Source organism: Oenanthe melanoleuca, chromosome 3 (assembly GCF_029582105.1).
Source record: "Oenanthe melanoleuca isolate GR-GAL-2019-014 chromosome 3, OMel1.0, whole genome shotgun sequence".
NCBI classification, from domain to species: domain Eukaryota; kingdom Metazoa; phylum Chordata; class Aves; order Passeriformes; family Muscicapidae; genus Oenanthe; species Oenanthe melanoleuca.
The window spans coordinates 8903505-8974387 of record NC_079336.1 but is presented as its reverse complement, the minus strand read 5'-3'; the positions used below and the strand labels follow the sequence as shown (position 1 = coordinate 8974387).

The 70883-nt window shown below is 45.3% G+C and overlaps 2 protein-coding genes across 5 annotated transcripts; both read left to right on the top strand.

The window, feature by feature from the left end:
- Positions 1–12806: 12806 nt before the first annotated feature.
- LOC130251638 (b(0,+)-type amino acid transporter 1-like) lies at positions 12807–24497 on the top strand. 4 transcript variants are annotated; one of them, XR_008840193.1, is made up of 7 exons: positions 12807–13615; positions 15227–15360; positions 18003–18132; positions 20287–20411; positions 20836–20923; positions 22008–22369; positions 23705–23756. XR_008840193.1 is itself a non-coding variant. In XM_056488447.1 (6 exons), exons 1-6 carry the CDS (start codon positions 12854–12856, stop codon positions 23753–23755), a joined length of 1290 nt encoding a protein of 429 aa, XP_056344422.1. In that variant the 5' UTR covers positions 12807–12853; the 3' UTR covers positions 23756–24497. The 4 variants fall into 4 exon arrangements, 3 of the variants coding, with proteins under 3 accessions (XP_056344422.1, XP_056344421.1, XP_056344420.1); XM_056488447.1 differs by lacking the exon at positions 22008–22369 and having other exon boundaries at positions 23705–24497; XM_056488446.1 differs by having other exon boundaries at positions 22179–24073.
- A 20285-nt stretch (positions 24498–44782) lies between these two features.
- RHOB (ras homolog family member B) lies at positions 44783–47160 on the top strand. Its single transcript, XM_056487799.1, has one exon. It carries the CDS (start codon positions 45105–45107, stop codon positions 45693–45695), a length of 591 nt encoding a protein of 196 aa, XP_056343774.1. The 5' UTR covers positions 44783–45104; the 3' UTR covers positions 45696–47160.
- The last annotated feature ends 23723 nt before the right edge of the window (positions 47161–70883 follow it).

Genomic DNA, 70883 nt, shown 5'->3' with positions numbered 1-70883 from the left:
TGACTCCTGAGGTCCCCACACCCAGCATCACCCGTGGGATGTGCCATTTGCATTGGTGTGTTACACCAAACAAAAATGTTACTAATTTATGAGTTAACTGCTGTGGCTAATAATTATTGTCTGGTGATTTTGAGCAAAGAGCCAATTATTCCCTTCCCCTGAGAGACTTGAAGGTGGGATCACTGGCACAAGAGGCTGTTGCTGTAGGCATTGCCAGTGCTGCATCTTGATAACCTCACTCAACATGAGCATAAATTCTGCATCTTCAGCACCTTCTAAAAATCAGAGGGATCTCTGCATGTCAGTGACATTTTAAAACACGCATTTCACAAGAAAATCCCCTATTTTTCCTTTTTTCCCATTCTTCAAGAGCCTGGTTAGAGAGTGCTCTGTTGCAGGAAGCAGTGACAGATGCCATCTGCAGATCCAACCTTCAGACAAAAGCTGGCTCTCGGTGCTGTGGGCACTGCAGGTCGCTGCTGCCGACCCCTTGATGTGTGGGCAGGAGGAGTCAGGCCCTGCCTGTCACAGTGACTCCGGGCAAGCTGCACTGCAGGAATAGCACCTGTACTGGTGCTGCTGCTGGCGCAGCACTTGTGTGCATGAGATGTCTGTGACTACCAACTGTGTTCTTAAAAATAGAGATGTCTCAAAGGAGAAAATCCTCACTGTTTTTAGTATTTATAGACATGGCTAAGAACATAAAAGTTCCCAGCTCCTGATAAAGATAGAAACATTTCTGCAAGAACTGAAAATGATTTCTTGAGCCTAATACTAGTCAGCTAAATACTCAGATGTCGGCAGCCTGCTGCCATTCACGTGGCTAATCTCTGTGATCCCCAGTGTCCCATCCCACTGCCACCTGGGGCTGTCTCCAGGGAGGCTGCAGGGTTGAAAAGCCAATTCCTGTGCTTACTGGGGAGGGAAGGCATCTAAGCTACAGTCTCCAAGGCAGCCCTTCCCTTCGTGCAGACCAGCTGGGACTGAAGGAAACCCTGTTATGCTCTTGGCATCCTGAACACTTACAGCAGCTGGTCTACATTACACCAGCTCTCCAGCCCTGACCCTTCTGGGGACCCTGCTTGTCCTCAATAATTCTAATCAGTGTTTGCATAAAGCATCAAATCTGCACAAAGAACTCAACATGCATTTGGTAAGCATAAGCTTGTATGATTTCCACATCAGTGTACTTCTCAGTGTGCTTTTTCTCAGAAAAACCCAACCTGATCTGAAACAGAAAAATGTTTAAGTGCAATCGGTTTGGGATTTGATCTGATAAATACAATTATTTTATTATTTTCTGAAGTATTTTTCTAAAAAAAAAAAGAATAAAACAATTCCACTACTACACATCTCACAATTTGATAATGGCGCTAAAGTTTTTGACTCATGCTAAAATAGTTGGAAAAATGCCTTTCTCTCTTACCCTTGTTCTGAGTGGAAACTTTAAAAATACTTAATGCTTTAGATAGTTTTACTTGATATCAGTCAATTACAAAATGTTTTTCCCAGCTATTCCTCTTTTCAAGGATGTGTTAACAGCCGACGTGGCTCTGCTTACACTCCAGACGTTTCAGATAAACTCCTTTAAATTCTTTGGTTTTTCTGTGAATAAGTATCCTCAGTGAAAAATACTAAACAAATACACAGTCTACAGTTAAAGACAGTAGCCAAGGATATGGAAAGCCTGGATGCCTTTGCCTTCCTCCACATTCTTCCTCTGACACCTTGGGTAAGGCACTTAATGAGGAACACTCACAGAAACTGAAAGCTGCAACTCTGCTCAGCTAGTGCCTAATCATGAAGATGTCTGCATTCTCTAGAGCCACAATATTCAGGACCTAAAACTTTGGACATAGATAGAATTTATCCTGTGCCATGATATTCATGTCCCTCAGCAGTTTTGACAGACAGTGCTGTTGGATCTATGAGGATAGCAACCTGTATTAAAGCAAAAGTATTCCTCCATGAAAATGAAACACTAGATGTGGTAGACCATCTCTATAAAAAATGAAGGTCCCTGCAAAATCTTGCACTCTTTTAAAAGAAAGAGTGTGTGATGTCCTTCACTCCCAGGACAGGGGAGCACCCAGATTTGATTCTTTTGTTCAAGATTTACAGGCATGACTTCCTTGGAGAGAGTCCCCAAAATCAGCAGCCTACTTTGGCTGCCCTCTGCTGCAACTGGGCTGTTCTGCAGGGAGGAGGTCAATATCTTTGTCTCAGATCTTCTGTTTAATGGGGTTTGGATTGGAAGGGATTTCATGACCATGTAGTCCAAACCCAAGCCTAACTATCCTCCATCTAATCCCCAGCTGTCATTCTATAGCTTAAGAGGGGCAGTCATGGATGTGTGAACCTCTGAGTTCTCTGAAACAGCAGTTGGAGTTAACTACCTACACCTTCACTGAGGGACAGCCCTACAGCTCAGGAGCCATTGGAGTGATCTGTCCAGGGCCTTGGAATGGTGGTTTATATCCTTAGCATGCCCCTTGTGAGCTACATCTTGGTAAAATATGCTGATCTGGATGTACTTTCATGCATTTGCAGGAGCAGATCCCATCCTGAAGTTAACTCTACCACATCACCACTGCATACCACACCCAATGCATTGGGTTCTGCATTCCATTTTGTCAAGAGACTTAAAATTAATTAATAAAATCGATGAGTCTGAAATGCTACAGTCACTACACATGCTGCTAGATGCATGCTATAGGAATTTGTTTGTATTTCATATTTTAGCTGGCAGTGACCATAATACATAGGAGGGTTTACTCCAGTAAGCCAAGCCTCCCCCTTGGCTAATCTGTTCCCAGAACCTCAGAAAAAAAAGGTTTAGGAGCTGCAGACTCTTTTCACAGCGGGACTCTCCCATTCATGCATCCTTTTGCCCCACCATTGCTTCATAAGCACAGCCTTTCCCTGCCACAGCCCTTCATGTGCTAAGTCAGGGCTGATCTGTTCTATTGCTTTTGACCACTAAGCTGTTCATTAACTCAGTCTCTGCAGCTTCTCCTTGTACTGATACTGTTGTCTGAATTCCCTCAATCTTCACAGCCTGCCTGAGCCCTCTCTTCTAATATGGAAATATTTGACCCACATTATGCAACTGCATCCATTTCCAGTTTTAATGTTTAAAACTACATGTTTTAAGCTTTTTATCCTACGTGTGGGAATTACTTGGAAGAGTTACTTATCCTTCAAACTTCCCATTTAACACAAAAATGGTACAAAAAGGTCTTCCCCTAGTATTTTGTTCATAAACCCAATTGACAGCAGCCAGCCTCTCAGTATGCTGAAAAGGCCAATCTGCTCTATTCCTCAAAATTGTGGTATTATTTCCATTTGTTTCCCCCTATCTGCATGTGCAGATTTCTTCAAGGAAGAAATTTCTTCAAGGAAGGCCACGTATTCTGGGTTTTTTACGGACTAGATAGCAACTGGATAACATACTGAGCTAGTGCACATGAGTTTAGCACCAACAGAAAATTCAGAATTGTAGTAAATTTTGTCACTAATCCCATTTTTTAATGACTCATTACTATACTACTGTTCTAAAATACTGACATGCCATGTTGTTGCATAAATGGTCATTGCACCTGTAGACATTATCAGCAAGATAATAATTCTGCAAGAAAAAGAGCAAGATGTTTAAAGGAAATGCATGAGAGGAGGTGTCAGAGAGTGGAGTGTACTGCCCTGCAGCACAGATCATCATGAACTTGCCCCAAGAAAGAAATGTCCCTCCTGGAAATGCTTTTCTAAGTAAGTCTCTGCTATAATGGTGGAGGAGGTGTCAGCTGAAGACTTGTTTCTCTTGCAGGATGGCTTTGGTCCCCGAGTCATTCATCCCCTCATAATTGGCTGAGGTCCGAGCAAACTCCATAAACAATCTCAGAGTCACAGCCACCAGAGACAATGAGAGTCACTAATGGCATCACCCCTTGTACATGAATGAAAGTGAGTAGCTGTGGAGAGCAAAGCCAGGCATAACTCCAGCTGGTTTTTATATTCACATTCACTTTGCCAACAGAGTGGCATCAATGCTTATGTTTAAAAAAAAAAAAACCTGCATGTCTCAATCAAAGTGTATTTTTCTTTCCAGTGGAGAATTAAGTTCCAGGAACTCTCCATGATAGAGGCAGGCTGTGGCTCTTAGAGCTGAAGATTACATATGATACTCAGTACAAAGAAGGAAACCTCAGAGTTAGGCATCAAATTAATTGTCACTCATTAAGCGGTAATAAGTAAACATTCTAATTTCTAAAAGGGGGAAAAAAGTTCAAAGAAATATCTGAGGCAATGGAACAAGAACTCTGAATAAAAGGGATTTTTTTTTTTTGCACGCTTAGGATGATGTAATTCAGCCATATCAGAACAAGGAAAGGAGGGAAGAATGCATTTTTTTCTCTCCTAGGGCCCTAAGAACATATCCAGGGTTTGATTTTTTTTTTTTTTTTTTTTTTTTTTGCATAAAGTTTCACCAACTTGCACGAACAAGAACTTCTCTGTATCTTCAAAAATGAAAAGTTTTAGTGCAAAGATAAACTAGAAAAAGATCTGCAACAGTACTTTGACTTACATAATTTCATGTTTTAGGTTCATTGACACCTTTCTACCTCTTGCTGTATCAAATGCTGATCCTCACCATTGCCAAAGGTTCTTCTGAACCAGCAGCCTTGACACCAAGTGGACTTTGCTTAGGGTAACATTTGGACATGTGCAGTCATCTCTGCTCTTCTGGTGTAATCACTAGGCTATAATTTTTTCTTCTATCTTAACTGCACCTGAAGCTTGTCAGAATTTCCTGTTCTTATACATGTCAAGGGGGCCCAAGCACAAACAACAAGATGACTGGACACGTCATTTAAATACCAAAATGGAGCACAGCTGTATTAGCTCAGAGCCAGTTCACACCTCTGTTCTGACTCATCATTACAGCATGAAGACATACCCACTGGCCCCCATTTGCACACAGAGAACCCAAACCTCCTTCTGTGCCAGCAAGCCTTCAGAGCAGCAAGGCACAGCACACTGAGTATAGAATACCAGACACAGACTGTGGAAGGGAAATTCCTTCTTGTTTTCTGAGCATAAACAAAGCGTTTGAGCACTGCAATACTGAATAGTAGGTGCCAATGTTATGCACATATTACATAAATAATAACAGTGTATTCATACATCTGTGGGCTTACCTTTAATTATATCTGCAGGTTTTACAGACTTCTAAAGTACTTTTGTTTCTGATACATCCTTCTTCCTAGGCAGTTAGTCAAACACAGAACGAAACAAGAAATTCATTGAGCTGAAACAATGCGTTTTTAAATGCTGCAAAATTCAAGTTCTTTTTGTGAGCCAGCTCTCCTTCTCTTGCAGTACAGGACCCTTGTCTTCAGCTAATCTATTATCAGGGCCCAACAGCCGTTTGTGCATCTGCATCCCCAGTGCTGGGGTGGGGACCCAAGGGTGAGCCAGCATCTGGAGCAGAAAATGGAAAAGGCAGGGTGAGACGGAAGAGAATTGCTTTGTTTTTCTGTGGGACCTGCTGGGGGAGGAACCCACCACCCAGCCAGCTATACCTTTGCTGTCTCTGTGACACTGGGAGCAAAGAGCTTTGCAAGTGGAAAGCAGAGATTAGCTCTTCAAATGGGAATAATCAATTCCCATTTCCCTGGCACAGGAAAAGTAGGCACGAGACCACACCCTGCAGCCTGTGGCTGGCTTTGCCTACTGGCTTGAGCTGGCTCCAGACGGAAATCCAGTTGGGCTGGAAAACTTCTTCCCTTGTAATACATCCTGTTAATGGATTGCAAATCAGGAAGTTTATGTGTGTAAATAAGATTGCCTTTCCACTCATTTTGGCTAAGGACTAAGAATTAGAGGACATCATCTGTAGATGCATCCAATTTCCATTCAAGAGAACAATACTACTTAAGAGTGATTCCTGTACATCCGTGTTACATCATGCTGGCTGCATCACTGACAAAGGTGATTAAGGAGCTATGATCTCTAGACCAGGAAGAGCCCTCCAAACCTTTTAGTACAGTTCTTTTCTTCATACAATCTCAAGTGAAAATTTACCAAGTGGAATGAAAACCTGGTTCCCATCTCCCACACATACTTCCCCTGGAAGGCCAAAAAAAGTTGCCTAATCCATTTCATCCTTCCTTTTATTTATATCTATTTTTAGCTTTAACCAAAGCATACAGATGGGAGGAATTAGTCTCAACACATCACTCTCTTCCCAAGATCATTAGTTTCTCTGTTGGTAAAAATGTACAAGATGAAGCATTAGCTGGAATATGCATGTTATTTGCAACTTCATAAAGCACCAGCCAGAGATGTTAGTGCCATAACTTATGTGACTTTTCCAGGCAAACATTGTTTTTTCCTTTATATTTGACAAAGTCTAAGTGATGTTATAGTTAAAGATCATTAAAATTACCCCCTTATCCTAGCTCTGTGAGAATCTAGGCAGTAACTGGTATGGAGACTGGCTGAGCCCCCTTTACCCTGTCTAAGCTTATCCCAGGAGATCAGCTTCACAGGGCTGGAAGCATGGATGGCCCAGAGCCCATGGCACAGCTTAGAGCCACTCCACAAAGAAAGTGTTTTGGGCATGTAGGGGCAAACCCTGCTCTTGTGCTGGCCCTGACTGCGAGCTGAAGCACATCCCACTCCTGTGTGGGGAGAGCAGAGGAAGGTGATCTCTCTGACACGTGTTGACAGCAGCAGTGCCAGGCAGGGATAAGCGCCCAGCCCCACCCTGTGCTCCCGACTGTGGCCCAGGGAAGGCAAACAGGCGGAGGCAACTCACAAAACTTTCACCAGCTGCTGCAAGCAACATTACCCTGTTTTCCTTCCTGGCTGTTCTCCATGTGCTTTTCCTAGTCCCCTAGCAGTAGGGCAGGTCCTCTGCTGTGCCACACTACTAAAGCTGGTGCTGCCCTCATTTCTGTGATGAAGAAGAAGAAGAGAGGCAGGTGGGCAAACAGCCTTTCAGTCCTCATGGTTATTGGAAAGGCATTACTGGGGCAGGCTGAGGGAAGCACTGCCTTAAATGTCACTTCTGGTCCAGGGTTTCATGCAAAAATAGGGATCAGTTTTTATGAAGTTTTTAAGGAATCTAGTTTACTACCTACAGTTACTATGTCCCCTTTTCATCAGAGGAAACTAGAATTATTTGAGTCGTTATTATGATGTTTCTGACAGGAGTTGTACAGAGGGAACTATTTTATTGTAGGATGCTACCTAACATTTTTTAGGTTTTAGGATTTACAGGTTATGCTCTAAGCATGTGTTGTAAAACTTTATTTTAAACATAATTAAACTATCCTGTGTTATTGAAGGTATAATTGTGCATCTACAGAAATGTAGAAATGCATTTCAGTGATTAAATAGAATTTTGGCATGTTTAAATTCTATTTTTAATCTTTTTTGGTAGAAAGTTTTCAATAAAATGTTTAATTATATTTTGGTAATGACATTCATTTGATAATGATTCTGCAAAGCAGACTTTGTATAGGACAAGATAATCTAATCTTGAATTAAATTTAATAAATAAATGAAAACTTAATTCCAAGATTTAAAAGGCATTCTTAAGAGTACAAACAAATGCAAATAAATTATTATTAAGGCTAATTTAAAGTATTGCTAGGAAAAGAAAACAGGACAGATTGTGTGTGTGTGTGTATATATATATATACACAGACACACACACACACACATTGTATACATATATAGCTATAAACCCAGGAAGTACAGAATGAGGGAAGACATTTGCATAATTTCCCTCAGTTGCTGAAAGAAGAAGTACCAATAGCACTTGATAGATTAGCTTGACCTGTGCAAGCCACAGTGGGATCAGTACTTTTCCCAAGTTGTAATTAATTATTTTCAGCTGGTTTTATGTGGTTCTCATTTCATCAGTGTTTCATCTTACTCCATAAGTATCTTTTAGAGCAGCTAATTTAGAATCATAAAGGTTGGACCTCCAAGACCACCAAGTCCAACCTTTGGCCAAATCTCACCAATGCCAACTAAACCCTAGCACTAAGTGCCACAACCAGTTGTTTCTTAAACACCACCAGGGACAGTGACTCCACCACTTCCCTCTGCAGCTCATTCTAATGCTTAACCAGCTTTTCAAAAAAAGGGTGAAAAAATTCTTCCTGATATCAAACATGAGTCTTCTGTGGTACAGCTTGAGGCCATTTCCTCTCATCCTCCACACTCTTTATTATCTTTCATAGTGGTGGCTAGATTGAGTTCTAGCTGAGCTTTCACCTTTCTAATTTTCTCTCTGCATCACAATGACATCCTTGTATTCTTCCTGAGTTGCCTGCCCCTTCTTCCAAAGGTCATGAACTTTTTTTTTTTTTTTTTTTTTTTTTTTATCCTCCTGAGTTTCAGCAAAACCTCCCTATTCAGTCAGGCTGGTTTTCTTTCCCACTGACTCATCTTTTGGCACATAGGGACAGCCTGCTCCTGAGCCTTTGAGATTTCCTTCTACCTGGACCCCATTGTTTTTAAGGGGAGCAGTATGACACTAGCAGCTTCCTCTTGAACACAGTAAGATAACTAAACAAAATATTCAGTATCTAATTGGAAACATGGGATACCCAATACATTTTAATAAAGAATATCTACAAAACAAAAGAAAGTCTTTCAAAGTTTTGTAGTTGCAGAACCAGAATATGCTGAGCCCTTGCTGAGCAGGAACAGGGAGGCTCAAGCTGCAAGCTGTCTGCAGACCCAGACAGGGAGCACTAACTTAGCTAATGGTAAATTACTTGGTTTAAGATTCACTCTTAACCCTCCAACTTCAGATCCACTTTTGTAACATGACAGAGAAAGGCAGATACTCCAAATATAAACAAGCTCAATTTTAGTGATGATTCTTGTTGTGAAGCCTTGGGCTGTCCTGCATCCTCAGAAATGTCATTTCCACCCCACCATCCTACTCCCAGTAGCCCAAGCTGTATTTTTTGTTTTGTTATCTGCATCTCACATTGGCATTTTTAAAATCCCAGCCAGTGCTCTGCTGCACAAGGAGCCCTGTTTTTCATTCCAGGGGCACTGTTGCCTTGGGGGCAACCACACACTGCTGGCCCCTGGGCACAGCATGAAAGAAGCTGGTGGGTCCAGGCCATCTCCAGTGGGTGGAGGCCAAAGCTGCACTGTTTCCAGGCTCAGCTGTGAGAAGAGCCAGGATGCACTGGGGATGCAGAGCCTTAGAGTCAAATACATGGATGGGGCACCAGTTCCCCAGGCAGATACCTCTCAGTAAGCCCTCTTTCCTTTTCTGTTTTCACACAAGACATCTGGGCTGTGTTGTCTCTCTGCCCTGATTTTTTTCTGGGCTTGATATGTATTTCAGAGCTCCACTTTCCTGGCCTTTATTTCTTCTCTGTTTTCAGTCAGGCATCTCTACTGCCTGCAATTGCAGTTCAGATCTTGCATTTTGGAGGTGAGAGTATTCAAGCTGAATTTGTGGGTTTCCATGTTCTTAAGTAGAGAAGGCCATCAAACCCATATCTTATGTCCTGGATGAATTCTCTAATGTTTAATACCTCTCATACAATTTGATGTTTGTTATTTATTGCATTTTAAAAAAATACCTTGATCCCTGCACAATTTTGTAAGTATAATACTGGTGTCTACCTCCAAAGAAAGGTATGGGTAATGGTTTTGGCCACTCCACCCTCAGTTTACAGGTTATTTTTAATCCTATCCAGAGATTTGTAACTCTTTTCCAATCATGGGACAGGGAAACCAAGCCTATAACTATGTTCCAAATATCACTCCTGAAACCTAAAATTAAATATTGCTAAATATTTGCCCACATGTTTTGCCTAGTTTTTAACACTGACATTGACCTTTTCTTTAAATTAGTTTTCTCTTGTCCTCATAGTTACTCCAGATAAAAACAGCCATAAGGACATTAAGGAGAGTTTTCACTCACAACTGGAATATAGCCTATTTGTGCTATCTTGATGTTGAGGAAATAATAGTTACAGTAGGCTTTCTTTTCAGCCACGAGTGAAAAATACCACCCCCAAATGCAGACTGAGCCATGTGGCATTATTGCTCGGGACCAGTAGATGGCAACCATCCATTGCAGTGTCAAAGTGAGAATTGTTCAGGTAGGGGATTTATTAGGTGACAGCTTGAGCAGCAAAGCTCTGCTACTCCACACGAGGAGAAAGCAGAACTTGTATTTTTTTATTTTTTCTTATACCTCTCCCTTTTGGAAGGGAGGAGTGAGTTGCCCTTTTACCTACTCAGTTTTGACAAATTATAATTTTGTCAATTCATTTGACTAAAATATCTTATGGCAGCTCCTTACTGCTAATATCAGTCAAAAAAGGAACAAGACAATGGAAAAAAAATCCAAAGCAATCAGACTGCCTTAGCTTCCACAGGAATAGCCTCAAGTTCTTATCATTATTAATTAGATTCCTTATTACTTTAGGTGGAAGCAGTTAGAACTGAGTAACAATGAATCTGGAATCGGAAGTAGACTTCCCTCTAGGAATTGACTGAGGCTATTGACATGCCAGTTAATTAATTCTGGTTATATGAGGGGCCTTACAGAAATTTTTTTTACATGATCAAGTTTAAAGAAATTCTATTTTTTTTTTCCTACAACATTAGATTAAAAGTTATTAATTTCTAGAAGCAAGTACAGTAAAGGCTTGAAAAAATCCCCTCCAAGAACCTTGCATTTACACTTCAGAACAGAAGTTCCTTCATTAAAACAGGAGACGAGTTAAAGAAATGTACCTATAGCCTTACTAGAAGGATATTTAACTACTTGTAGTCATATGAAATTTTCCTTTAGCGTTGATTTAACCATATTTTGTGCCTTTGTTTTCAATAAGGAGTGGTATACATAATACATGTATTGATGCACACAAAAGTAGAGTGTCAGTAGTGCAGGAAAAAAAACCAGACCTTTGGACCCCTGAAGGATTCCAGCCTCACTTTACAGTGTCATTTGCAATTTAAAGAAGAATACACTACAAATAAGCCAGGCAAGAAGAGCACTGTCACTTAGTAAAAACAAACCAAAATACTCTGCATTACTGGGATGCCTCTCTCCAAGTTCTCAAGCACTTTGCAAACCATTAACTTGAAATGTGTTAATTTGCATCCTTGCAGTACAAGGTGTATGTTTACTCTCAGAACTCACACCTTTGCTGGGAAAGCTTAAAAAACCTGCTTGGCAGATAAGTTTTCACTTTTGTTACAGCTAGCCCTTGATCTGCTGTGAACTTCCATAAGGGCCTTTGAAATTAGGAGAAAAGCAGCTGGCATCCATTTCCTAGTGAATACTAGAGGGGTGATATTAGGAGTAGCTTCTGTAATCCTTTATGAAACCCATAAACTTTTCTCATTATTTCCTTAATCTAATCATAACATTTATACTCTAACCTCCACTACTTTTTAATTAAATTTGAGGGTTTTTTTTCTTCTTTATAGAATTTAAAGTCCTTCAACCTGATGATAAAATTTGAGGAACTTTATTTAGCTTAGCACGAGAAATTATGCGATTTCCAGTTACCCTGGACTCTTGTTGCAGAGAACTGCAAAGCTAGTTAGATTTATTTATTTATTTATTTATTTATTTATTTATTTTATTTATTTTTTTTTTACAAAAAGGCAAAGAAAGAGAAGTCTAAATGATTCACAAGAAATTTTTAGAGAAACAATAGAAATATTGCTCTATTCATAGTCATGCTTTTTTTAGCTCAAATGTTTGGAAAGGACAAGATAGTTTTAAAGATTCAAGGTCTGTGGCTGCCATGAAGGGCAGAGAAAGGTCTCACCTCTAGTACTTATCACAACAGAAGTTTACAAGAGACCTCCAAGGACAGTAAATCTCCAGAAAATTTTAGTTCATGTTCAACGGAATCCGTGTGGAAGTTTCTTTCCACTCAATACTTCATACACATCACAGGACACAAAATACACCCTCATGCACTGTAATAATCATATTTATAGCAGAACCTGCCTCAAGGTCTGGAATTTTATGTGTTAGATATCTAACTAAGGGTCAGGGGTGTCTTAAAAACTTGTGTTGTGTTTCTGTTATGTGTGCGTTGAAATGGGTGTACAATGAGCTGTGACAAAGAGCTCTGAAGATTGTGGTCTGGTAGGAGTGTGCACACCTTAAGTACAAGAGTAAAAACGCCTGGAAAAATTTAACTGTAGCCTTTTCATGCTTCTCCTCCTGCACTTCTTAAAACTGGAAAAAAGCCCCTATTGACCCTTACTACTGTGCAGGAAAAGAGTCTCTACATTGTTTTTAGCAAAACATTTTTGTTTCTTTGATCAAGACGCTGGAAATGTTCCTTGTTGAGCAAAGCCTTAGCATGTTGGCCAGCAGACTTGTTTGTTTGAAGATGTTATGGTGAAGAATGAAAATATGATTGAGCACTGAAGTGAGTGCTTGAACATTGACTTTTAAGCAAAGAATAAAGTACAGATTTGCATGGGTATTTTGCTTACCTGATCCTTATTTCAGATGCTGTTTAAAGCATGATTTAAAGGGGATATAACCAGGATCACAGTCCAGTAATATGCTGAGTGATTTTGAGGTGGTGCTAGATACTATCCACTATCATTGCTTGCAATGAGATTCAGGAATAATCAACTCGGTGTAATAAATTACCAAGATAAGATGGGCAATGAAAGAATGTGAAATGTGGAAGATAAGTTTGTGATTCTCAACAGTTCAGTGTGACTTTTGTAATTATTAACTGAGCCTTAAAGCCTCAGGTTGTCCTTATTCAAATGCCTTAATCCTTTTTCAGATTCTCTGCTTAGAGCATCTCCTCACATTTCCACAATGAGGGAAAGGAAGACAACAGATCCACTCCATTCGACAAATGCACTTCATTCATCCACAGGTCTGAGCCAAGGGAAGGAGAAGCTAAGACTGAAACAAGAAGTTGGTCTCATTAGCGGCGTGTCATTAATTGCAGGCACCATGATAGGCTCGGGGATCTTTATGTCCCCTGAGTGGGTACTGCATCACATGGGGAACCCTGCCAGCAGCCTGCTGCTCTGGGCAGCATGTGGTCTCCTGGCCATGTTCGGAGCCTTGTCGTACGCTGAGCTTGGAACAATAATCAAAGAGTCTGGAGGAGAATATATTTACATTTTGAGGATTTTTGGTTCTTTTCCCGCTTTCCTTTTCGCCTACACTTCTGTCATCCTGGTGAGACCAGCTGGTTTGGCAGCTGTCTGTCTGAGCTTTGCTGAGTACGCCATCGCGCCCTTCTACCCAGGATGCTCATCTCCGCAGGTAGCCATCAAATGTACAGCTGCTGCCTGCATCCTGATCTTGACTGTCATCAACTGTCTCAACGTGAGGCTGGCGACATCTGTCATGAACATTTTTACAGCTGCCAAACTCCTGGCTTTGTTTGTGATCGTGGTGGGTGGGTTGGTGCTGCTTGCCAAGGGGCAAACTCAGAGTTTCCAGAATGGTTTTCAAGGCACGACTGCAGGTATTGGAACAGTTGGAGTGGCATTTTACCAGGGACTCTGGTCCTATGATGGCTGGAACAACCTAAATTATGTAACTGAGGAGCTGAAGAAGCCTGAGGTGAGTGAATGAGTGAGCAAGCATGCTGGGTTTTACTAACTCAATCCCGCTGTTAATATGTTTGATTCTATCTGTGATTGTGTTAAGAGTGGTAATCAAGGGATTTACAGTGAGGGTGTGAGACACTGACACAAGAGATATTGTGGATGCCCCATCCCCAGAAGTGTTCAAAGCCAGGTTGTGTGGGGCTTTGAGCAGCCTGGTGTAGTGGAAGGAACCCCTGCTCATTGCATGGAGGTTAGAACTACATAATCTTTAAAGTCCCTTCCAATCCAAACCATCATGTGATCCTATGAAAGTCCTAAAATAACCCATTGGCTGGAAATAAATTATTGGGCAGCACTTGGATGCTTTGGGGATGAAGTTTTGTCTTCATGTTTACAGGATCTCACTGTAGACATCTAGATTTATTCAGAAAAGCACTCACTACTAAAATCCATAAAGGCTTCTTAACACCATGTATTTCCTTAAAGATTTGATCCATAATCTATGCTTTAGAAAATTACTTTATCTTTCCCTGTTGCATCAAGGGGAAACTTCAGAGCAAGCCAAGCCTCACTGGAAAGGGAATCTAACTCTGTGAATGATCCCTGTCTTTAAACATCATACATTTTGGCATTGTGCAGTCCATGCTATGGGCACTGAAGTAGCTCACCTGCATCTCACATCAGCCTTCTCTGTGCCATATTACCACTTTTCCCAGATCAAGCACTGCAACAGTGAACAGTGAACTCTTATTTTGCAAGGGTTGTATGAGTGCAGAATTTATAGAGTGTGCTTCTACCAGCACACAAGATCCTACAGATTAAATGAAAATACACAGTTAAATATTAACCTAAATGGCAGCAAAGATCCCAGGGCCACTCTCTCCCACATTATCATGAGCACTGATATTCAGGCCATTCCAGAGTGGTGGCACCACCATTAGGAATTGCTGTATTTTGTCCTGTGTTGAGAATGGGGAACGCAGAAATAGATAGTTCAGGTTCTTAGACACGTACAGTTGCCATTTCCTGGTATTTTCAGTTGCATAAGACACTGTTGATTTTATTGAATCTTAAAATGATCCTGTAGTGTTCTAAGACACAATCCTGCCACTAAGAAAAAAATATTTCCTTCCTACAGCAAATTCCCTTTGAGATTTTGAGATCAACCCCCTGTTTTGATTTAAACTGTGGAGTAGTTAAACGTGATGCAGCACATACTGAAACTTTGTTCATGGCAATGAGGTATTTATGGGAAGATGCAGCACACCAGGAGACATAACACACTGATAACAAATAAATAAATCAATACTAAAATAATCAAGAAATATGCAAAAGGCATCTTGGGCAGCTACAACCCAAAATCTCTTTAATGAGATTTGGTGGGTTCTTTTTATTTATTTTGTTTGGTTGGTTGTGGGGTTTTTTAGACTAACTTTGGAACTGTACAAGCCTGGTGTGAAAACTGCTATGGGAATCTGGATCTATGTCTCGTTCTGAGGAAAAGCTTAGGGAGTGGAGGAATTTGAATGAGAGATGTGGGTGGTGGCAAAAACAAAACAAACAAAAAAAGCACAGTGCATGCATAAATGTGCTGCACCTAACCCTGCTGTCGTCCCTTTTGCAGGTGACCCTTCCCAGAGCTCTGATGATTGCCATTCCTTTGGTTACATGCCTGTATTTGCTGGTGAACGTGAGCTACTTGGCAGCCATGACTCCCTCTGAGCTGCTGTCTTCAGGAGCTGTGGCTGTCACCTGGGGGTGAGCTCTGCGTGGGGCAGCACGGGCAGTGCAGCCCTGAGAAACACTGGGTCTCTGCTGGGTCTCAGGAGATTTGAATGTTATTCCCAGAGGAAATGGCAGGAGGACCTGTCAGGCTATGTTACAGAGAAGAAGAGGGTGACAAAGATGCTCAGAGGGCTTCAAGGAGACCTTGTAGCACCTTCCAGTGCCTAAAGGGGCTGCAGGAGAGCTGGAAAGGAAACTTTTATTTTTGTAGAAGTAGGACAAGCAGGAATTGCTTCAAATTGAAAGAGAGTAGGTTTAGCTTTGACATAAGTAAGAAATTCTTTACTGTGAGGGTAGTGAGGCACTGGCACAGGTTGCCCAGAGATGTGCAAGCCTCATCCCTGGAGACTTTCAGGGTTGTGTTGGAGAGGGCTTTGAGCAACCTGGTCTAGTGGATGGTGTTCCTGCCCATGGCAGGGGCTTGGAAGAGAATGTTCTTCAAGGTCTGTTCCAAACTGTTCTATCATTCTACAATTCTGTGAGGCCAGGGCTGACCAGCTCCATCTGGCCATGGAATCCAAGGTGCATCTAGGCTGCCCTTACTCCCTGTTCCCTTTATTTACACTGGGAACCTGTAGCTCCCCCCAGCTCATGTTTTACCTCATGGAAAGTGTTCATAAAGGAGAAATGAAGATCACACCAGGACCATCTGCCCACAGGCACTGGGAATGCAGTGAGAGTACATATCCAGCCTTGGGGACTGAGAAATTACCCACATTTTAGATATTTCCAGGGAAATGGACAGGGCAATGTGCTGCCCTGCAAATGCAGAAGCAGTGGGTTGGGAGTGAGACAGGAGTCAGCTGGGTGAATCCTGTCCAATTGGCACCTGGGATTTAGAGCAGACCAGAGTCTTTTGTGTCAGTTTCTCCATCTGTGAGGAAACGGAAAATGGCAAAACACCTTTGAGAGGTGTTATATGCAGGTTGGGTAGCCTTTGGTAACTGTAACTCCAATTGGCTTGTTTTTCCAGAGCTGCACAGAAACAATTCCTACCTCACATCAACATGAATATTCTGTGAGATTAAACAGTTTCTGTGCAAAACAAGGAATTTAGGAAGAGAAGGAAGGGGCCATCATGAGAGGTTTAGACACCATCAGTGATCCTCCACCAGAGCATCCAGCCTTAGTCTAAATATTCCCAAAGACACAGAATCCCTGATAGCCCTAAATGAGTTGTCTGGCAGAAATGATGAAACGGTGTATCCACAGATTATGTACTGCTCATCCTCTTCCTAAAAATTCAGCAGCAGCTTTGCTTCTGTGAGCATTTCACAAATCTCCCATTTGAAGATCTGACTGAGCTCTTGCTGGATGTGTTCTCGAATAGCCTTTCACATCATTATGAGTAGGAGCTTTTAAAGGTCTAGAGCTTTTTTTGAGCATGTCACAAAGCCTCACTAAGCTGCATTGTCATGGACTTTCCCTGCACTTCCTTTCCCATCATTCCTAATTAACAAGTTATTCGTGAGCTTCCTCCTTTGTAACACATCTCATTTTCCTGCCTGATTAACCTTTTCACCCAAGAGTGCAATTCAGGAAGAAATATTGAACTAGTGACAGGAAAGCTGGGCACTCAAAGCTGGGGAACAGGTAGGGAGCCAGTCTGAGGAGAGGGTGAAGGTTGTGGCTCACAAGCAAGAGATTGCAGCTGCTCAGGCCATTAAGAAAGAATGGGAGGAGTATAAAGAGGCCAGAGGAGGACTTGTCACATTTAAATGCATTTATTCCCTATATAAGAGGAATACTGCCGAAAGAAACATTGTTCAGTGGTAAGTGGTGCAGCCACAAAAGGAGGTCAGGAAACTCTTCCCAGCGTTTCTTTGATGACAGTGATTTAACTGCAACCACAGGTTTCAGTTTGCTTGTAAATAAAGTGGTCTAAAAAACATTTGACTTTCGGATTTTTGCCAATTAGATAAAAAGTGTTTGTGTATGTGATAATTACCCCAAACACCAGCATTTATTACTCGATTAATACTGTTAATGCTGCTTCACTTTTAGGTGAGAAAATTATCATTCCTTCCAGATATTTACCTTGAACTCTGCAACTCTGCTACTTTTTCTGTTAAGGAGAAAGCGAACCAGAAATGTCTGAACTTGTAGAACCAAACATCTGGAATTCAAGTAATTGCTTTAGCTTAAGTCTGGTTCACAGAAGAGCAGTAATAGGTGCATGTGGAATTAAAGGGTTAAAATCCTATGCTTATTCAGGAAGAGGTTGTAATGCAGAATATTTCTTCCAGTGTGATGGGAAAAGGTTTTCTGTGATTTCCAAGCTAATATTATCGATTGTGATAGCAGTATCTTCAGGTGTTTTGCCACAGCATCAGCACACAAAAAAGGTGGTTTTGCCTGTTGTGACAGCTTTGTACACCATTGCAGTGTGGACAGAATATATATAGCAGGAAGAAAAGCTGACAGACAAGACAAACTTACCAGCCACTAAATGTTACAGGAATTGCAAAGACACTTTAAATCATTAGAAAGACTTTGGAAAAAAAAAATCAGTATAATACAGAAATAACAGAGGGATGAAACCTGTCTGGTTCTACAGTGAGTATTCAATACATCTGTGAACTGCATCTGATGCTGTGAACTCTCTCCCACCTCAGGGACAAAGTCCTGGGCAGCTGGGCATGGCTCATCTCGCTGTCGGTGGCCCTGTCTACGTTTGGTTCCTCCAACGGCACGTTCTTCAGCGGCGGCCGCGTGTGCTACATCGCTGCCAGGGAGGGCCATATGGTGAGCACAGAGAAAGGGCTCTGCCTGCTTTGAGCAACTTCACCTCCCTGTGACACTGAGGCAGAGAGGAAAACACTGTGTGTGTTCAACTGGCAGAGTGATAGCCCTTCAAGGGGTTTGTTCATTGCTCAAGGACTTTAATCCCCATCTCTTTCAGCTGTAAGGTGTATGCTGTTTCTGGGCTTTCTTCTTCAGTCAGGTGCTTTCAAAAAGACACATATTTACATCTGGTCTGACTTTTAAGAACAGCTCTGAAATGAACCACTCAAATATTGCTGCACCAGACACAGGCTGTGGGGTGTCCATATATCTGCATGGGAAGGGAACCTGGCCATGCTTGTGGGTAGTCAGGCACCTTTGCTCACCCTGGGAAGGTAGCCCAGCACCAGCCAGCTGCCTTTGCATGTTATACTGACTACACAGGTTGGTCTCAGGGGTGTTCCAGCCTTCTCATGGGTAGTCCAGCTTAGATGCAGCACAGGATATCTCTGCTCTTCATAGCAATTACAAGGTGACACCAAACCTTACATCTCTCCTAGTTTGGGTTTATCATTGGCTTTGTAGGTAGGCCAACCAGTGGAGGTCAGGCTGTTGCAACTCTCTCCTCTCTGGTCCAACCACTAAGTCCAGCATGTATTCCCAGTAGCCACACACACCCAGACACAGGTAGGAAACATATTTATGTACACACATACATAGATGTAGAGCTGTATGTATACATACAGATACAGCAGGGAGCATAGAGCTGCACGTACAGACATACCTGGGGCTCACACAAACACCAGCACTAAAAACACCAAGGACCTTTCATTCCCTCTCTGGCTGATCAGGGGTCTATTAGTGAGCAATACACAGAGAAACATATGTACAGTGTGTGTCCCTCCAGCAGCTGGGCTCAGATACTCAGATGCCAGTCTCTCCAGTTGCTGGTACCTGGGCATACAAGCCCCCAAGGTTGCTACCACATCCCAGCTGCTGATACAGCCCCCCTCACTCACAGCTACACCTCCACACACACTCTCCACAAGGAGGAGAAAAAAGGCTGAGCTGCATTTGTCCTCTGTTTTCAGCAGGCCTCTTGTGTTCCTCCTGAATCTCTCTGCGTTTTTTGGTCCTTCCCACCCACAATATCTGGCATTTCTGTCCTCAGGTGTGAAGGCACTGAAACAGGTTGCATGAGAGGTTGTGGATGCCCAATTCCTCGAAGTTCAAGGCCAGGCTTGATGGGGCTCTGAGCAGCCTGATCTAGTGAAAGGTGTCCATGCCTACAGCAGGGATGTTGGAACTAGATGAACTTCAAGGTCCCTTCCAATCCAAATCATTCTATGAATCTATGGTTCCACATCAGCTCTGCTCCTGGTACATAGCTGGGAATCTTTTATGCATGTGAATGATCAGGTTGGTGGAAATGACCAGACTGGTGGTTGCTGGTTTTGGTGGTTCCTGGTTTCAGTGCTTACTGGTTCTTCAACTTCTCTCTCTCAGGACAGTTCTGCTCTATCGTGGCAAGCTCTGTGCTAAGTACACAGGTGGTCTGAATCTGACCATACCAGACTATGAGCTGAATGCTTGTGCCATTTCTCAGACACTCATCTCTAGCAAAAGTCCTTGCATGATATTTTGGATGGGAATTAAAAAATAAAATAAAATAAATTTTAAAAAGCAGCCTTTATCATTAAACTTTCCTAATGAAACGAACATTAAGGAGGCTACTAATCCTGAAACAAATCCTGGTTTAATTTGTATTTACATAAATGTTTCAGGAGCAGTCCTTGGCTCATTTTCCAGTCATTCCAAGAGGAGTCAAGTCCCAGAGGGATGTGACAGAGGGCAGAAGAGTGGGTCCATGGCAAAAGGTCCTGATGGTGGCCAGGAAAGCTCTAATTTGACTCATTCTGTCACATCAGTTGTTTGAAAACCTCATTTTGCTTGCTCAAACTGGGCATATTTGATATGAAACCAGTGAGACACAATGAAAATACCCTTGAAGGAATTTTCTGTATTTACAGAAGTTGGTCTGGTTTTATATGGTGCTTATTTGTCGATTATGAGTGGCTCTGGCTGCAGGCAAAGCTCCCCCCAGCAGCTGAGAGGGATGAGTAAGGACCTGTGAGTCCATGATAGGATGATGCAGTGCTTTGCTTTGTTTTTCAGCCAGACATTCTGTCCATGGCTCACGTGCGATGCCTCACGCCCTCCCCTGCTCTGCTCTTTACATCTGCAATGTCTTTGATAATGATAGTATCAGGAAACTTCACCAGTATTGTCAACTTTTTCAGGTATGTGTGTCCAGGGTTTCTGTTTACATCCCCTGTACTCCTGGGTTTTACATTGTTTATAAGTATTTTCTTGCATTATCTTTTTGAGCCTGGGCTATTGCTTTCTAACCAGTACTGGGGAGAGGAGCAGGGAAGAAAAAAAAAAAGAGATTGGTACCAGCACCTTTGCAATGCATGAATGCTCCTGTCACTAGAGACTTAACTGAATATGATTCATCCCCATTGAATCAGTAATCTTCAGATAATTCTAAAGTTCCCGTTGTTTGTGCTAGAAAGGAAATTAAAGGAAGAAATACTAAATTTATATAAATATTCACCTTTTTAACTGGAGATGTGAACATCTGGGATCTGCAAGGCAGGACTGACATTGCTGGATGATCTCACCCCAAGTTTAATGCTGTCTAATGTTTTTATTTTCTTCGAGTTTTATGGCATGGTTTTTCTATGGAATGACTATTTCTGGGCTCCTGTATTTAAAAATCAAGAAACCAGAACTGCCAAGATCTTACAAGGTAAAGCAATAACATAAACCCCTCAAATATTTTCCTATATTGTTCAAACGACTAAGAGAACATTTAGAGAAAAGAATGAGCACTGCTGGCTTACAGATTTAATGTGGTTGTCCTTCCTTTTTAATTTCAAGTTTTATGTCAGCAAAGCCAACAAGAGGCGAGATAGTGTGAACACACAGGAATAATCAAGGTTGAATTCTCTGTTTTGATAAGCTAATAATGCCCTGCCTCCTCACTATGAAAATATATCTACCACATCCTCTTTTTTTCTAGAAGATTTAAGTGGTAAATGAAGGATGATTCTGATCAACACTGTAATTACCTGTTTGTGCTTGCAGACTTTGGGCAAACTCCTTGGAGGGTAGCCCAGGTGTAGGTAAGCCCTTGCAGAAGAAAAAAATAATTTAGGTGGGGGTGCCCCAAGTTCTTGAGATGGCATGAGAACAGGTTTGTTCCTCACAAAATAGATAAAAGGAAGGAAATTAGGAGCAGTGTTCTTCCCCTGATGCCATGAGTGAGCTGATCTGCAATGCTCCCTCAGTGACTGAGGATTATTAATGAATGCACAAGCCACCCTCCTTTGAGGAATGGTGGCTTCAAATTAAAGTTTAAATGCTTTCTGACCAGGCTTACAGAAATTGCCTCTGAGGTTGCCTGTCCACCTGTCTGTCAACACACAGATAAAACTTTTTGTGCAAGGGTGCTAAGGTACAGTTGATTGGAATACAATTGCTCTGTGTCTTGTCTACAGCTTGGCTTTTACATACAAGGTAGCAGGGAGAGCAAGAACAGACCTGGCACTAAACCCAGAAATTTGCATCTTCAGGTCTAGGAGGGCAGGAAAGACCAGGGCTTAAGGTGTGAGTGTGATGTGGTGGTGCAGCTCTTGCAGGGATGTTCAACCTTGGAGTGGGGGTAGGCTGGAAAACGGTGATGCCTGGATTAATTGGATTAATTTCTAGGTAATACTTTAGGTTGCAGAAAGGTTTCATGTAAAAAGCCTTCTGCAGAAGTTCCAGGATTGTCCAGACACACAGACATCCAGAATTCCATGACTCCTTATGCTGATGTTTTGCTTTCACAGGTCCCAATTATCATCCCCATAATTGTGCTGATGGCAGCTGTGTACCTGGTGTTAGCTCCCATCATTGATCAACCCCAAATAGAGATCCTCTACATCGTCCTGTTCATTTTCAGTGGCCTCATTTTTTATTTCCCACTGGTTCACTTTAAGTACCACCCTCGCTTCTTACAGACAGTCACTTTACACCTCCAGTTGTTGCTGGAAGTTGCTCCAACTACCAGGGATGCAAACTGAGATAACATCCTCCCTTCATGTGGCTGCCTGCACCTCGTGGTTTATCCCAGCACCTTGGTTTTCAAGGCTCAGGAAATATTCTTCTGTAAAGGGCAATGAGTAGAATGCAAGTGATACTAAGTGTCCAGGTGAGATGGACTACAGCTGTGACTCCTCATGTTTCCCTAAAATTCTGGGGGTATGTTTTTCTCCTTTTCAACTCTGCCTTGGTATTACATATAGATTCCAAAGGAATATGTGCTTTTGTATTTTTTGTCACAAAAAAGGGCTGTATCTCGGATTTTATCTCATATTTCAAGATAAAAGTCAGCAAAAGATAGACAATGAAATGTTATTTCTATAGCAGGCTGGGTCCCATAGCCATTCCTGACAATGCCTTTAATTATTTACACCTAGTTCTGCCCATTGTGACTGCAGAACTTCTTAAATCAATGAAGCAAGGGCCCACCAAGAAATAAACCCTTCTTCACTCAGGCATTCATTCTGGGAAGCTTATGCTTCTTCCAGTTCCAGGTGCAACAGTCCTTTCTCTGTCTCAGAAATCATCCCTCATCTCTCACAGAAAACCCTCTGACATGAGAGAAGTGCTTTAAAGCTCTGTCAGTTTACTCAGTTGAGAATATACTTGTCATCTGGGATCCATCCATTCATGATGAGGACACAAGCAGCATCACTCAAGTACCAGCATTCACTCATGTGCTTCCTGTGATCCCCCTGAAGACAAATAACTTATTTTTTGACAAAGTCAGGGAAAAAAAAAAAAAAACAAAAAACCAAAAAACCCCTAGAGCATATGTGCCAGCAAGATCCTCTGATTAGGAATTAAAAAAAAACACATACTGGTTACATTAGGAGAGGTGCAGCCAGCAGAGCAAGGAAACAGTCTCTCTTTGGATTTAACACCTGAAACCATGCATCCAGTGTTGGGCCCTGCTGTTCAAGCTGGAGGTGTGCAGACAACCTGGGCCCTTCCTTGTGATGGCAACTCAGAGCTATGGTCACAAGCTGTGGCTTCAGATGGTCAGGCTGGAGGAAATGTGCCCCATGAGGGCAGTGCAGCCTCAGAGCAGTGTGCAGAAAAGGGCTGAGGTTTCAGTTCTCTTGCATTTTCTACCACAGCCATTTCCACCAATTTCTATGATTCCAAAGGCACAGCACTAAAGTCACAGGCTGTGCTCTCACCCACACCTAACACACTGAAGTCGCTCTTGTTTCCCATTATCCTGAGGTGCAACTGTTTTTTTCCTGCTCTGGGGGAAGGAGAGATATAGAAGCTGTTTTCTTCACATTTTTCCAGATGATTTCAGGATGATACCTGTCCTGTCATAGACTAGAAATGTCTAGGAGTTAGTCCCTAAAATCCCTTGTTAAAGTACTGGAAATTAACTTTCTGTCAGCATTCTTCTATAGAATCTGCTGCAATCCTGATACCTTTTACCTAACCTGCTATGATCCTACAACAGGTCATTGATCCTCCAGACCTCTTCCAGCCCATCTCAGAGCTGTGGATATGATTACAATCTCCTTCTGCAATGTCACCCCTTCTGTTCCTCTGAGTGGTGATACAGCAGCTACAGGGATGCACCAACAGTCTGTTTTTCCAAGTGTATGATAATGGATAGGCCAGATGCCACTCATCCAAATCCTTAGCTTAAGCAGTGTTTAGGAGGATTTCCTTCCACAGATTTTTACTGGAGTTGCCAACAAAGGCCAATGAGGGAGCAAATTTTCCTCCTGAATCCCTTGACAACATAAAATTCTTGGGATGTGTCTCTTAAAGGAAAGGATGTTCTTAAAAGGACTGATGATGTTAGCAGCTCTAGGTTACCTTCCTCCCACTGCCCCTGGCTTTTCATCTGATGTCAGGGAAGCTTCTTAAAGGAGCTGCATCTCAACTACTTACCTAAAAAATAGAATAATAATTTCTTTTATTATAATTTTTTTGAAACAATCTTTTTTCTACCTATTTATGAAGCCTATCACACAGGGCTGTGCTCTAATAAAGAACATGAAAAGACTTAGCACTTTTAATAAATAGCCTTTATATGTTACTAGTTTGTGTATGGATATAGGAGAACTGGAAAGCTGGAATTATCATACTTTGCACCAATCTCATTTTCTATAGGTATTATTGTAACAAGATGTTCTTTTTCATTTATGTTGTCTGGGATTTGCAGGTGTTTATAATGCCAAAACAAGATGCCGAAAGCTCAGAGAATTGCAAGATAATTACAATAAAATGGGCATTACAATGAAGTGAGTTAATGTGTCTGTTTCTGTTTTTCATCCAAGAAAAACAATTCCATAGAAATTCTACTGCATGATCATAAACAATCAGCATCAAGCTTATCTCTCCTTGGTCAGAAGGTTTAACAACATGCGTGGGTGTTTATATGTGCGTACACTCATTTTTCAAAATGATTGCTTATCTATTCAACCTCAGGATATGTAAATTGGAATATCTTTTTCCTTCATGAGACATTTACAATAGAAGTGCCAGGAAGAGGCAACACATCCTTACCATTTATTCCTGCAGCACAGTTGCAATGTGACAATGGACAGATCTCTGTACCTGCAGCTTGTACAGGTTATACTACAAGATCTTATTGGTCCTGCCTGTTTCCAAAGCTCCAGGTCTCTGTGACCTGTGCTTAGACCCTTTCTTCAAGGGCTCAGAGGAAAAATGGACTATCAGCATTGACCTCAAGATAATTGTAAGATCTCTACTTCACCTCAAGACCCTGAGCATAATTGAGTCCCATCTTTCAGCTGGCAACCTGCAACAACCAGCTGGGAGTTTTACCCTGGTGCACAAAGCTGAATTCTTGGCTTTTTCCTGACCTCCTCAGAAGCATCAGAGAAAGACTACACCTGGGGACAGTAAAGGACAGTCCAGTGTGTGAGAGAGCACAGAAAATCCTCCTTTGATTTTCTAGTCAGGCATGCTCATATACCCAAGTTCAAATGATTGCCATAATTTGTGACAAATTTCTGATTGGGGGTGGGGACAGAGCAGAATTCATTATGACTTTAATTTTCCTCTGTTTGAGAAACATAGTTCACCCACTTAGACTGGGTTTATCTGAACAGTTCTCAGCCAGTCAGAGGGTTTGGTGTTTAATTTCTCCGGCTCTTTGCTGGGACATAGGGAACAAAAATACTTCATTGGACTCTCAGCAGTGTTAACTTGTTCTCCAGGTCAACACACTTAGGGGATCTTCTCTCTTCAGAGATTAAATAAATACAGTCATCTCTGGGAGTCACAGACCATCCCAGTGTGGGTTGGAACTGACCTCTGCAGGTCTCTTGTCCAACTTCCTTCTTGAAGCAGGACTATTATCATGTAAAGTAGGCTACCTGTGCCTCTGCCTCTTCATGTTTTGGAAAACATTGAGGATGGAGAGTCCACCATTTCTCTGCATCATCCCTGTATAATCTTCTACTGCCAAAGTGGTTGGTTCCATCCTTTTTGTAGCTCTCTTTCATGGAGCTGTAGGTTGCTGTTATGTTGCTTCTTTTTCTTTGTGCCACTCAACAAGCCCAACTCAAGAAACTTCTTCATATAGGCAAAGTGCTCTGGATCTCTGTCTTGGGAGCTCTTTGCTGAATTCTCCCCAGTTCCTCTGATTTCCTTTTGAACTGGGAAGGGGTCAGAAAATTGAATGGAATATTCTCAGTGTGCTCTCACAGGTGTCAAGTCTACAGACACACTGACATCCCTTGGTCTGCTTAGGTACCTTTCCTAATGCAGGCCACCATGTGTAATCCTTTCAGTCAGTCATTTCTGAGAGCTTCAGCTGACTTAGTTGAAGGCAAAAGAAAACACTTAGCTTGTACAGTTGGTGCTCTTATTAGAAACTTTGTCTAGGCTGTGATAAATCCAGCACCAGGATGACTCAGTCTAGCAGTGCAGGGGGATCTACATCTTGCACTTTAGCATTTATTGGTTCATTAGTTGGATACTGTCGGGGTCTTTGTGTATGTGACTCATTCCTCATGAAGAAGTGCTTTTACTAAAAAAGGATGCACACCCACTGTCATACAATAAATGGGTGGTTTTAAGTTTGTGAACTAGCAGTGAGATTAATGGCTAGTGAAATAGCCCATCTGTTTTTAGAATCAAGCTACTATGTCATATTTGTCCTCAGAGACAGTGAACCTTATGGCTTGAGTATCTGGCAGATAAATGATCATCTTTTCCTTCTAAAGTTTGGTCATCAGTTCTTATTGTTTAATTTCATGGACTATGCCCTGGTTTCCATGCAGTGACACGATGCAACAGGGGAGCTGAGAACAGGGAAAATGAGAAGTAGCTTGAAAGAGAGTTACTGTACATGCAAGTCTTAGCTTGTCTGTCTGAATTACCTATGTAAAATCCAGACATGGGCAACACCCAAACAGCAAAGACGTGTGCCCAGAATTTTTGAAATGACAGAATAATTTTTTTTTTGCTAAGCAGTAATTGTTTTCCTTTCTGTTTGTGCATTCTGGGCCTGTTCTTCAGTTCACAATCTGTTTTTCCCACAGCATAACTGTGACATTAACAAAGTAGAGGAACAGTTCAGCCTTTTTTCATTGCTCAGTTTGTGGTTGCCAAACATCATCAACAGGTCATGATTCCTTTGAAGAGATGGCACCAGAATGCACACAGATTTCCAGCAGAAGGTACATGTTCTGGCACAAGGAGCAGCACCAGTTCCTGAATTAGGAATCCAGAGCTGTCCCCAGGATTTCTAAGGGTATTGGATCTGCTGTCCCCCTCTCTTTGCTGTGGCTTTACTCCAGGGCTCTGAGTGCTGTTTTCCACTCACATCCCACCCTGTTTAAAATTGGGCTAATGAGACTTCAGCCTGTCTGAACTGCTGTGAAACTTAGTTCATTCATATTTGCAAATAAAAGGAAGTAATCTCATCTCACTGAAGAGGAAGCAGGAGGATAAAATGATGCCAATAGTCTTCCTTCTTCCTAGGCCAAGCAGTCCCTCTTAGCTATACTTTTACAATCTATATTTAGTATGCAGAGGCTGTAGAAGGTAAGGAGGGTTTCATTCTGGCTGAAGGGCCACTCTGGTAAGTTGTACAAGCTGAGCTGCCCTTTTGGCATCCCTGGATGGCTCCCAGTCCACTGAGGCCATGTGGGCACTCTGCAGGCACAACCATGCCTCATGCACAGCAATAAAATACAGAGTGTGGATGCATTTGAGCACACCCAGGTGATGCTGCAAACTATCCCAAGTGCCAGGGACCCTGGGATCCCCAAAACCTGCAGAGAGCTGTGCCCCAGAAGCCAGACAGAAAGCTTGGAGCAGATCCTGCTGCAGGTTCCTACCAGGATTCTCACGTACCAGGCACAAGCACGACCATGGGTAAAGAACCTTATGGTGACTTTTCCTCCCCTTGGAGCTGCCTGGACTCCAGGCCACTGTGGAAGCAGAAACGGTCCTTAAAAATCCCCTGCAGTCTTCATCAGTTTCCCAAAGGGTCCTCTCACCCCATCTCCCCTAGGATCAAGCTTTCCTGCTCCCCCTGAGGGCTGTGCTGCCAGCCTGCCCAGCAAACCCCTGCCTATTTTTCCACTTTCATTTAGTTTACTTTGCACTAAAAGTAGCATTCCTCAGATTTACAGTGCAAAATACCCCTCAGACAGCACCAAAATACTTTACTCAGGAATCCTGAATATGGGCAAAGGACAGGGATTGGGGGATTTGGAATAGACATTGACCCAGATGGGAATGATGGGGAAGGCATGCACTGCTGTGGGATGAAACCTCATCTTAACGTTGTCTTTCCTCAAAAATCACAGGATCATTTAGGTAGGAAAAGACCTCTAAGATCATTGAGTCCAGCTGTTAACCCAGCATGGCCAAGCCACCACTAAACATATCCCTAAGCACCACATCTACACTTCTAAAAACCCCCTGGGGATGGTGATTCCACCACATCCCTGGGCAACCTGTTTCAATGCTTGATAACCTTTTCAGTGAATAAATATTTCCTAGTGTCTGATCTAAACCTACCTGGAGCAACCTGAGGCCATTTGCTTTCATCCTGTTGCTTGTTACTTGAAAGAAGAGATTCACACTTCATTACAACTCCTCTCAGGTAACTGTAGAGAGCAGTGAGGTCTCCCCTAAGCTCAGACAAGTTCCCATGTGCTGGGCCCAAGGCAGGTGAGAGGGTCCTGGGAGCTGAGGGGCAGGAGGTGACATTGCAGGGGACTGCGGGGCTGGCAGGTGGCAGTGGCAGTGACAGTGGCATTGACAGTGGCAGTGGCAGTGGCAGTGGCAGTGGCAGTGACAGTGGTAGTGGCAGTAGCAGGGACAGTGACAGTGACATTGACAGTGGCAGTGGCAGTGGCAGTGGCAGTGGCAGTGGCAGTGTCAGAAGGCAGGTGGCAGGTGGCAGTGGCAGTGGCAGTAGCAGTGACAGTGGCAGTGGCAGTGGCAGTGGCAGTGGCAGTGGCAGTGGAAGTGGCAGTGGCAGTGGCAGTGGCAGTGTCAGAAGGCAGGTGGCAGTGGCAGTGGCAGTGGCAGGTGGCAGTAGCAGTGACAGTGGCAGTGGTAGTGGCAGTAGCAGGGACAGTGACAGTGACAGTGGCAGTGGCCACTCACTTCCTGCTGAGGTTCTCCCAAAGCCCAGTGCAAGACACACAGGTCTCTCTGAACTCCTTCCCCCGAGGGAATTTCATCCCTGGTCACATCCCAGACTTTATGAAAACACAGCCAGATCCAGCTCTTGTCTGTCACAGGCTGGTGGGTCACGAGGAGCTGTCAAACAGTCTGACACATCTCCAGAGACAATGGACAACAAATGGGATCCAGATGTGTCCTCCAGCACAAGGCCTTGCTTTTGAAGGAATTTCCCCAGATCTTTCCCTAGATTTTGCTCTCGGGATTTCTTCCATATAATGCACACTTCAGAAAGCCAGCCACATCCTGGGATGCATCCAAAGCTGAGTGCACAGCAGGCCAGGGAGGGGATTCTGCCCTGGGGAGACCTCACCCACACTCCTGCATCCAGCTCTGGGGTCTCCAGCACAGGAAGGCCATCAACCTGTTGGAGTGAGGCCAGAAGAGGCCACTAAAATAATCAGAGGGCTGAGAGAGTTGGGGCTGTTCAGCCTGGAGAAGAGAAGGTTCCAGGGAGACTTTATAGCAACCTCCAGTACCTAAAGGGCACTGGAAGATGAGGACAAACATTTTAGCAGGGGCTTGTTGCAATGGGACAAGGGCCAATGGTTTTAAACTGAAAGAGGATCAATTCAGCTATAAGGAAGAAAGTTTTTACAATGAGATGTTGAGAAACACTGGCATGGGTTGCCCAGAGAGGTGGTGGGTGCCCTGTCCCTGGAAACATCCAAGGTCAAGCTGAACAACCTGATCTAGTCAAAGGTGTCCTGCTCATGGCAGGTGGGTTGGACTAGATGGCTTTTAAAGGTTCCTTCCAGTCCAAATCAGATTCTGATTCTGATTCTTCCTTGGCAGTACACAGCACACCCCCTGCATTTTGTGAAGAAAACAGAGCAGAGTCCTGCTGTATTGACATGAAATGAAGCTTAAAGCTCACAGAGAGCAGACAGTGGAGCCAAGAATGGAACCTGGGCTCCTTAAAGCCTCCCTGCACCAGAAATGATGATGAAACATTTATTGATTGCAATGAGGCATTGCTGCACTGAGAGGGCTGAGGCAGGAGTCCATATGGCTCAGAGTTTCAAATCCTTTGCCTCGATAATTTTCCAGCTACAAAAATGTATGTATTTTTTCTCACAGGCAGACGTTTGGCAGCAGAGTTAAGTGAACTCTAAGGGCTGTTATAACTTAGACCCATTTTTAGGAGCCCAGTGATGCATGAGAAGGAGCTCTTTCTTTACAAACTCCTAAAAGCACATACAACTACTGCATCCTGCTTTTCCATTGAGACTTACAGACAACTTCCAGCAGGATCATGGGTTAGGTTGTGGGCAGCCTAACATCAGTGCTGCGTCATCTTGTCTGTTTATTTGGTGAAATCTGATTTTCATATTTAATGCAGTAGAGAAATTCAACAGAGAATTCACTTGGGGGAAAGAAATATGTCTGGGACTTTGAGGTTGAGGAATTTAAAACAAACTCTCTTTCAATAACAGCAACCCATTAGAGCCTCTTGATTATCTATTTGAATATTTCAATTTAAAATGCTAGTTTAAAAAGTAAATAAAATATGCTTCAGTTCTGCAAATTAAATTTATCCTCAGTTAAAGTCCATTGAGAGATACCCCCAGGGTGAATTTTCCCTACATCTCATTTCTGCCCTGGAGTGTTTTCATAGCAGTCTGAGTCATCCAAAGCTCCCAAGCTGAATTAATTTCTGAATCTCATAGTTGATATCCCACAGCCAAACCACGACTGTGATTCAGAAAAGTGCTGATTAATCTGGGGCAGGAGGAAGTTGGGCACTGCTGTTTGCCCCTGCCCTTCCCCAGCCTGGCTCCCTGCAGGTCCCACATGATGCTGGCACTGGGGGAATGCAGACACTGGGCAGACTGGATGGGAAGGCACAGCAGTGGCTGAGGGTCCTGCCCATCCCTTCCCCATCCAGCAGCAGGGCAGCAGCTGCATTTTGAGCACACTTCCAGAGGCACTTTGAGCACACTTCCAGAGGCATTTTGAGCACACCTCCAGAGGCATTTTGAGCACACCTCCAGAGGCAGCAGCCAGGGCTTCTGCTTCAGCAATACCCTGTGAGCCAGACCAGCACTCCTTTGCTCCTGCTACAGATTGTCATCTGCTCCATCCTTTCCTGGACTGTCTTCTCCAGCCTGTCCAGGCCCTGCACAGAAGGCTCTCCCACACCTTGTAGCTCCTGTCTGCTGGAGCAGCACTGACCTGGGTTGGGAGGATGAGGAGGAAGAGACCCTTCCTCGCAGGGCAGGTGGGACACTCAGTGCCTCCTATGGTGACAATAGACAGTCCAAAGCCAGCGAGCTCTGCCACAGGATTTCTCCATCCTCTGCATGTCAATGAGGAGCTGGGGAGCTGCATGCACCAGCAGTGATGCCTCAGGCATCTGGAATTTTCAGCACTTTTGACTCCTCTCTTTTTCCTGTGAATTTTCAGCTGGTTTTGGGCACGAGGCAGAGGCACTGCCCCCAGACATGGAACAGAAATCCTGAGGAGACATGGCAGAGTCCTCCTGCACTCCCAGCCCCCAGATCCTGCTGTTCCTTCAGCTGGGCTTGTCTCAGGTGCAGTGAGAGTGCAAACCCAGCTGTGGCAGGGCCCTGCAGCCACTGAGAGGGTCACTGGCTGGCCCTCAGGCAGGGTGGCTCTTCTGCTGCAGTTTGGTAGATGGGCAGATGGTGCCATCAGGATGATTAACAGCACCAAGCCAGTTTGCCAAGAGCCTATTGATTTTCCAGAAGGGTGACAAATCTTCTCCTTATGTACCAACACTTAGACTGAAGTAATCTGCTTACAGCAGGAGGGAAGTCAGCTTTCAGCATTATTTAGGGAGGGCTGGGCTGCATCCAGACACACACCAATATGATCTTTCCTAAGTGCTGTTACACATTGGCTTAATAATTAATTAGAGATAAATAACATTTATGTTTTACTCTGATTTGTAGCTGAGATAGGGCAGCAGACTGAGTGCCAAGACCAGATCCTGCATTGGGTGGATGGCTTCCCAATGAGTCAGAGTGAGTAAAGATTGTCCCGGGGCTCTTTCTTTCCCCAGGGGTCTTGGTGGATGACCACATAGGGAAGCCACTGTGGTAATGACGATGTATTAATGTTTTTTCTTGACAGCCTGAGAATCTGGGGAGATCTCTGGTTAACAGAGTTTATCAGATGTGATGATTTGCCATGGACTTAAAGCAACTGGATTGTGGCCAGACATAAGCAAGGGATGCCACCTTACACTCAGGAGCACCCCTCTCTCCCCTGGGTTGGTACAACCCCTCATGTTTGGCACTGCATGAACACAAAACACAAAGGCAGTGCTGTTTTCAATCTCATTTCTTGATCTGTATGGCAATCATCACAGAAGTGTGTAAAAAAAACCTGATAGGTGTTACCATGAGACTTTTCCATATATGTCTGGGAATCCAGCTGTCTGGATTGTAGTGGAAGAAAATAACAAGCTTGTTTTTTTGATGTTGGATCCTGCTCATTCCCAGTTCCTCACCCTTTCCTCTGTGGTCCCTGTGTGAGGCTTAAGTGTTTGTTTAATGAGAGGGACCATGGTGATGCTCTGACAACCATGGCAGAGGCTGACCAAATCCTGTGGCTCTTGATCTCCAGTTGTTGGGAAAGAAGCCAGAAGCTCTTTCCAAGGAGTCTGGGATGAAGAGAAGAAAAAGTCTGAGCTGCCTCCCTCATATTTTCAGAGCATCATCTGTTGGCAATTTACTGCTGATGCAGGTTTACAGCAGGTCACTGAAAATGCACCTGGGCCCATTCATTGTTTTTAAAAGCAAAGCAATGCTTAAGTGCAACATTATTTTAAATTTACCTTCCTGCAGAAAACTGGTGGACAGGGAGCCTTCCAAAAGATGTATTTTTATTATCTCTCTCTTCTACCTTTGGCCACTGATAAATATTTATTTAGGCTTTAACCTGCCAAAGGCTTTAAGCACAGCTACATTTCACTTCCCTCCAGGGTAAGTGTTGGCAGGCAGCTGCCCATGATGGACAGAGCCTGTGGCACACCCAAAAGTGTCTTCCCATGGTGGCTGGGGAGTGTGACTGAAGCCTGGCCACAGGAGCAGGGGTCAGAGGTGGTGGGGGAACCCCAGAAACCCCCAGGAGGGCACATGAGCCCTGGTGCAGCCCCTCTCAGGACTGTCCTGGGAGTCTCAGCCTGGGCACACCTGAGCTCAAGGGAAAAGCTGTAAGGACTGAGAGGGGTAAGGGGTACAGGACACAGTATGGGACACACAGGAGCAGCATCTTGGAAGTGCATAAGACTTGCTGTGGGAACTTTAGAGGGAGGGCAATGCAGGGGAAAAGGGAGGGATCTTGGTGGTTTGGGGAGGAATAAGGGTGGAAAAACACAGTGATAAGGGGATAAAAAGGGGCCAGTGGCATGTCAAGGGTTGGCTGGTTTGTCTGGCTGGCCATGCCCTGCACCTGGTCAGAAGGACTTGTCTTCTCACTGAACTCCACTTCAGAGGCTTTTTATGTGCACATGTGTGTTGAGGGTCTAGGTGAATCACTGGTAAATGTCAAGATGGAGTAACAGGTGAGTAGGATAAAAGGCTTGAGGAGACAGATATCAAAGCAACCATAAGCTGGATGCTGGAGTCATCAGAGATCTGTGTATTGGCTACTGGAGGGACCAGGCAGTCCTGGCCAGCTTCTGGGGGTATTATGGAGCCTGGAAGTCAGCTGAGAGACCTGACTGTGTGTGTCTGTGCAGGAGCCAACTGGAGATGAGAGGATTCAGGGACCAGCTACAGTGCAGACTTGTCTCAGGATAGTGGCTGGAGGGATCCACATTGTATAGATGTAAATGTAAATGTAAATAGAAATAGAAATATTCTATTAACGGGCTTTCATCAGGATCTGCCAGAGAGCAGAACAGGATGAGGCCCTTGGTGCTGGTTGTGTTTGTGTGTGTTGAGCTTTTCTGTGGAACTGATCACACATGTACCCAGATATGTGTTGAGTGTGTTTGTGCCTGTGGGAGCACACACTGAGCCCCACTGCCAGCTGGCCCTGGGGATCTGCAGCAGCCTTGCCCCTGCTGGGCCACTGGATTTGTCAGCCTGTGACAGTGACCTGTTCACTTGTGCCTGCAGTCGGGCAGGAGCCAAGGACAGTCTCTGCCAAGACTGTCCTACTGCCTGAGCAAAAGGGTTGCAAGAGAGAAAATGCTCCTTTTAATGTCTTCAAGCTTACAAACTCCTCTCAGCCAAGGCTGGATGATGACAGGCTGCTAAATCCCCCATTCCCAGCACCCAGGCATATCCACCTTGCAACACTGCTTGGCTCAGCCACACCTGAGCTGGGAAAGCTGCTCTCAATGGCATCAAACTGCTCAGAAACCAGTCATGGGTGTGATTCATGAGCTGAATGTTTGTCTACCAATCTGTCCTCTCAACAGGCACAGCCTCAGGGATGTGCTGAGACAAGTCCCCTCCAAGAGCTGTGTCACCCTGACAGAGGAGGGAGCTGGCATAAAGCATGTCTTGGGCAACTGAGCAGATTGAAATGTGAACACATCAACAGTGCAGAGGCAGTTTCAGTGATGGACAAGTCCACTAGCAGAGATGAAGCTTTCAAGGCCTTAGGGACACATAGAACTTAGTTTTGGCAAAAATTTGCAGTCTTTCTCACTTTTCATATGCTGCTCTGAGTTGCTGTGGAAGAATTCCATGATCCAGCCCTGTGTCTCCATCAAAATATAATAACAAATTACAGGCTCTTGGATACTTTGACATTCTCCGAGTGATTGCCAATTGCAGTATAAGATGGTGAATTATTTAAAACAGATGCAGTACATTTCACAAAATGAATTTGATTAAATGGCAAGATATTATGGAGAAAACAGAGGCAAAAGCCTAAGAGAATCTATTTTCACAAAATAGAACATGCTTCCTGTCTGAAGATAATTTTGAGTAAACAGATGAATTAGTGGGTAGACTGATAGATTGTCCAGTAGGAAGACCTATTTACATAAGAAACTAATACAAAATGGAGAATAGTCTTGCTAAGCAAGACATATTACCCTCTCTCCACTGCATCTGCAAAACAGGCAATGAAAAGGAAAGAACACATGGGGCTTTTTTAGTTCCAAACTGCTCCTCTTTCCAAAACCCTGTAGTGGGTGCTGTGTGGGGAGGTTTTTTGCTAAAACACTGCTGATATATCACTTTGTAGATGTCTCTGAAGGCTACAGGTTCTTCCTACATCTCTGTACAAAACACATTCTAAATTGTCATGCCTTTTGTGGCTTATTATGGTCTGTAGAGCTCTATGGGGGGGAAGTCAGGTCTTCTATGAAATGGGGTCTGGAGGAGGTGTTTGAAGACATGAGTGTCCAAGAGCTTGTCTGTTTTTTTCCCAACAAAGTCAGCTTGTCTACAAACCTTGGCTTGATGGAATTCTTAAGCATGCAGGCTACTACAACACTATTTCATGGAATTCATTGCATCTTTGCAATGAAAATGGAAAATTGCTCTCACTGCTTTCTTATTGTTATGTACTGACTTTATTTATTTATTTATTTATTCCTATTTCTACTGAATACATAAATATCATTTATTTGCATATTTGCTTTGCTGAAATCCCAAATTGAACTGTATAATATCATATTCACCTAATATAGTATGATTTCCCCTGCTGTTTCAATTGGATAACTAGGGTGATGGGGAGCAAATAGTGTATTTCATCTTAGAAATGGCCCTATTGAATGATATATGAACTCCATTTAATTTCCACCTTCTGTTTCATAGTACTTCTTTCCTTTGTTTTTTTTATATTTCCTAATAAATACTCACGTTTAATATTTAAATACATAAAAGTAGAAAATAAAAAAAGGTTAATGAAACAGTTTCCTCTCCCTCTCTTTCTTCTCCTTTCCCTTCCAGCTCTGGCAGCATGACTTACATTAGAGGAGAGCACTTTGGCTCAAGCTTAGCCTGGGTATTGACTCCTGGCAGTTTGCTTCTTTATGGATTCATCACTACTAATTTTTGTTCCAAGCTTAAGATACAGGCATGTATCACTTTCCAAGTATTGGTCTCCTACAGACTTTCTAGCTCTTCAGTGGCTAATATCTGAGTTCTTCCACTGGTAATGTCTGAGCTCTTCACATGAGTGAGTACAATACCCATTCTAGCAGGCTGTGAGTAGCAGCCCAGCATCACCTGGCAGGTGTACCTGCCCTGGAGTCTGCAGAGGATCTTGGGGACACATTCCTGAGTGGGAAAGGTGAACCAGCACCCCATGAGCTCCGTGCTGCCATGGGCTATTGCTTCTCCCCAGCTACTTGGCAGTGCAGACGTGCACAGCCTCTTCTGTACAGGCACACAGACACAGCCTGAGGTGGAATGGAGAAGCAACCCCAGATACAGATGCCTTAGGATAATACACTGACTGCTGGGATATATCCTCTTCTTTCTGGATCACAGAACAATGTTAAAATACAGAGCAGGAAACTATCCAGCCTGCATTTCTCTTGGGAGATAGATGCTCTAAAATATGGACTCCAGCCAAATCGATTTCTTAGCCACATAGTAAACATCTTTTGAAAAAGTGCTCTGGGACAGCTACAGAGGGGCATCGTTGATTTTTTGATAGAAGTGGTAAAAAAAGTGAATTTATACAGGTTAAGAAAAGACTATGAAAAACCTTCCCTGAGTTTCTCTTTTCCAGTTGCAGAAGAGCATACAGTGGAAACAGATTGCCAACTTTCTATTTCTCATAAAAAACCAATAAAAGGGTTAATGTTAAGAAACAGAAACTAAGGTCAGTGCACAACAGTTTAATTCAGAGATATGTACAGTGAATACTGGGAGTGAAACCAGTTACCCTTATCTTGAACAAAACACTCTTCTGGGAGGAGAGCACGTGTTTATTTAGACTGAAAACAGACATCAGCCAATATGCTGCCCAGTGTCCTACTCAGGACACTGTCCAGCATCAGGGAGTGTGAGCTCTGATTCACCCAAGTGCTCTGAACTTTCCAAGCAGGGGGAGCAGTAAGTGCTTGGAATCTTTGCAAAACTGCCTCTCTCCAGCTGAGTGCTCCACATCAGAGGCACCTGAGACACCTGTGCTCTTTAACTTATCTGCAGACTAATCCTCCCCACCCACAAATGCACATACAGGATGGAAATAACAATTTAAACCTATCTACATAAATACAGCTCTTTGAAAGGCTCTATTGATGCTGCTACCTGAATCAGGAAAGCATTTATGCACGGCACGCATGCCTGAGTTGCATGGGAGGAAGAGTTTTAAAGTTTGGGTACAATATCAGGTTGCATCGAGGGGATTATTATAGACAGAGGGGAGAGGAAATTGAGGTTAAAAATGGTCCAGGAGACAAAAGGGAAAGAGCATCGAAAACAAGAAAAAGAAAGCTCCAGGAAGTAGATGATTCACAGTTACTTTAGGCAGTAGTTTAAGTTTCTCAGTTCGAAGATGGAAATAACACCTACTTATCACCAAGAGATGGGCTGGTAATTCATGTTGAAAAGCACTCAGAGATTCTTGGAAGAAAGGTACTTTTGGAAATGTCATCCTTGAAGCATTTGTTGTTATGGCACAGTGTGATCATGGACTTCAAACTGCTTCCAAAAAGTGATGTAGAAGGAAAGCAGCAATCCATCCAATACGGAATACTTGGCCAGCCCCAACGTTTCTACCCATGATATCATCAATAGACAAATAATGGTGGGAAGAGTGGGTAAGAAAAAATCCCAAGTGTGTAGTCTCAGTTCATAACTCAGTTCTTTGGGCTGCCAGGACGCAGTGTTTCTCAGAAGGGAGCAGTGGGGTGTTGCACCCAAAATCTTTCCATTTTGGTCCATCTCTGTGCCTCTCTGAGATGTTCTGCTTAGCTTGACAGTGTGTCTCAGTCTCTTTCCAGATTGTTAATGACTTGCAAAGTTGACAGCATGGTTGCTGGCATTCCCTCTTCTTCATGTCCTCTGCCTGAAAGTGCTATAGAACGAAAAATGTAACAAACTTTCAGATTATAAGAACAAAGAGCTGTAGAAATTGAAGTCTAGTCATTTTCTCTACTTTTAAGGTAGGAATTCAACCATAAACTGGACTATCCTGCCCCAGACCCAGGCTGGTTTACCCCAATTTATCCACCTGTGCCTGAAGAAGAGGTGGAATGGCAGCGCCTCCATTGTACTCTATGCTATATATTGCATTCCTGATGCATTCATGGAACCAAGCCTGGGCCAGCTCTTCAAATGAATCCTAGAGAAAGCCAGACCTGCTCTGCCAGTCAGAAACCTGCTGCTATTAGCACAGCAGACTATTGGATACTTGCATGGTGACACCCTTCCCTAAGGACACCCATCAAGGAAGTGTATGGAAGGAAATTTTGTCAGCACAGCTGTTTGCCACTGAGTCTTGCTACCAAGAACCTGGATTAGATTCACTAAAACACGTGTTCTTGTGCTTGTGTCACTAGTGCTGGTTTATGTTTCTGTCCCAGTCTCTGTATAACTCCCTTGACCAAAAAACCTCCATGGAGAATGGTAACTTAGTCATTCAATTTCTCGAGACTGGTTCTACATCTCAAACCTAGAATTGTTCTCTTCAGCCTGTACTGGAGGTGGAGAAAGAAATAAATCCAGCTTTCAAGTGTGAGGCTTTGCAAATAAGGGATGTTTTCCTCCTGTGACATATAAGCAGCCTTTACAGCACAAACACAACAGCAACAAAGATATCTGCCTACCTTTCCACATGATGAAATCCAACCACAAAATAATGTTCACTTCTCACAAAATTTGGCAGTGCCTGTAGTGTTTTTTTCTCCTCCTTTCCTCATGTAATGCACTGGTTAATGATCTCCAGGCCTCTATCATCACCATCTTTTGTCTTGGCAGAACAGCCCATGTAAGTTGGCAGCCTAAGCTTTTCCTTCTGTAGTGTTAATTGTCTCATTGCCTGCAGTAGTTTCTTCTTAATACCTTAGTTATATCTTAGTTCTAGCCCCTGGAATAATAGGTACTATGAGGCATAACACTTTGACTTCTGAAACCCAGAAATCAAGGATGTTTTGCTGTAAGCCAGTCCTGTTAAAATAAATAAAAAAATTAAAATAACATCTGTAGATGTCTACATCCTTGTGGAACTCTGAGTGGAGATCTCAGTAACTTCATTCCTTCCTGACACATCCAAAAGAATGAGTTTCATCTTTCCCCATCTATCTCTGTGTCAGTAGTGTCAGCACTGGCTCATAGGACTTGGGAAGGAGTTCATGGTACACAGCAAAGGTGAAGCATATTTTAACACAGAGGTGATCCCCAGCTACAGCTAACTTTCTCCTAGAAGCAGCCATTCCTTGAAAATAAAGATGAAGTACAAAATTACATATTCCCAGGATGTGGGGTTTTTAAAGCTTTTGTGAAGGGTAGAATGAGGAGAGAAAGTCCATTATTTTGGAATTTCCCTTATCTCCTTTTTTGTCTCCATACTCCTGTCTTACCTTTCTTCCCTATTTTTCCCCTTTTTAATTTCAATATCAGAACCCTCTGAAATTGTGACTACCTTTTTCTTGCCTAATATTATAAATCAAAAAATTAAGGTATAAGCCAAATCTGGATGTAACCAAGACTCCTGCAGTACTCTATATTTCTGTTTTCTCATCTCAGATATTGTTTATGGTCAGTGTTCAGTCCATAACAGATTTAAGTTTTTTAGATTGAATGACTTAATTTTGTGAGTGAAATAGAATGAAAAACACTGTATCGAACAACTTTCCAAATCGGTTTTATTGACATTTTTCCTGCCACGATCTGTTAGTGGGATTCTACAATGGCAATAATTCTTCTGTGTGCACTCACACTGCTTTTGCTAATAGATCACTTCTCATGTGAGAATTAAGAAAGTGTTCTGAGTCTTCACAGAGTGATGGTTAATTTATATGAAACAGAAGTTTGTTAGACTTACAGGATAGTAATTTCCACCATCAACCACCATGCCACCATCAATTCTCTTAGATCAGTTTTTTTAATATTGTTGCTGCCTCAGCTTCCTCAGGTCACAGGTTCCCCTGCAGAAAGAACTGATCACCACACTTCAAAGACCACCATGAAGACCACGGTAATTAAAGGAATAGGTTAATGTATCTTTATATAGCAAATCAATCTACACGGAGAACCATATGACATCATTGTTTTTTAAAGCAATCTACTGGCAATAAAGTGGAAATTACACAAATCATTAACAGATCATAACATGTTTACTTCAGAAGTTTCCTCGTTCCTGTTGGAAAGACTCATCCTGTGCGAGCACTTCAGAACCGAGTGTGCCCAACTCCCTGGTGCAATGTGGACTGACAGTGCTGGAGTCTGAAACTGGAGTGGACCTGCCAGAGACCCTCCAAACATCACTCTTCAGATCTGCTGAGGCACCACAAATAAATGAATTGCAGAATCAAAGAATGGATAAGTGAGGAGAGGTTATCTACTCCACCCTGCCCTGCTCAGAGCAGGATCAACTACAGCAGGTTGCTCAGGACTGTGTCCAGTTGGGTTTTGAATATGCACAAGGATGGAGACTCCACAGTCTCTGTGGGCAGCCTTTTCCAGTGCCTGACCACCCTCAAAGTGGTGGAATGAATCCACTGGAGAGTCAAAAGATAAAGAACTTCCCACTGTTAAGAATATTATCTTGACCTCCAGACAGAGAGACTGAATTCCCTGCTATCTTGTTGGCATTGGACCAGCAACTTTTATTCTGTCTCAGTTTTCCTGGTAGACAAAGAGTGCAAGGTGTCTGCAGTCAGTAAAAACTGAGAACAGAGGGTGATAAGTTTGGTCTCTCTGCAGAGAGAACTGTTTCCAAAGGCATTATTGGTGATGTAGATGTGTAACATGATTAGTTACAACCCCTCTTCAACTGAGATGAGGGGTTGTAGGTCTAAAAGTTCTGGCCTAAAGATGAAGAACTTGATTTTATTTAATTTGAACTCAGCTAGAGACAAAAGGCCACTTTAATTTTCTGTAGTGGTATAATTTTACTCTGCCAGCCCATATTTCCTGAGTCCTAATAAAGTATGAATTTAATAGTCTTGCTGTAAGAACTGGAAAAAATTAAAGCCAACAGCTTCTGACTGACCTTTCTTATTCCCTGGAAGAGCAATGCCAGTGGATCCCATACAGCTCTTTAGTCATGAAAGCATTTCTTTCTTGGGATGGTGTTCTTTCATGTGCACCGTACTTAGCATAAACCTCTGTATGAAAATACACAGGTCATTTCACCTTCTCCTGCTGTGCCTTGGCATTACAATTTCTAGGAGGTGAGTCTGGCTTGTCTGCTGAGGGCACTGATCCCAAGGGGCTCTGAGAGTTAAACTGCTTTTTTTCCAGGTACGCTGGCAAGCAATGGACCTGTGGTGACACACAGCAAGTGGTCTGGTTCCTAAATGTGCCAGAAATTCTTATCTTAGAGAGACACTCACCTGTATCTGATACTCAGCCTGTTCTCTCACATCTACTCAGAGCTTTTCCACACTGGCCTGTGAACTGCTCACATTTCACTGCCTCTTACCTCCCCACGTTGCTGAGGAGCTCTGCCTGCACGGGGACTGCAGGATGCCAGCGTTACAAGCCAGCATCCAGGACTCTGTGAGCCATCAGAGGACACATGGCTGCCTCAGCATGTGATGCCACAGCAGGCAATGTACTTACTTGCCTACTTATTGACAAAAAGGAGAAAGATTGCCTTCCCCACTGAGCTTTCATGCTTTTGGTACAGATTTACACTTGAACACAAATTACCTGATAACAGACATGCCCTTTAGAAAATCTGCTTAGCAAGAAGAGCAGGGGGGGAATATAATCTGGAAACAGTTTCCAGTAATTGATAGGAATTGTCTTCTCAACAAAAAATATGTCACTTGGATTAAGTTAAAAAAACCAACAAAATCTGAGCTTTAATCTCAAAACCATCAGCACAAGCAATAAAAGCAAACAAGTGGTGTCTCTCCTAATTCAGGCTTTCTTCATCAATCATACAGATGTATGTGGTGCAGCAGAACTAATGCTGTGCTTAGAGAGTGCACATTTTGGGATAACTAGAAGTGAAGATTCAGCTTGCCTAAAGAACTGTGGTTCAGCATATCATGCAGATTCATGCAGAAAATATAAAAGTTACAACACAAGTTAAAATTCAGCCTTAAAATACGTGAGCTGGATACATTTGCTAAGTACAGATGTGTAATAACCACAGTAACTTAGATGTTCCCCATAGAGGCTGCTGCTGGAGTGTACCCCAGAACAGTGAAATAAGTGTGATCTCAGTCTGAGTTGGTCACAGGACTGAGTCTCATGATACAAAGCTTTTGGGAAAAAAAAACTTATAAAGCATTTGAAACTCTTGGTCAAGGAGTTGTATTGCCTTTGCTGAAGTCTGTCTTGCAAGATGAGAGATGAGACATTAGGTGCTTTGCCTTCAGTGCAACTGTGTGGAAGACTAGAGATGTGAGACTTCACTTGAAAATGAAGCAGTTATGGCTCAGACCATAACTGGGTGCTGCAAATATACGTGCACTGCTCAGTTGCAAGAAAAATTCATGCAATGGATTTAGCCTGGGTTATCTGGACATTTGTGGAACAATTCCTTTGCTCGGTTTGGGAGCTGGAACCAGAAGACAGTTTGGATGAGGCCACCCTGCTTTGAAGCCTTTAAAGAGTTGAGCAGTATGTATATGGGACAGGAGGCACACGGGTAATTGCCAGCAGCACTCTGGGCAACAACAGAGCTGTGTTGGAATGAATAAGCTGCCTATTTACCTGCCTTCCGTGGCACAGCACTGATGAGTCCAGCAAGGTAACTGCTCATTCACATTGTTCCTTCTGCTTTTTAATGAAACCTTTTGCTCCTGAAAAGACAAAACCAAACACCCAGGCACGAATCAAAAGTCAAATACAGCGAAACCAGAAGTATATTTAAGCAGCACCTCTCACGTCGGATGAAGCAGTCGCAGCTTCTCCTGCTGCCGCCGCAGAGGTGGGTTTTTCCAGCTATGGGTTTTTCCAGCTGTGGGTTTTTCCAGCTGTGGTTTTCCAGCTGTGGAGCGGGCGCAGGGCGGTGCAGGGCGCAGCGCCGCCGCGAGAGGGCGCTGGGGCCCCGCCGTCGGCACAGCGCGGGCAGGTCCTGGGGATGGATTTACACCGCACAGCCAAAATAAAATACACATTAAATTCACTGCCTGCCTCTCCGAACGGCCTGAACCTGCTTGGGACTGCGGAGGAAACAGCTACAAGCTGCCGGTGCTCCATCGCCAGGAGGACATGGCAGCATGGGGATGATTTCCACACCATTTTGTGAAGAATTTAAGCCTGTGATCAGTGACAACAAATTTAAAGGGATGATGCAAGCCAGAAATTTGGCCCGCTCGAAGGCCACAGGTACTGAAGAACATCCATGTCTATGTCTACACTATATATTTGGATTATTTTTTTAAAATTTTGTTATGTTCACATAAAATATGCTGTAAGATCAAGGTACAAATTTGTCTGTCAGCATCCAGGGACATGCTCTTTTGACTGGGAGAAACAGATATTACAAAAATCTCACAGAAAATGAATTTTATTGCAATGTCTAGGATTAAGCGAACCTTTTGCCCTATGGACACACGTATTCCCTCTGTGACAGTGTGTTGCAAATAACTTGCCAGGTGATTTGATCTCCTCAGTGGTGCATTGGCTCTCCAAGTGGGTATTTTAAAATACAATTTTTAATAACAACGGTATTGTACAAACCACTCATTCTTGTTCTATTCACTGATGCCAGTGCTGGCTAGGAAAACGGGACACTCCGGATCCAACCCCGAGAGGCAGGAGCCACAGGCCATGGTCTGTGAGGAGCTCGGGACAGCACCCGGCTGAGCAGCGACAGCGGCAGCAGGGACGGAGCGCTCGCTGCCGCCGGTGTCCGTGTGTGCCCGGGCACCGCGGCCACCCCAACCCGGCTCAGCTCAGTTCGGTTCAGCCGGTCCAGCCCAGCCCAGCTCAGCTCAGTTAAGCCTGGCCCAGCCCAGCCCAGCCCAGCTCAGCCCAGCCTATGCTCATGCTCCTCTGGAGGGACTCCCTGCCCTCCCAGCGACCCTGCACTACAGCGCTTTGCGCCCCTCTATATTCCACGTTCATTTTTTCATTGCTGTCACTTCCGACATCCCTGTAAATCGAGACGCAAAGCCCAGTTCAGTTCAAACCTGCTGCTTCTCCCGGTTTACAATTCCTCCGCTCCCTTTTGGCCATGAGCTGGCGAGAGTCGAACATGATGTATTTTTTAAGGAAGGGAGTCGAGCGCTTTTCCAGCAGCACCCAGCGGACGCTATTATTTTATTAAACCGCCGGCAATAGACTCTGTTCACTTTGCCCGGGATTTAAAGCAGCACCTGGGACGCAGCGGCGCTGCCCGCTCCTCTCGGCTGCTCGCCCAGACTCTTCACTCCGGCCATCCCGAGCGGCGACACTGCGGCGGGGACCGGCCCGGCCCTGGGGCCAAGCCGGGATACCCCGGGCCGGGAGGGCTCGGGCTGGGCTCGGGCCGGGCTCCCGGAGCTCCCCGGGCCGGGAGGGCTCGGGCTGGGCTCGGGCCGGGCTCCCGGAGCTCCCCGGGCCGGGCTCGGGCCGCGCTCCCGGAGGCCCCCTGCCGCCTGACCGGGGCTCGGCCCGCCGAGACCCCGAGCCCTCTGCTCCGGCCCGGCCCGGCCCGGCCCGGCCGCTGCCCCGCCCGCCTCGGCCCCGCCTCCCGCCCGCGGCCGCCCGCCAATCGCGGTGCTCTCCGCCGGGGATGACCTCACTCCTTGCCTTCCCATTGGCCAGCTATATTAAGAAAGTCGCGAGCGCCTTTAAATAGCGGCGCCGGGCCGCAGCTTGCGGCAGTGGCTGCGCGGAGCTGGTGCTGATCTGGCTTTTGCGGTGAGGGCGAGAACCGGCGGCACCGCTTCCACCGCAGGGCTCCGGGCTCTCGGCGCTGCCCTGCGGCCGTAGCGCTCCCCCGAGGCAGGGTACGGAGGCGCGGTGCCTGTGCGCGGAGAGAGCAGGGCGCGCCCGCCTGCCTGCGCGGGCCGGCTCGCCACGGTGCCCTGTGAGAAGCGAGAGGGAGCGGGAGGCGGCGGCCGCGGCGAGGAGGGCGCTGCCATCGTCCTGCTGCACGGCAAGGCCAGCTTGGCGAGCCTGGCCATGGCCGCCATCCGCAAGAAGCTGGTGGTGGTGGGGGACGGTGCCTGTGGCAAGACTTGCCTCCTCATCGTCTTCAGCAAGGACGAGTTCCCCGAGGTCTACGTGCCCACCGTCTTCGAGAACTACGTGGCGGACATCGAGGTGGACGGCAAGCAGGTGGAGCTGGCCCTGTGGGACACGGCCGGCCAGGAGGACTATGACCGCCTGCGTCCCCTTTCGTACCCGGACACCGATGTCATCCTCATGTGCTTCTCTGTGGACAGCCCGGACTCGCTGGAGAACATCCCGGAGAAGTGGGTGCCCGAGGTCAAGCACTTCTGCCCCAACGTGCCCATCATCCTGGTGGCCAACAAGAAGGACCTGCGGAACGACGAGCACGTGCGGAACGAGCTGGCCCGCATGAAGCAGGAGCCGGTGCGCACCGAGGACGGCCGGGCCATGGCCATCCGCATCCAGGCCTACGACTACCTGGAGTGCTCGGCCAAGACCAAGGAGGGCGTGCGGGAGGTCTTCGAGACGGCCACCCGGGCGGCCCTGCAGAAGCGCTACGGCACCCAGAACGGCTGCATCAACTGCTGCAAAGTGCTATAGGGCGTGTCTGGAGCGCGGCGCTGGGCGCAGCGCCCGGTCACCTGTGGCAGGTGGAGAGGAGCTGGGTTCTACACGCACACGGCATCCGCCTGTCCCCTCCGCTGGGGACCGGCCGCGGATGGGCTGGGGGCTGAGGGAGGGAGCGCTCCTTGAGCCTTGGCCCAGCAGGGTTGTGCTTGCTCAGCCGTGGGGACAGAGGGAGGGGGGATTGCATGCCCTGAGTCTTGGGAATAAAGTAGGGAGAAGCCTTCTCCCACCACCGGCCCCCGCGAGTTAGTCGCGGACTGAACAACAAAAAGCTGCTGAGACGGGACTGAGCAAACGTTGCACCCGGTTCTGCCCCTTTGCCGACACCTGCTGCTCCCGGGCAGCCTCCTCTCTTTTGCAAGAGGAGGGCGGTGGAGCTGGGATGCTTGAAGGGACTTCGCCTCCTGCCTGCATGTGCCTCCACCCAGGCGAGCTGGGGAAAGCCTCTCCCGGGCTGCCTGCAGCATCCTCGCTTCTCCCTCACACGTTTCAGCCTGAGCCTGACCTGCTGTGGAAACTAGTGCCCTGAAGACCGAGACTGGGAGGGAAGGGGAGGGTCATCCCAAGCGAAGCCTGTATATATGTTACATTTTCTGTCTTGTGCAAACTGGGGTGGTGCAGGGGTGCTTGTTTGAAGTGAGGTGGGGAGGGGGTGCCCAGGTGGGACTTGTGTTGTGCAAAGGAACTTGCCCTGAGTGACTGATGCCTGCTGATAACAGGAGCCTTGAGCTGACTCCAGCTGCAGAAGCCACGGGGCCAGAAAGTAAAGCTGAACTGTCCTGCTTGCTGGATATCCACCTCCTGACAGATGAGGCAGGATGAGCAAGGGGATGATATTGCCATATTATGATCTTGGTGCCTGCTCCTTACTTTTAATGTTGTCTCCTGCGAGTGTGTTGAATTGGCTTTATTTAAAAGTTTATTTTCAAAGGTTACTTTGCACAACTTGGTGGATTTTTTTTTTAATGTTTAAATTAAACACTGAATGCACTCATCATCTGCATACAACACTGTAGCATTGGAAACATTCTTACTCAGTAACCTCATCTGGGTCTTGTTTAAAACTGATTTCAACACAAGACAAAATAAAACCACTGTATATTTTTGCCTTGGGAAAAAAAAATGGGTGAAAGCACTGTTACTTATACAGTGAGTACATCAGACTTTAGTACTAAAGGGCAGTTTAAAGAATCAAGGTTTATTTAAAACTTATTTTCACAAGGTGGCCAACCTGGGTGAAAATAATTTTCTGTTTCTCTGGTTCAGAGAACAAATGTATCCATTTATGTTTGTTTACTTTCCTCTCTTTTCCCTCAATAGTGGTACTGAGACTGTTTTTAATAAACTGACATGGCAAAAACTGAAATGTATATGATGTTTACATAAAACTATAGTGTATGCAGTTTTTTATGTAAAGTATTAAAAGATTCTATGCTGACCCTTGTGAGAGCAGTGTTGTGATTCATGGAGACTGTCCTCAGGTACACCTGGGTGGTGTTGAACTAGACCAGAGTTTGCCCCTTGCCTGCACATGCTTTTATTTGGCTTTTTTTTCCACTGGGTGAAATACCTGTCTGGCAGCTTTTAGAGGATGGTGGTTTTATTTCCCTTTGGGGGAGCTGCTTCCTTAATTTTTCTGTGTGTGGAAGTGTACTCAAAATCAAGGTGGTGACTAATCCATCCTTGTTGCTGTTGAGCATGGGAACACTCTGTGGCTTGTGCTTGGGCTCCCGGTGAGGTGGTGTAGCAGCAAAACAGGCACAAAACTGAAAAGCAGCACAGTCTGTAAGGGTTATTTTTCAAGGAAGTATTTAGCTAAAAGCAGTTTTTATTAGTGATCTCCTCTGCTTGAAGTGTATGGCCTCACTTGCTGCAGCAGGGCACTGCTCTCTGTTGAAGCAGGAGTCTCCAAAGCTGCCTGGGTGGATTTCCCAATTGCTGACCCCATTAATTCCCATAGAAGTCTGGTTCTCTCCGTGTCAGGGAGCCCCAGCAGGGCACTGTGCCTGTCCCTTCCCTCTGGGTGCCTGGGCAGGGGCACAAGGCCCTGTGCTGCTGCCTGTGGAGGCAGCTGCTGGCAGGAAGAGGTGGCCTTGTGCCAAGTGTGAGTGATGCTGAACAGTAAGGCCTGTGCCCAAAGTGATCATGTCTCCTGTTTTTTTCCTGGAAAAACTTCCTTCGATACCTTCATGGGCAATCTCAGGACAGGTTTCTATTTTCATAAATCACTATTCCTTTTCTAGAGATGTGAGAAGAGAGTCAAGCCTTTTCTGGTTCTGACCTATGACTATCTGCTAGGGTACATATAGTTCAGAAATGTTAACTAATGTTAACAAATACTGAGGAGAGCAAAACACATGTATTGGCTTTTGCTCATTTCCTCACTGAGGGCTGAAAGTGATGGGGCTTTTCAGGCAGACTGACATAGAAATAACAGGTTCCTTGTTCAACACCTGGAAAGTCAATCAGCCATAATGTGAAAATACTGGAGTACACGCTCAGTCCATGCTGTGAGTTTATTACACTGTTTCCTATGATCCTTTACAAAAGACAGGCATTTTCACCTAGCCAATTTAATCAGGATTTCTTAAAAGGTACCTAAGTCCTAGGTTTTGGGTATCCTTCTCCATTCTCCTGATATTCAGATTTCAATTTCAATTCTCTGTATAGTCAATGTGTGAGTTTCTTACCTTCAATTTGAGAACGCTAAAATGAAACATCCTTTGAAAGAGATTTCAGTTTTGGATGCTTAAAGGGCCATGGCCAAAGGGACCCTCATTCTTGCAGGGGTACCCAAACCCCCAGCTCTGTGCAGAGTAACACCCTAATACCTGATGCCAGCCAGTGATACTAAACCTGCACTGAAAACTTATCATTAAGTTTATTGCAATAGCTGAAAATCTTATCAGTTCAATTAGGCTGCAGCAATAAGTAATCTTCTCAAAACCCCAAAGGAGAAAGCATTAATATTTGTATTTTAAACACTGGGAAATGGGTTAGCATTGCATCTCTGTGTAATTAACTATACCAATATTTTCCACTGAGGTGCTTACAAGGTAATTACATTTGTTATTTCCAATTGGATCTTTGCCCAAGTAAGGGATACAGCCTCTGGCCCAAGGGGGAAAAGCTGCAAGAAAGCACATTTTGGTTTTAACCCAGCATGACCTTTCACTGGTACTTGTGAAGCTGAGTAAGCCATCAGGGTAAGATCACTGTGGGAGTCCACCCATCGGGGTCAGAGGGTGGGATCAGAGCTCTAACAGAGCTCCTTTGCTTTGTGTCACATTGCTGGGCTTGCTTTGGTGGAGGGGAAGCATAAGGTGTGGCACATCCCACCCATGGTGACTCAGGCACATGGACAGAGCCAGGCTGACACCTCCAGTGTGAGAGTGTCACACTGACCAGCTCCATCAGACACAGGGACAGGCTGACACCCCCAGTGTGAGAGTGTCACACTGACCAGCTCCATCAGACACAGGGCCAGGCTGACACCCCCAGTGTGAGAGTGTCACACTGACCAGCTCCATCAGACCCAGGGACAGGCTGACACCCACAGTGAGAGTGTCACACTGACCAGCTCCATCAGACACAGTAACAGGGCCAGGCTGACACCCCCAGTGTGAGAGTGTCACACTGACCAGCTCCATCAGACACAGGAACAGGGCCAGGCTGACACCCACAGTGTGAGAGTGTCACACTGACCAACTCCATCAGACACAGGGACAGGGCCAGGCTGACACCCACAGTGTGGGGATGTCACACTGACCAGCTCCATCAGACACAGGGCCAGGCTGACACCCACAGTGAGAGTGTCACACTGACCAGCTCCATCAGGCACAGGGACAGGGCCAGGCTGACACCCACAGTGAGAGTGTCACACTGACCAGCTCCATCAGGCACAGGGACAGGGCCAGGCTGACACCTCCAGTGAGAGTGTCACACTGACCAGCTCCATCAGACACAGGTACAGGCTGACACCCACAGTGTGAGAGTGTCACACTGACCAGCTCCATCAGACACAGGGACAGGCTGACACCCACAGTGTGAGAGTGTCACACTGACTAACTCCATCAGACCCAGGGACAGGCTGACACCTCCAGTGTGAGAGTGTCACACTGACCAACTCCATCAGGCACAGGGACAGGCTGACACCCACAGTGTGAGAGTGTCACACTGACCAGCTCCATCAGACACAGGGACAGGCTGACACACACAGTGAGAGTGTCACACTGACTAACTCCATCAGACCCAGGGACAGGCTGACACCCCCAAGTGTGGGGATGTCACACTGACCAGCTCCACCCCACAGCTGCATCTGCCCAAGTGTCCCCAGAGGGTTTTGCACCACTGGGGCCAGGCAGGCACCCGAGCTCAGGGCAGGTGCCTGACAGCCTACACCCTGTGTTCAGACAGGACCTCCTTGCTATCTTCATCTGGTCCCCTAATTCATGTTCATCTGATCTCAGTCTGTCTGTGTGACCTTTTGGCAGAAGCAGTGACACTGAGCAAGTCAGAGCATCAAAGGAGCATCAGCCACTGACTCACCTCACAGTGCTCACTGCTGGGCACAGAGGCTTTTGCCAGCTGTGTCCACACACTACACAGATGTCCTCAGCTCAGGAAGGTTGAACCTTCCTTATTCTGTTCTAGATGAGTTTAGCTTCTGCTAAAGCTGTTTCTTCTCGTGTGAGCCAGTGCCCTGTGATGGTGCTGATGGTGCTGTCACACCCTTAGCAGCAAACTCTGGAAACATAGAGGAGCCTTGCTGAAAGGCCCCCTCATCACCTCCATCATTCTCCATTCCAGTGAGGAGACCACTTGTGCACTCCCACAAGGTTCCCAGGCTGAACCCTCTGGAGGTGTGAGGGTGTCTTGTCAGGGCAGACTGAAAATTAAGCCACCCAGGGAAGGTCAGAACCACCTTTTGCTCTTCTTTCCCCTTTTTACCCACAGCAGCTGTAAGTAGCCCGTGCATGATCAAGGAGAGAATCTCTGTATGGAAACACACTCTGTAGGGTATGTCAAACACAGAGTAAGTCATCTTTGGTGGGAGAAAGAAGTAATTAAATCTCCTTGGTACTTTTGGCAGAATGTTTGAAGCACTTTGTTGAAGCTTTGTTGAAGCACTTGTTATGCATTGGAATTAGGCTCTTTATGCTTGCTAGTTTTTTTAACCCTCATGTAACTCCACACACTCCAGGGGGGTTGCACAAATACAATTGCAGACTTTAAAGCAATTGCATGTCCTCTTAATGGCTTTCTGGGTTTGGAACAATAAATTAGTTTAGCTCTATTTGCCTTGCACCATGTTGGACAGGTTACAAATCTTTTTAGCAACTCAGTATGATCCCTTAAGTTTCAGGTTTAATATTTTCCAGATTCTGTACTGCATTAGTATATAACTCTGAACTTCATATAAAGTGTTAGCAAGTTCTCTTCACCAAACAATTCTTTTCCAGCCCCAGCACCAAGGATATTGTTGCAGCTTTGGGCCCTAAAAAAAGTGTAAACAACAGTGAATTTATAGGAGAACAATCTGGGAGGATGGGACTTCATAGCCTGAAGCTGTAATTGGACAATTAACCCCAAAATGTCAATGGACCAAAACTTATAAAAGTGTGAAAACATGTGACTCGTCATCCGTCTTGGGTGGAGCCACAGCCAGGCTCTTGTACTGCCCAAGGTGTGTCCTTTGAAGGCCTTTTAATAAATACACACTTTATTCCTTTAACACTGTCTAGCCTCTGTTCTAGGTAGTCTTTCAAGGCATCAAATAAAGAATTGACACAAACTCTTGCACTAAGAGAAATTTCAAAAATGACTCTGAGGGACTCCAGAAGTGTTTTACTTGAATCAGTGTCACTAACAGTAATTCACTCACAGATTTTATTCCTTGGCTGTGTTTAAGCCACTCTATGTTTCCATGATTCTGCGTTTTTAAGTGCTTGATTTGAGTAGCCTGATGTAATGGATGGACATTTTCTTCAATGCTACTAGAGGAAAGGAATGAGTTGCACTACCCTGTTCCTCCCTATTCCCTTGAATTTGTCCAGATTTTTATTGAGAGAACTTTTGTTCAGGCTTGTTCCCAGGGGCAGTGGTAAGCCACAGTCTGTGAAAAGTAGCAGACAGGTAAATTCAGTTTTGTGGCTATGCACACCCTGCACAGGACAGACCTCTCTCCAGTTCTGTCATTGGGGCTGTGAAGTGAGAGGCTTTGAAAGCCACCTGAGAGGTGTATGTGTCAGCAGTGTATTATCCATCCATAACTCAGAAATTTATACCATTTGGTGTATTAACAGGCAGATCTGCATTCCTTACGTGTTTATCAAACTGGTGCTAAAAGGTGGGGCTGTTAGGGGGGCTGAAGCCAGAGGCACTGATGTGATGATACCTTACTCTGAACTGTAGCTGCAGGGTAAGAACATTACACCGGTGCCTTCAGCACCAGCTAACTCTGTGTGTGCATTTCCCTCCTCACTTGCCAGTCTGTGTGGGTTTTGTCTGCGTTGCTAAATCTTGCTTTCCAGTAAAGGGGACCAGTGGGTGGGATTTTATGTTAAATGCTCAGTTCCGTTGCTTTTAGGTCATTCATCCTGTTCTGCATTCAAGGCTGGCTGTGGTAGGGCTGGAGAGATGAATTCGGAAACAAAGTGGGTTTCCTGCTGGTAAATCATCCTTATTTGCATGTGAATGTCCCTTCCCTCCCGGCTACAGGGAAGGGAGGGTGGTGGCACTGGGGAGCCCCCAGGGCATGGGGAGGTGGGAGGAGGGATCTGCCAGGGGTCTGCCCTGGAAGAGCCTTTTCTCTGCTATTTTCTCTGCTCCTAAGCTTTTGTGCAGTTTTGTGGGGTTTTGAGCCCTTGCTCTGTGGGGCTCTTCCTTCTGAGAGCAGCAGCACAAGCCGGGACTGCAGAATCTGATCCCACTTTGCCGGATTCTCTGGGGTCTGATGGCAGCAGCCTGACCCTCCCTGCTGACAGGCAACTTTCTCATCCCTTAAAAGCAGAGTGAGTTTCAGACCAGGGGTTTTTCAAGAGGTTTGTGCAAAGCTAGATGTAGTCACACTACCTGTGTAAAATTATTAAAAAAAATGAAAATCCAGGCTTTTGCGTTTAAAGTTCGTACAAGAGTGTTTGGGCACTATTTTTGACAGATGATCAGCTTGGAAAATTTTTAGGAAAATCACTGCTTGGTGTGCAAGTGTAAGAACATCAGAAAGACAAAGATAGTTGCATGTATTTGGGGGAGGGCTTAAAACAACCAACCATGTGTCTGAAAGAAACTCCAAGTTTCCAAATACTGCTTTCTAAAAGTACTCACAATAATTTCCATTTTCTCTGACAGTCATCTTGGAGGGACAGTAAAGGCTGGCATGCAGAGGCACGAGGAATGGATGGGAGACAGTTCCTGTCAAGACAGCATCCCAACACGTGAGGCCATGGGCAGGAGGATGTGTCTCTCCCATGTTTGCTCTTTGTGGAAGTGTTCCCAACAGGGCTCCCTTCAGCTGGGAGCTCTTCCTTCTGGATGCTGACAGAACACTTTGCATGGGCAGTGATTGCTGCATTTCACTCAAAACACTCCCAATGATTACCTGGAATGAGGGGCTCCAAGAAGACACGAAGACACACAGAGATACCAGTGAAGTGGTGACAAGGAAAGCAAATGCAGTAATTAGCTGGCAGCCAGGAATTTAGCAAAGGTGTGCCTAATGCCTGAGCTCCTTGCTGACAGCCAGCCTGGCTCCCACACACCGGTGGCCTCTCCTTCTGGGTGGGCTCAGATTTAACACCATCCTGAGAAATGTGTGACATTCAGAGCAACTCTTCTCAGCCTATATTCATTCAGGAAGATTTCAGACTGGAAGAAGGGCTTTGATGCTCAGGAATTCTCTGTCTTTTCCAGCAGTACCTGGTTTTAATAAAAAGCCATTCCTCTGCACATTTTTCATCTAAAAATGCTCTTAATTCTTCATCATTCCAGGGAAGCAGCCCAGTAAGGAAGGCAGGATGTTTCACTTGCCCTCTTAGACTGATACTACTGTAGCAGTTGTAATATGTACTCTAAGACATTGGTTCCAGCCACTTTTTGCTCTCCTTAGCCTGAGCATGTATTTGACACATAAACTTCTGTAATTTTTCGTCTCACAAAGTAGGCAGAGGAATAAGCCAGACATATTTCTTCCATCTGATCACAAAAAACTAATGACCACAGTGATTTAAAGGAGCGTGTGCTGGGCCCCTGAGCTGGGTGCAGGCACCTGGCAGGTTTAGGGACCCCCATTTCTCTGCACACCCTGCAGAAATGCCCACAGAGGGAAGGTTTCTCCCCTGGCTGACTGCTGCCAACACCATGCTGAAGGTGTGCAGATGCTGTGGAGGGCCCTGGGTAGCTGAGGGTGGGTGTGCTTGGTGCCAGCCCCTGCTGCCAGGGACACACTGTCACTGAGGGCTGGGGGCTGGTGCAGTCACCTTGCAGGGAGACAGCCTCCCTGATACCACAGAGCAGACACACTGTGGATAATGGATTGATTCACTCTGCTGGTGATATTAATCTCCTGAGCCCTTTGTTAAATTTTGGGATTATACTGGTTTGTCTCAGAAGGTTGGTTTACCAGCAGAGTCATTCCATGTCAGCATAATTTTTGTTGCACTGCTAGAACTCCTGCTGAGATTTGGGGCAAGGTTTCCCTTTGCAGGTTCCTTTTCTCCAAACAGGACTGTGCTGTGGCAAACTCTGCTGGCAGGATGAGGACATGAGGCTGGGAACTCCAGCACACTCCACAGGCAGCAGCCAGCAGGGACGACTGAACTGGAGACACAGCTCGAGCTGCCATGGCTGAAATTTCACTGCAAAAGTTTCTCGTTTCTCCTTTTGCTCCTTTGATCCGTTGAAAGATCAAGTTTCAGGGGAAAATCAGCCAGGACAAGCCGCAGAGGGCTAGAATTACAGCATGTGAGGCAGCAGGGCCAGGCGAGATCGCTTTCAGGCTGCAGCCGGTCCTTACTCAGAGCCCGGGGCTGATGGAGGGGCCACGTCAGCTGCTCTCATTGTTATAGATACAGATGTTCAAAATTAAAAGCAATTGTTTATTAGGCACTCCCAAATGACTATTTCATAAAGCAGTCACACACTGGTCACAGACCGTGTTAAGTCTGTGCATGAATGGTTTTAAAAAACCCAAGAAAAATGTGCATTCTTACATGTTAGTTTTGCAAGCCAAGCTAGTGGCTGTGCTTTAAAGGTTGACAAAGGAAGAAAAGCAACCCAGAAGGTGCTCACATGCCAAAATTTGTTGGATTATTGGATGAAATGAACAGGGGAGGCCGGTGGGCTCTTCCAGCCTGGTTGGTGGGCTCACCTCTTGGCATCACTGCTGGTGGCACTGAGCATCACCGTGTGCTCTGCCAGTGATCTGGGGCCATCTCCAGCCTTCAGCCTCTCAAACCTACTGCCCTCACACTGAACTTCAAGTAAAGACTGAGTGCAGATTGCTTCCCTGTCCAGAAACATTTGTTGGGCAGTGTATTCCTTTGAGTCTTTCTGGGTGAAGGAGCTGTTGCAGATGATGTTATTGAGGTGTCTCAGCAGCACTGTGGATAGCACAGATGGGGGATGTTTTTGTGGACAAAAGGTAGGTCTGCAAAACCATATGCACATAGCTATGTTAATGGGATTTCATCTGTCATACTGGCAGGATTTAAATTTTCCAGAATTTGTGGCTTTGATAACTGATGTCTCTCATGAAGCTCTTCAGCCTTTTTTAACAAAACAACTCTGGTTAGACAATTCCTGTCATGCTTGAAAATAATGCTATAAAAACAACTAATAGCCCTCAAGCAAGAAAAAAACCCAACAAAACAATCAACCAAAAAAGCCCAAACCCAACCCCCAGGATTAGTTCTCTCCCAGTGTGACAGGCATCATGCCAGCTCTCAGTCACACTGGCTGGGCTGCTGTGGCACTCTGGGACCAATTCCCAGCAAGCTGAGTCCCTTGGCTAAAGGTGGCAGATCCTAGAAAGCTGCAGTCCAGCTTTTTCTAGTGGTGCTTTATTTCCCTGAGAGCCAAAGCTCTTTCACCCAGAAGTGGGGCTGTGTCCAAGGGGAGCAGAGCACTGAATGGCAAAGCTCAGCCCATGGTGAGAGCCAGGATTGTTGTTTGTCTTTTTCTTTGTTGAGTGTTATTTGTCACCAAGCAGGGGTTTGGTCAAACAGAAGCTGCCTGTGAATTCAGAAGAAATTCATGCCAGTGATTTACCTGGACTAATGTCACTGCCAGCCCAGCACTAACCAGGGGACCTCCCGAGGTCCTTCCAACCTAAATTACACTGGTTCTGTACATCAAAGCTTAGCTGTCACTCACAAAGTTGGGAGGAGGTCAAACTCATGTTTCACATGTTATTTCCTGAGTAGACCTATGTTTAGTGGTCTCCCTTCTTTGAGGGACAGTTTGGGTGTCTCAGTGACTGTCCTACCCACTATGCTGCAGCTTGCATGAATGTCACCAAGCCTGCATGATCAAAACCGACCTCTTTCCATCCTGCTGAACTCTGAGGGCATTATTTAATTGAGGGATGATGAGTGAGTTTCACAGGTCTGACAGGGACCAGACTGTCCTGTCCTCACCCACATGGGACAGGAGATGAGTCGAGGTGCTGGCTGAGGAGAGGATCCTCCCCAAGCTTGCTCTGTCCAGTGACAGGGCTTTTCCTGTGCTGTGGCCATGCCCTGCACTGGGAGGGTCATCACTGACCTTTAGGGTTTGAGACTCCACTGCTTGTGGTCTTGCACCTATTTCAGTGCAGCTTTGTGCAGCTCAGAAACTGGGGTGTGCTCACAATGCTTTTGTCTCTCAGACTGCAGCCAAACACCCAGTGGAACTGCACTTGATTCCTGCTTTGCCATGTAATTCTGTGTTCCCTGTGTGAAAGTGCAGTGCTGGCAGCATCCCAGGGGTCACACCTGTCTGGACAGGGATCCCTGTGCTCCAGCTGTGCCTGCTGCTCCAGCAGGACAGGATCAGATGGGATATCAGCCATGCAGACACAGAGGTCAGGACTCTCCCCAGCCCACCCACCAAGCCCTGGGCACATCAGCCTGGTGGCTCCTCCCCAGCCCCAGCAGAGCCTGCTGTCCCAGGCATTGCCCCTTTGCATGGGCATTTGCAGCTCCTTCCTGCAGACCCCACCTGGACCCAAACAGAGGTGCCTGTGTGCTCTCTCCACCCAGGGCATGCTAATTCCCTGATTGATTGTCCCTTATTATCAAAACCTCTCTGGAAGTCCATCAGATTTTGGTTTTTTCCTCTCTTGACCTCTACTTCTAGCATCCAAAAGCTGCTCTGAGCATCACCTCCTTGCATTGAAATCTGATCTCCAGCCTATTTGTTGCTAATAGATGCTCATTTATTAATATGCCAAGATTAATGGACCTTTTCCCTGGTATAGGAAAACCATATTGCTGCATTACTGAATACAGGTCTTTCCTGTCTGTACAAGCTGTGAGGAGCTGTTGGATCAGATCAGTTTCTAAATGGGAAATATTTCAGTCTCTGTGCTGAGAAGGTTGTGTTTGTTGCTAGGATTCACATATTGCTTGTGCACTTCCCAGTCATTCCTCTGTGCCCATGACTGTTGTTCCTCATTCCACTCTTCATAAATGAGTCTTGCATTTTTAGAAAGAGGGTAAATGTCCTCTGTCCTGGCATGCATCAGAGTTTTGATCCTTTCCCAAAGGTTCTTGGAAGAACTGGAGTCTGGTGAATATTCCCACCTTTACAGATGGAAATTTTTCATCTGAACTTCTCCTATGGAGAGGTTTCAGTACCTGTTTTTCTCTTGGGAATTGGGAGATTCATGGTTCCTGTGATGCAGCAGCACGTTCACAACATTTCCCCATGTATGCATGAGCAAGAACTATGAATTTGGAGTGTTACCTCCAGCCTTTCCTTTGGCTTCACGTGGAGCCCTGCTGCCCGTGCTTGATGAATCTTTTGTCATGGGGAGCAGTGCAGACACAAATACAGCGCACTGCTCTCCCCCACCCCCTCTCTCAGGTGAGGTTTTGGGGGACAGCTGAGCGAGCCAAGGCTGTCCCTGGCACACAGGACATGTGCAGGGCAGGACATAGCTGGGGACACACAAATCCAGCAGCTCCATGTCCTTTTGAGCCCCCTTCAGCCCCTGCCCCTCGCTGAGCTCCTCTCGCCAGCAGCGACACAAACCCGCAGTGGGGACGGGCAGGAGCTTTGTCACTGGTGACTCTCACACTCAGCCCGTTTCTGTGCCTAAAACAATTGACTTTATTTTCCACAGCTGTCAGTCATGGAAGGCAGCTTTGTTTTTTTCTGTTTTCAGTGAGGAAGAAAAAAAAAAACAGGGGTGAGAGCCTGCAACCGAGTATTACTGATTAGAACTGATGGAGCTGGGCTGCTCCTGCAGAACATTTATTCCTCCTACACCCTCAGTAACTCAGCTTCATGCTTCGAGATCAACAAATTACTCCTGCAAAACTGTGCTGTCAAGGCCGAGGTGTGTCCTCTCCCTGCTCAGGCTGTAGTCACTGCCCTAACAAAGGGATGCTTCCTAGGTGAGCTCATGGATTAAATGTGTGTAGGGCACTGCTTGCTTCTGAAGCTTGCTCAACAGCTCAATCAGCTCTGGAGGCAGTTTGTGCAAGCTTTTTTTATTTTTTGGTTTTAGCTATATGTATTTTTTTAGCAGAGGAAAATATTCTGCCCCTCCAAAGGCAGCAGTATTTCTCCCAGGCTGGACAGATTATCAGCTAGAAGTGAGCAGCCAGTGTGGAGGGGATGTGGGGAGTCCCCTCCTATCATACCAAACACGTGGCATGGCTGTCAAACTCCCAGACTGCTTGATAACTGGATAAGAAATGTCACCTTTATCTGGCTCTCTGCACAGCCCTTATCTGGCCACAGACATTCACTGCACCGTGCTTGCCCTTCCCCCGTGTCATTTCTGGACAGCTGAGGAAACTCTCAGCTCTCCTTGCTCATGTTTTCACCCTTGCAGATAAGGATTAAATGAGGCCAAGGAGGTCCCAGGGACACCTGACTCTTCTCCCTCTCCTCATGTATAGATGACTTAAAAAATTTTTTCCCTCTCTCAGTATTTCTTCTTCTTCTTTTGCAAGCCTGCTGCCTGCTGTTTACAGGACCCAGAAAACATAAGGCAAAGGAGACACCACCATTATCATCAAATGACCAGCCTGAAAGGTCTTGAACTTGTGACTGTCTATCTTACACTTACAAGTATTTTTGTCCAAACTGCTTTTCTTCCTTACAGGCTCTTTAAATCCTGCTCTCAGTGTTCCTTACCAGCAGAGCCACCTCTCTCCATAGTAACCCCAGCTGGCAGCTAAATATTTAACAGTCTAAGAACATCTTTTTTCAGTCACAGAGTTTGTGTTTCTTGGAATTACCCAAACCTGGTGTTTCTACACAGTCCGTTGAATCCAGCAGCTGATTTCAAAGTCTCTGGGGCTGTCACTGAGTCACAAGCTCTGCACTGCAGCACATGCTGAGATGTTGGTGGGAGGGTTTGATGCTTCTGAAAGGCTTTGCTGGTGAAAACATTTTTCTCAGGAGAAATAAGTGGGGTGTGAAGTGCCCCCTCCATCTTTTCACATCTCAGGGATGTAGGGCTAATGTTCCTTATAAAAGTTTCTCATTAATGGTTTGGTTGTGTCTAATAGCCTCAGCCACCCTGAACATCTGCTCTGATCTGCATCCCTCTTGGCAGGCCTGGCTCATGGATGCTTCTGGGATTAGTTTCATGTGAAAAGTGTTTGAAGCAAGGAGGTGATTTAGAAATCCCCTGAAATAGCAGTATCAGTGTGTCTGAGTGTGGAGGTGCCATGCAGCAGTTAGCTGGTCTCTCTCCCCAGTGGGACTAGCTACAATCACATATATGCCTGCATCCCTGTTTCTACAGCATTTATATTGTTTGATTATTTTAATAAGCTCTTTTCAGGCAGGAAGAGTGTGGTCTATATTGCACTGCTGCACAGTGTCAGGAGCCCTCTGCTGTGCTCCTGGGCTTGCTGCTGATTCCCTGGACAAGACACATTGTCCCTTCAGGCCCCCTCTCCCCTTATGTGGTTCTAAATGTTTCCATCAGTTCAGCTTGTTCTTAAGAATACTGGTGTCTTATTTTTTGAAGGGCTCAATGTAAGGCACATTTAAAAACACTGAGGTAACAAAAACACGTTTCACAACCAAGCCCTCCTCCTGTATGAGCTGGTTTATTAAAGTGCAGAGAATCATTAAGCTTAGAAAGGACCCTTCAGTTTATGGAGTCCAGCCAATAACCTAACACTTCCAGATCCACCACTAAACCATGTCCCTAACCAGGACATCCACATGAGCTTTGAACACTTCCAGGGATGATGACTCTACCACTCTGTGCAACTTGTTCCAGTATTTGACCATCTTTTCCAGGAAGAAAATTTTCCTAATGTACAATTTAAACCTCTCCTGGTGCACCTTGAGGCCATTTCACTAGTTGCTTGGGAGAAGAAGCAGAGTTCCACTTTGCCACAACCTCCTTCCAGGGATTTCTGGAGAGTGAGAAGGTTCCCCCTGAGCCTCCTTTTCTCCAGGCTGAACCCCACCCAGCTCCCTCATCACTGTTCTCCAGACCCTTCCCCAGCTCTCTGTTCCTCCTCTGGACATGCTCCAACACCTCAATGTCTTTCTTGTGTGAGGGGTCCAGAACTGAATCCAAGACTCTCAGTGTGGCCTCACCAGTGCTGATTAAGTTTGAAGAGTTTTTCCTGACTTTTGTCTTGCTGGTGTCTGGACCACCGTGGCTACAGCAATGCTCCTGCTCCTGCCCACGTCTCCATTCCTGCTCTGCGGCCACAGAAGCACAAGGACATTAATAAAGGCATTGCAGAAACAGCCCAGCCAGGCTTGCTGCTTCGTGACAAGGAGCTGCACCCTTCTGTGAGAAACATTAGGACTTAAGAAACTTGCATGGAGATATTTATAGCATGGCTCCTTCCTGGGATGGAGAGAAACTTATTTTTGAATACCAGAGAGCAGAAATAGGCCAGCTCTGAAGGTGAAAAGGTATGAACTTCTATTTGGGGAACACTGCATCACCAGAGTCGCATGCAAAGGCAACTAGCAGTGGGCAGAGTCACTCCTGCCTTGGCTTGTGGTGCCTTTGAGACCTCTGAGGCCAGATTCTGATCCTTTATTCAGTGCTGAAACCAGACCTGAGTATAAGGAAGGCAGAATCTGGACATTTGCTTTGTGTTTCTCCCCATTTTTGCACTCTTAACCAGGTCTGTGCCAGGACCCAAATGAAGGGAACCTGGGAGGCAATAGGTGCTGATGTGAAGTGACAGATCTGCAACTTGTGATCTGAATGAATATCCAGGATTGTGGTGGAGTTTATCCCTGCATTTTTGAGAGAGGATGAAATTATGTATTGAATACATATTGCCTTTCCATTAGCTATTCTATTATTGACTTGGATCAAATTAGCCCTTTAAGTAAGGCCTGCTTGTGATTTTCACAATTCTGGCTTTTAATCACAGCCAGCTTGTAAATTCCTCCTTCATAGGCTAAGCCTGCTGGAAGGTTTTCCATGGAGCTGACAGAAGTGCTTTATAGAGGCAGCCCCTCTTTTGTCCTGGGGAATTACAATCCTATAAGTCTTCATTTTACTTGACATTCCAATTTGCAGCTTGGATGCCACAAGAAATGCCTTGGGTTTTGGTTTAGTGATGAAACTTGTGATATTGCAAGTGTAACTGAAAAATGAAGATCTGTAAAGGCCAGTTAAGCTTTCCTTTGCTGATGTACATAGCCAGCCTAGCAGGAAGAAAAACCTCTCTTCAGCTGAGATATGTAGATTATGCTGAATGTCAAACACAAAAACCATGGAGATGAGATGCTGGGTTGATTTTATCATGACTGAGATTGGCTCAGCTGGTCAGAGCATGGTGCTGATGACACCAAGCTTGTGGGTTTGATCCCTCTATGGGCCATTCATTTCAGAGTTGGACTTGTGATCCTTGTGGGTCCCTTACAGCTCACAGTATTCTATGCTTCTGTGATAACTGAGGGAAAAAGAAAAGTGAGGAAAGCCTTATTTACCCTCAGAAAGGATCTGCTTTGCTGCTCTCTTATATTCCCTGTGTATGGAGATGAGTGCCAGTTACCAGCTGGAGGGGCTGGGGTTTTCCGGGGTGCAGTAAGAGATGCCAAAGTCTTAAATTCACAGAATCATAGAATTATTTAGGTTGGAATTATTTGAGTTGGAAAAGGTATCTAAGGTCATTAACCTAGCACTGCCAAGAATATTAGAGCACTGCTTGCTTTCTGCCTGAAGAGCTTCCTCCCATTCAAGTGAGTGCCTAGAAAGTTGCTATCACACAGCCATGGTTGAAAATGAACTAATGGCTTCCTCCCTGGCCTAGGGGATTAATTCTATTTTCATCTTCCCTTCTCTTCAGTCCTCTGAAATTTGTAGAGGGAGTGACACCTAAACTAAAAAGGGCATAAGTTTAATTGTGTGGGAAAATGAGCTCCTACAGGCAAAATTTTCCCAGGAAGGCAGAGTTGGACATCTGGAGACTTTCCTCTCCATCACTCAGAATAAGGATGGTTTGTTGCCTTGAGTAAGAAGAAGCAGGATTTGATTTGATCCATAAACCCCTCATCTCTTCTGCAATAGCTCTGTTCAGCCATAAGCCAGGGACATCCTCCTGTGCCTCTGTTATTTTCTTCTCAGCCACTGGCAAAGCAGAGTCATAGGGATGATTTTCTAGTCAAAGAGGGGGGGTGCCATAAAGGTGGTTGTGCCATTATGGAGATTTATTTGTCACCTTTGCTCATGACAAGGAGAAATTGATGCATGTAAATAACCATTTTTCTCTCTCCTGAATAACTTATTTCAAACCTGCAGAAGGCTTTTTGGGGATTCACTGCTTTCAGCAGTGGGTCTTTGAGACTGCACAGAGACAGAAGACTTTTCTCTTGGGACTGGCTTTGCACTTTGCTTCAAAGCTGTCCAACATGGGAACAACACCAAAGCAGTTGACCCTTGTAAAAAATATTCCTTTTAGCAGAGTTGCTTTTCCCTGCAGGCAAAGGGAGCTGTAAGGCTACTCTAGCTGAGTAGGGATGAGGGAAAGAGTTGTAATGCTGTAGTTGCCCCCAACTCTGCCATCCCCACTCACATCTACCAAGGCTTTAAGTGTCAGAGATACCTGCTACCCATCTGTGACCTTCATTTCTGCACACCACCCTTATTTTCTGCAGTGCAGAAGACACAGCAGGAGTAACATTAGCAATTAAATGCCAAGTAAGCCAAGATCAGGCTGTCATTAAGACACATGCACTGGGACCTTGTCCTGAAGGTGCACCTTGCATTTTCCATCCTCTTTACCTTCAGTCTGAGGCTTCCCCCTAGTATGGCTTGAAGCAATATCATTAAAACTGGGATAACACTTTGGTTTTCTTTTCTCTCTACTTCCAGCTGAAGGAGAAAGCTGTGTTGTAGGGTGGAGTCCTGGGGCTGAAGCTGGTAGCCAAGAATTAACTCTGTGCCTGTACCAGGTGTTGCTTTCTGTGCTTCTCTCATTGGAGGCTGGTGCTGCCTTTGCTGTGCACCAAGGAGGAGCAAGGTGCTTTTTAAAACTCCTCATACTCTCTAACACTGCTGATGATTTATGTGAGTGTGCTCAGGTGCTAAATGACTTTCCTGCAGCTTTTGAAGTTTGGTGAATGAATAACCACCTCTCACCTGGGCAGAGCAGCACAGACTCTGTGCTGGGCTGAGAGCAGCAGTAAAACCTGGTCAGGCTTCTCCAGCATTAAGATGACATGAAGGCAGGCTTTCCCCTTCTGACAGCAATCCTAAAACATGTCATGTCCTTCATGCCTGCTTCTGAAAAGCCACAGAACTGATTTTCTGTGCTTTTTCTCCCTGCTAAGCTGTCAGACCTGTTGCAGTCTCAGTTCTGGCATTTCTAGGCTGGAGATGAAACCAAAGAGGTTTCCCAGCTCAATTCTCCATAAGCCTTCAAGGAGGAGCACTCATTTTGGACAGAGCTGAGTCTCTTGGCTAAAAATGAGAGGAGGGTGCCTTCTGACAAGACAGTGCTGTCAGCTATGGCAAAGCTCACATCTTCCCTGAGAAAGGGATAGATTGTTGTCTTATTTTCAAGGCAACATCTAGGTTTATGCATTCAGGGCTGAGTCCTCATCTTTGGGTGGCCACAGAGCCCTTGAGTCCAATGCTAGCTGTCTGTCCACTGTAAGGGATGAGTTTGCCTGCTGCTGTGGTGGGCCTGGCATGCAGACAGGCTTGTCTTTCCAGGGAAAGGCAGCAGTCCTGTGGCCACAATTGCATCAGATTGACCCCACCTCCAGGTTCCCTGCAGGCCCTGGGGGAGTGCTGGCTGCCCTAGCTCACTGACCCTCCACTGTCTGAGTGAAGCAGCCTTTTCCAGCCAGATCATTGCTGTGCTGTGCCACTTGAGCAGAGCAGCAGACACCTTACCCACCCTGGGAGCTGCTGGGTTTGTGCTGCTGTTTGTGCCTGTCTGTGAGCACAGGTAAAATGAGGAGGGCTTTGCCAAGAGCTTGGCCTGGGGATGGAGAGTGCTTGGTGCAGCAATGAGGGGGGGAACCTGCCTTCCCAGAGCAGGAACCAATGCCTTCCCAGAGCAGGAACCAATGCCTTCCCAGAGCAGGAACCAATGCCTTCCCAGAGCAAGAACCAATGCTTTCCCAGAGCAGGAACCAATGCCTCCCCGGAGCAGGAACCAATGCCTTCCCAAAGCAAGAACCAATGCCTCCCCAGAGCAGGAACCAATGCCTCTCCGGAGCAGGAACCAATGCCTCCCCAGAGCAGGAACCAATGCTTTCCCAAAGCAGGAACCAATGCCTCCCCAGAGCAGGAACCAATGCCTCTCCGGAGCAGGAACCAATGCCTTCCCAAAGCAAGAACCAATGCCTCCCCAGAGCAGGAACCAATGCTTTCCCAAAGCAGGAACCAATGCCTCCCCAGAGCAGGAACCAATGCCTCTCCGGAGCAGGAACCAATGCCTCCCCAGAGCAGGAACCAATGCTTTCCCAAAGCAGGAACCAATGCCTTCCCAGAGCAGGAACCAATGCCTTCCCAAAGCAGGAACCAATGCCTCCCCAGAGCAGGAACCAATGCCTTCCCAGAGCAAGAACCAATGCCTTCCCAGAGCAGGAACCAATGCCTTCCCAGAGCAGGAACCAATGCCTCCCCAGAGCAGGAACCAATGCTTTCCCAAAGCAGGAACCAATGCCTCCCCAAAGCAGGAACCAATGCCTTCCCAGAGCAGGAACCAATGACTCCTCAAAGCAGGAACCAATGCCTCCCCAAAGCAGGAACTAATGCCTCCCCAGAGCAGGAACCAATGACTCCTCAAAGCAGGAACTAATGCCTCCCCAAAGCAGGTTACAGCTGGCTGCAGGTCCCTTGTGCTGCCTGGTTTGGAGATTGGGCTCTGTTGCTACTGAATTAGAGCCACCACCACCCAGCTGAGCTCTCAGAGGCTCTTGAGTGGATGTGCCTGTGAGAGGAACAGGTTGCCCAGAGAGGTTTTGGATAACCCCATCCTTGGAAGTGTTCAAAGCTGGATGGAGCAATCTGATCTACTGGAAAGTGTCCTTGCCCATTGTGAGGGGGTTAGAATGCAATGCTCTTTAAGGTTCCTTCCAACCCAAATGATTCTGTGATTCTACAATTCTATAATTCTGTGATTCCATGATTCTATGATAAATAGTTGCCCATGTTCTCATGCTTGGGATCAGTTGCCTTTTTCTCACCACAGGCTCGAAAATCTGCACAATCTTTCTGCAAACAGAAATTGCCAGTCTCAAACATTGGCAAAACACACCCCTCAGTGAATTTGCACTCATACAGAAAAGTTTGAGTTCTGTGGGTCAGATGGCTGTGTGTGTTAGATTAGTCCCCTGTTGCCATGGGAATACTGTAAAAGAGATCCTCCCCATGGGAGATGGGAAGTGTTTGCTTCTGGCATGGCAAAAGCCAGTTGCTTGCCCTTAGGAGCCCAGGGGAGCCCTGTACCATAGGAAAGCCTCTCAGATAGAATTTAGGATTACAAAATCTCTACCTGCCTTAATTAACAAGTTGCATAATGCTTCACTGGGCAAAGAATGCCTGAATTGTGAGTTTGCGCAGAAAAAAGCAAGTAGGTGGAAAAAAAAGTCATTTCTATAATTAACTTCAATATCTACATCAGGTTATGGTTTGACATGGCAATTTGAACACATGTGCTTAATTCCACTGTGCTTTTTTCAGTCTCTCCTACTCAGATATGTATAACATTAAACGCTGGGCAGGTCCATGTTGCACAGATGTTGTGGAAATGCCTGTGAGGAATTGCCTGTGTGTCAGAGAGCTGCAGGACAGACATCATATGGGCCACAGACTGTTTGGAGCACCTTTGGTGCCAGGCTGGTGTTGGGAAAGGAGCCCTGGAGCTCAGTCATACCCACAATTCCAACCTGTTCAGTCCTCATCAGGGATCACCTTTGACTTTCTTCCTCCTGATCCACACAATTGGCTCCTTCTCCTCATTCTGGGTGTACCTGAAAGGAAATCCAGTCTGAAAAAAAGAAAAACAAGCCACAGGAAACTTCTTTGCACAGCCCTTCCAAGTGCTGCTATTTTTTAACATATGTCTATATACCAACATAACTGCTTGACCTTAAATACTTTGAAGTTTAGAAGTGGTCAGATAACATTTGCCTTTCAGTTTTGTTTGCTTTCCTGGCTAAGACTGCACGAAGAGCCTCCCTGTTCACACAGGAGAGGTTTCACTTGTGGCATGTCTAGCCAGGAACACACACAGCAGTGCCAGGGGACTCAGCAGGAAAACCCAGTTGTGTGAGGCTGCCAGCCTGCATTTGCAAAGAGATGGTTCAGAGGGTTCAGACAGACCTCCAGATCTCTTATGCTTTTCCAAACCATAATTCTAAATATTCTGACAATTATCCATGACTAGAGAAATACTCTTGCAGGCCCAGTAAGCCAGTGAGGTTAGCCTAGTGTGTGAATAATCACCAATTTCATGTGTGTTGAGGACATCTAAATTCTCACCTCGCTTTGAAGCACTCTGAAACTCATACAGACACATCCCCTTTGTGCCAGGAATGAAAACTGGGATTATTTGCCAGTAAAGTTGACCAAATCTCCTACTTTAAACCTGAGCCCTCCTTTGAATGGTAGATTGTGTTTAAACCTTATCACTAACTCTTTCCCATCTTTAAAAAGTCTCTAAAATCAACTTAGTTCTGCTTTTGGAGCTATCTATCAGCTGCCAGTTCTCTGCCTCCTCTGTCCAGAGCACATTCCCACCTCCACACAGAGTTTCCTCTCACCATGTCAGGGGTGTAAAGGTGATCAACTGCACCACTGCCACTTTCCCAGGTACTTTTGTCTTGGGGCTTCTCTGTGGCAGGGATGGTGCCAGGAAATTAATGCAGAGCACAGCAGTGAGGAGGCCTCTAGAACAGAGACACAGGATGAAACCTCCTGAGCAAGCTCAGCTGGGGGAAAAGGAAGGAGGTCAGTGGAGAGCACAGCAGAAGGCACGAGCAGCTCCCACAGGCAGCAGCTGCTGCTTTGCCTGCTGCCCATCCCTGCAGGATTACCCTCCTTGTTTGCAGTCACACCTTAGCTGGAAGAGGGAATGTGGGCTGTGTTTGTGTGTGTGTTGCTGGGACAAAGGGGGGAAATTCTCTTACCTTCTGTAAGATCTTTGGGACCCCCAGTCAGTGACAGGGAAAGTCTCTGTGCTGGCTGCAGTCCTCCAGGGGCTGCACCTGCTGATGCCCCTGGACCCTGCAAACTGCCTTAGGAAAGGGCTGGAGCCAGAATGAGCTCCTCATTTCTGTCTTCCCAAGGCTGTGAAGTGACTCACCCGCTCTGGGAGCTGTTCCTGGGAGTGGGAGCGAGGTGTCAGAAACTGAACTAAAACAAAAGTTAGGTTCGAGTGCAGGAAAATTTCCTGCTGCTGCTGTGGGTGGATAATGACACAGCCTCCACAGACACAAGGCAGAGCTGAGGCAGAAGGGTGAACACAGGCCAGGACTATTTCAAACTGAAAGTGCTTCAGGTTTTTATATGTGAAAGACCTAATTATGGGGTCTTAAATACTGTCAGAGCAGCTACTTCAGATGACTGAGTGCAGGGTTGCTCACAGCAAGGAGGAATATTCCCAAGTTATTTCAGACAAAATATTTCAGGACTTCATCCTTTATCCCTTTTCACACAGTCAAACCTCTTTCATGCCAGCAGCTCATGGAGATCAAGGCTACTGCAGCAGAAATAGCTCCTCTGCAGAAGCTGATCACTGAGTTGGTTGAAAGGTTTTGGTCTGAGCCATTTGCTGTTGCATGGGATGGGCCATGCAGGACAAAGCTTGCACACAAAGGAGAAGCACAGCTGGGTGCACCTCCAGCAAGGAGATGGAAGTTGTATCTGCTGCCTGTTAGGGTGGATTTGGTTCCCTTTTTAATTCCCTTCAGCAGCAGTAGGGCTGTAGTAAACCCTTACCCTGCCAGATTTCAAGCTCTTGGGGGTTATTAGAAAAGAAATTCACTAAGTACTCTTCTGTGTCATGCTTTGCCTATAAGTGGATAGGAGGATACTGTTGGAAGTAGATTTTTGCTGCAGAAAAGTACCAGTGCTGCTAAGAACAGTCATGACCTTGATCCAGATGGTTGCTTGTGTTATAAAACTGAGATTTGCCTACATGGTGCAGCAATCTCCTTGGTTTGAAGAACCTCCCCTTTTTTTAACTTGCCTGTCCCACAACAAAATGCTCTCCCTCCCCTAAAGCCCAGGCAGGGAACCTTTCTGTGAGTCACCAAGACAGCTCCCACATGGCACGTGCTCCCTTTCCCCTGTCAGACACAGGATTTAGGAAAGGCCACGTGTGAGCTTTGCTTTTAGCAGAGCACAAGATCACATTCACATCCAGGGCAGGTCATGGCAGATTTTCACTCTGAGCCCCTCTCAGCACTAATCCATCTGCTGAGGATGCTGTGCTCTGTGTGGGCTCAGATATGGATCTAGACAGGCATAGTCCCAGCAGGATAACTCCCTGGGAATGGCATTAAGCATAATTAATAGTGACATGGGATTAAGCCTACCTAGTCTGCCTGAAATCTCCCATTTATGTCAAGGGGCATTTTTCTGTACAGGTACTCAATAACCCACCCATGTTTCTCTTGTTGCAAAGCTGATTTTATCTTTCTCATACTTTACTGGGCAATAGCTCAGCACTGAACTTTTTACACAAAGGAAAGCTGCAAGTTTTAACCCCTCAAATTTCCCCTTGTTAGAGAAAACAATCCCCAGTTCTTCAGCCTTTGCCTGTAGGTCCCAGTTTTGAGTCCTTTCATCATTCTGGCTGCTGTGCTTTAATCTCACCAGTTTGTCTCTGTTCTCTCTAATTGAGCCACAGTTGGTCTAGTTGAGGATTTTCCAGAATGGGCCAGAACAGAGTAATTATCTCCTGTCTCACAGAGAGTCTCATATTGTTGGTGCATCTTTGTTTTCTGATCCCTTGTAACTCCAGGCCCTTTTTTGCTGCACTGCTGCCAACCTACATATTCCTTGTTTGTGTCTGTGCCTCTGATTCATTCTTCTCAAGTTTAGTATTTTTCATGTGTATGTAATCAATTAAATCCTGCAGAGTTGTTTTCATTTATGATTTTCTTTCAAGCTTTTTAATCTCTGGATTTATCTATTGGGATATTCTTGTAGCTAGCAAATTTTTAAAGTATTCCATCTTTTTCATTGTCTAAACTGTTCACAGAAATGAACAGTAGCACTGGAGTAATACAGGATCTAAAGCAGAGTGCCACAGTACACATTTCAAATGTTTTCTCAGTTTGGTGTAGCAGCTGATTATAAGAGACCTCTGTGGACAGTTACATGACATACCCTGCCCTATAAATGAAATCCAAACATTTTTGTAGATGTATGCATTGTCTATGAGGACTTCCAGGTTTTCCTGTTCAGCTGTCAGCATTAGTGACACTCACAGAAATGACAGCACTGGCTGATGGAACAAAATTTGCCATGTAGAGGTTTCTTCCTGTGAGTTTGAAATGCCTTTCACTGTGTCTGTGGCACCCTCTGGACAAGCCTGGCTGGCACTTTTTGTTCTCAGCCAAGCCAGTTGTCAAATGCCAAAATTTAGCAGGTTCAGGGAAGGACCAGGGAAAAGGATAAATTTCCCCCCTAAAGGTGTATATATATATATATATATATATATATATATATATATATATATATATATATATATATATACATATATATATATATTTGGTTTGGTTTGGTTTGGTTTTTTTTGTTTTAAATTACTTGAACTGTCCTTTCCAAATCCCTGGAAATGTTCAAGACCAGGTTGGATGGGGCTTTGAACCTGGTCTAGTGAAAGGTGCCCCTGCCCATGGCAGGGGTGATGGAACTGGATGATCTTTAAGGTGCCTTCCAATCTCAACCAAACCATTCTATGAACTTGCAAGCCAATCTGTTACCTTGCAAATGCTCAGAAAGGGTATTTGTGGCCTTTGCTTGTAAATGGTTGGAAACCATTCATGAATCAGACTGGTGGATGATGAAAAAAATTCACTGTATGTTGGCCCTGCTGTTGTGCTGATGGATGGAGGCTGCACAGCTGAGCAGAAAACTGCCTCTAAATTCTGTGCATTGGCTCCAGTGAAACACATTGGTGGTAAAGGCAAACTGTGAGTGACTGAACATGCTCAGGGTGGGGAATTTCCTGGAAGGTGGGGAAGGGTGGGCAGAGCAGAGGAGTGAGCCTGGAGCATCATTTATGGTTGTCCTGTATTCCTCCAGGGGCAGGTGGTGAGTGGCTCTTGCTGGAGCCTCCAGGGGAGTTTCTGGGGCTGTATCCCTGTGTGAGTGCCATGGGCTGCTTGTCATGGCTTGATGGAAGAGCACTTGTGCAAGAATCACTACCATTTTCTGGTACTGCCTCATTCTGGCACTGCCATTTAGTTAAAATTTTTGAATGTACCTTTGTAATTCAAGTGCTTGTTTTTTCCCTGGAATTATGGAAAATGTCTTGTGGTACAAAATAT

Excerpts from the sequence above, each read along its gene's own strand:
- LOC130251638 (XM_056488445.1), top strand. The coding sequence starts at position 12,854 with ATGAGGGAAAGGAAGACAACAGATCCACTCCATTCGACAAATGCACTT. Across the intron at positions 13,616-15,226 it reads AGGAGCTGAAGAAGCCTGAG|GTGACCCTTCCCAGAGCTCT; the intron begins GTGAGTGAATGA and ends TCCCTTTTGCAG. Across the intron at positions 15,361-18,002 it reads GCTGTGGCTGTCACCTGGGG|GGACAAAGTCCTGGGCAGCT; the intron begins GTGAGCTCTGCG and ends CTCCCACCTCAG.
- RHOB (XM_056487799.1), top strand. The coding sequence starts at position 45,105 with ATGGCCGCCATCCGCAAGAAGCTGGTGGTGGTGGGGGACGGTGCCTGT.